Raw genomic sequence first — 72,089 nt, 5'->3', positions numbered from 1 at the left:
CTCTGCAGGTTTGTGAATTACAGTGCCCCTGAGCTCCTTTCTTCAACTCGCTTTCTTGTGACCTGGCCGCAACACCGCAGGATGGCTTCAGGCCCTAATCTGGTTCCGGCACGGCACGCTGAGCCTTTGGTTAATTCCTCTTCCTGGTGGGAAATGAGAGTTAAATTTTCCCGTCCAGACACCTCCAGCTAGTCTCTCATTGGTTCTCACTATTCCTGTTCATCTTCCGCAGAAATTGCAAACTGGGCCAAACAGGAGGTTAAAGGGACTGACTCTCCAAGTCGGGAGAGTGTTAGTAAAGCGTCTGGAATGTTGCACCCGAGTACCAGGCGTACGAAAACTGGGACATATTTGAACACGTCTCCCGATCACATGGTTGATCATACTCTAGGTTCCACATGCATGTTTTAGCTGAAGGAAGAATACCTAAAACCTGGGTAGTTGAAACCCGTGGAATGGGTCCCATGCAATATGACTTCAAAGGGTCTTCATTTGCTCACGAACCTCTCCAATCCTATCACTGCTGCGTTTATGCCCCTGTACACATGCTTGATTCTCTTTCGGAGACATAGCAATCCATAGGTTTTAAGATACTTACTAGTCAGGTACATTCTTAGGCGTTTAATATGCGGTGTTGAGTCCATTTCGTTGAGCAAGGAGTAGCTCTTGTCTATTCCATATTTGGCTTAAGGAACTTTATCTGTGCTCATTTCAATCTCTGGTTTTATGCAGCACCCCAACTCACCTTTCCCCTTAAGCAAGCATAAGTTGGTTTTCTAAATTTGAGACACTGTTCTGTTCTGTAATTCAGTTCCTGTGTAGCCAAGTTTACATTCCGTGTATTACTGATATCTTATGATGTTTCTTTTTCTGTGTGACTTATTTCAGTTAGAATCATCATACCTGAATCCACTCATTGTGCTGCTAAGGGCCTGATGACACAGATTTCATTGCTGAGTGATATTGTTTTGTAAGTAAATACCACAACTTCTTTATCCATTTTTCACTTTCTGCGATGTTGAACTTGTACTGTAAACGAGGTTCTTGTAAACAGAGCCGTTCCAAACTTTGGGGTGGCTGTGTCTTTTTGATTTTAATTTCCCTAAGCTATAGGACCATAAGTGGAAGTGCCCTAGGTTCTGTTGCTTTGTTTTTTAGATGTTTCAGGAAACACCATACACTTCTCCCGAGTGGTTGTTGGCAATTTACATCCCGCCCATCAGCATAACAAGGCTCCCAGTTCTCCATGGCCTGTCCTGCCTTTCTGGATTTTACCCTTTTTTCAGATGGCCCTTTTGACCGGGGGGAAGTGAGACTTCATTGTAGTGCAGATTTCCTTTGCAAGCTTGCTTGGTTGGCCAAAAAGGGCGTATGCGTTTTTTCCTGAATATATTCAGGAAAAAACGCATACGCCCTTTTTGGCCAAGTGCATCATTGTGGACGTTCTGCCTCTTTTCCTATGCTTTCAATGCAATTCCAGTCTACCTCCTGAAATCGGTTTCCTGCAATTCTGCCCCGCTTTCAAGTCTTCTTGGCAGCCTTACTTCAGTCTATTTTTGGACGATAGCTGTCATTTATAACTCTGCAGGTTTGTGAATTACAGTGCCCCTAAGCTCCTTTCTTCAACTCGCTTTCTTGACCTGGCCGCAACACCGCAGCATGGCTTCAGGCCATAATCTGGTTCCGGCACGGCACGCTGAGCCTTTGGTTATTTCCTCTTCCTGGTGGGAAATGAGAGTTAAATTTGCCCGTCCAGACACCTCCAGCTAGTGTCTCATTGGTTCTCCCTATTCCTGTTCATCTTCCGCAGAAATTGCAAACTGGGCCAAACAGGAGGTTAAAGGCGCTGACTCTCCAAGTGGGGAGAGTGTTAGTAAAGCTTCTGGAATGTTGCACCCGAGTACAAGGGGAGGAAAACTGAGACATATTTGAACACGTCTCCCGTACACACGGTTGATCATACTCTGGGTTCCACATGCGTGTTTTAGCTGAAGGAAGAATACCTAAAACCTGGAGAGTTGAGACCCGTGCAATGGGTACCATGCAATATGTCTTCAAAGGGTCTTCATTTGCTCACCGAACCTCTCCAATCCTATCACTGCTGCGTTTATGCCCCTGTGCACACGCTTGATTCTCTTTTGGAGACATAGCAATCCATAGGTTTTAAGATACTTACTAGTCAGGTACATTCTTAGGCGTTTAATATGGGGTGTTGAGTCCATTTCGTTGAGCAAGGAGTAGCTCTTGTCTATTCCATATTTAGCTTAAGGAACTTTGTCTGTGCTCATTTCAATCTCTGGTTTTATGCAGCACCCCAACTCACCTTTCCCCTTAAGCAAGCATAAGTTGGTTTTCTAAATTTGAGACCCTGTTCTGTTTTGGAATGCAGTTCCTGTGTAGCCAAGTTTACATTCCGTGTATTAGTGATATCTTATGATGTTTCTTTTTCTGTGTGACTTATTTCAGTTAGAATCATCGTACCTGAATCCACTCATGATGCTGCTACGGTCCTGATGACATAGATTTCATTGCTGAGTGATACTGCATTGTACGTAAGTACCACAAGTTCTTTATCCATTTTTCACTTTCTGTGATATTGAACTTGTACGGTAAATGAGGTTCTTGTAAACTGAGGCGTCCCAAACTTTGGGGTGGCTGTGTCTTTTTGATTTTAATTTCCCTAAGCTATAGGACCATAAGTGGAAGTGCCCTAGGCTCTGTTGCTTTGTTTTTTACATGTTTCAGGAAACACCATACACTTCTCCCGAGTGTCTGTTGGCAATTTACATCCCGCCCATCAGCATAACAAGGCTCCCAGTTCTCCATGGCCTGTCCTGCCTTTCTGGATTTTACACTTTTTTCAGATGGCCCTTTTGACCGGGGGGAAGTGAGACTTCATTGTAGTGCAGATTTCCTTTGCAAGTTGGCTTGGTTGGCCAAAAAGGGCGTATGCGTTTTTTCCTGAATATATTCAGGAAAAAACGCATACGCCCTTTTTGGCCAAGTGCATCATTGTGGACGTTCTGCCTCTTTTCCTATGCTTTCAATGCAATTCCAGTCTACCTCCTGAAATCGGTTTCCTGCAATTCTGCCCCGCTTTCAAGTCCTCTTGGCAGCCTTACTTCAGTCTATTTTTGGACAATAGCTGTCATTTATAACTGTGCAGGTTTGTGAATTACAGTGTCCCTGAGCTCCTTTCTTCAACTCGCTTTCTTGTGACCTGGCCGCAACACCGCAGGATGGCTTCAGGCCCTAATCTGGTTCCGGCACGGCACGCTGAGCCTTTGGTTATTTCCTCTTCCTGGTGGGAAATGAGAGTTAAATTTGCCTGTCCAGACACCTCCAGCTAGCCTCTCATTGGTTCTCGCTATTCCTGTTCATCTTCCGCAGAAATTGCAAACTGGGCCAAACAGGAGGTTAAAGGGACTGACTCTCCAAGTCGGGAGAGTGTTAGTAAAGCGTCTGGAATGTTGCACCCGAGTACCAGGCGTACGAAAACTGGGACATATTTGAACACGTCTCCCGATCACATGGTTGATCATACTCTAGGTTCCACATGCATGTTTTAGCTGAAGGAAGAATACCTAAAACCTGGGTAGTTGAAACCCGTGGAATGGGTCCCATGCAATATGACTTCAAAGGGTCTTCATTTGCTCACGAACCTCTCCAATCCTATCACTGCTGCGTTTATGCCCCTGTACACATGCTTGATTCTCTTTCGGAGACATAGCAATCCATAGGTTTTAAGATACTTACTAGTCAGGTACATTCTTAGGCGTTTAATATGCGGTGTTGAGTCCATTTCGTTGAGCAAGGAGTAGCTCTTGTCTATTCCATATTTGGCTTAAGGAACTTTATCTGTGCTCATTTCAATCTCTGGTTTTATGCAGCACCCCAACTCACCTTTCCCCTTAAGCAAGCATAAGTTGGTTTTCTAAATTTGAGACACTGTTCTGTTCTGTAATTCAGTTCCTGTGTAGCCAAGTTTACATTCCGTGTATTACTGATATCTTATGATGTTTCTTTTTCTGTGTGACTTATTTCAGTTAGAATCATCATACCTGAATCCACTCATTGTGCTGCTAAGGGCCTGATGACACAGATTTCATTGCTGAGTGATATTGTTTTGTAAGTAAATACCACAACTTCTTTATCCATTTTTCACTTTCTGCGATGTTGAACTTGTACTGTAAACGAGGTTCTTGTAAACAGAGCCGTTCCAAACTTTGGGGTGGCTGTGTCTTTTTGATTTTAATTTCCCTAAGCTATAGGACCATAAGTGGAAGTGCCCTAGGTTCTGTTGCTTTGTTTTTTAGATGTTTCAGGAAACACCATACACTTCTCCCGAGTGGTTGTTGGCAATTTACATCCCGCCCATCAGCATAACAAGGCTCCCAGTTCTCCATGGCCTGTCCTGCCTTTCTGGATTTTACCCTTTTTTCAGATGGCCCTTTTTACCGGGGGGAAGTGAGACTTCATTGTAGTGCAGATTTCCTTTGCAAGCTTGCTTGGTTGGCCAAAAAGGGCGTATGCGTTTTTTCCTGAATATATTCAGGAAAAAACGCATACGCCCTTTTTGGCCAAGTGCATCATTGTGGACGTTCTGCCTCTTTTCCTATGCTTTCAATGCAATTCCAGTCTACCTCCTGAAATCGGTTTCCTGCAATTCTGCCCCGCTTTCAAGTCTTCTTGGCAGCCTTACTTCAGTCTATTTTTGGACGATAGCTGTCATTTATAACTCTGCAGGTTTGTGAATTACAGTGCCCCTAAGCTCCTTTCTTCAACTCGCTTTCTTGACCTGGCCGCAACACCGCAGCATGGCTTCAGGCCATAATCTGGTTCCGGCACGGCACGCTGAGCCTTTGGTTATTTCCTCTTCCTGGTGGGAAATGAGAGTTAAATTTGCCCGTCCAGACACCTCCAGCTAGTGTCTCATTGGTTCTCCCTATTCCTGTTCATCTTCCGCAGAAATTGCAAACTGGGCCAAACAGGAGGTTAAAGGCGCTGACTCTCCAAGTGGGGAGAGTGTTAGTAAAGCTTCTGGAATGTTGCACCCGAGTACAAGGGGAGGAAAACTGAGACATATTTGAACACGTCTCCCGTACACACGGTTGATCATACTCTGGGTTCCACATGCGTGTTTTAGCTGAAGGAAGAATACCTAAAACCTGGAGAGTTGAGACCCGTGCAATGGGTACCATGCAATATGTCTTCAAAGGGTCTTCATTTGCTCACCGAACCTCTCCAATCCTATCACTGCTGCGTTTATGCCCCTGTACACACGCTTGATTCTCTTTTGGAGACATAGCAATCCATAGGTTTTAAGATACTTACTAGTCAGGTACATTCTTAGGCGTTTAATATGGGGTGTTGAGTCCATTTCGTTGAGCAAGGAGTAGCTCTTGTCTATTCCATATTTAGCTTAAGGAACTTTGTCTGTGCTCATTTCAATCTCTGGTTTTATGCAGCACCCCAACTCACCTTTCCCCTTAAGCAAGCATAAGTTGGTTTTCTAAATTTGAGACCCTGTTCTGTTTTGGAATGCAGTTCCTGTGTAGCCAAGTTTACATTCCGTGTATTAGTGATATCTTATGATGTTTCTTTTTCTGTGTGACTTATTTCAGTTAGAATCATCGTACCTGAATCCACTCATGATGCTGCTACGGTCCTGATGACATAGATTTCATTGCTGAGTGATACTGCATTGTACGTAAGTACCACAAGTTCTTTATCCATTTTTCACTTTCTGTGATATTGAACTTGTACGGTAAATGAGGTTCTTGTAAACTGAGGCGTCCCAAACTTTGGGGTGGCTGTGTCTTTTTGATTTTAATTTCCCTAAGCTATAGGACCATAAGTGGAAGTGCCCTAGGCTCTGTTGCTTTGTTTTTTACATGTTTCAGGAAACACCATACACTTCTCCCGAGTGTCTGTTGGCAATTTACATCCCGCCCATCAGCATAACAAGGCTCCCAGTTCTCCATGGCCTGTCCTGCCTTTCTGGATTTTACACTTTTTTCAGATGGCCCTTTTGACCGAGGGGAAGTGAGACTTCATTGTAGTGCAGATTTCCTTTGCAAGTTGGCTTGGTTGGCCAAAAAGGGCGTATGCGTTTTTTCCTGAATATATTCAGGAAAAAACGCATACGCCCTTTTTGGCCAAGTGCATCATTGTGGACGTTCTGCCTCTTTTCCTATGCTTTCAATGCAATTCCAGTCTACCTCCTGAAATCGGTTTCCTGCAATTCTGCCCCGCTTTCAAGTCCTCTTGGCAGCCTTACTTCAGTCTATTTTTGGACAATAGCTGTCATTTATAACTGTGCAGGTTTGTGAATTACAGTGTCCCTGAGCTCCTTTCTTCAACTCGCTTTCTTGTGACCTGGCCGCAACACCGCAGGATGGCTTCAGGCCCTAATCTGGTTCCGGCACGGCACGCTGAGCCTTTGGTTATTTCCTCTTCCTGGTGGGAAATGAGAGTTAAATTTGCCTGTCCAGACACCTCCAGCTAGCCTCTCATTGGTTCTCGCTATTCCTGTTCATCTTCCGCAGAAATTGCAAACTGTGCCAAACAGGAGGTTAAAGGGACTGACTCTCCAAGTGGGGAGAGTGTTAGTAAAGCATATGGAATGTTGCACCCGAGTACCAGGGGAGGAAAACTGAGACATATTTGAACACGTCTCCCGATCACATGGTTGATCATACTCTGGGTTCCACATGCATGTTTTAGCTGAAGGAAGAATACCTAAAACCTGGGTAATTGAAACCCGTGGAATGGGTACCATGCAATATGACTTCAAAGGGTCTTCATTTGCTCACCGAACCTCTCCAATCCTATCACTGCTGCGTTTATGCCCCTGTACACATGCTTGATTCTCTTTCGGAGACATAGCAATCCATAGGTTTTAAGATACTTACTAGTCAGGTACATTCTTAGGCGTTTAATATGCGGTGTTGAGTCCATTTCGTTGAGCAAGGAGTAGCTCTTGTCTATTCCATATTTGGCTTAAGGAACTTTATCTGTGCTCATTTCAATCTCTGGTTTTATGCAGCACCCCAACTCACCTTTCCCCTTAAGCAAGCATAAGTTGGTTTTCTAAATTTGAGAACCTGTTCTGTTTTGGAATTCAGTTCCTGTGTAGCCAAGTTTACATTCCGTGTATTACTGATATCTTATGATGTTTCTGTTTCTGTGTGACTTATTTCAGTTAGAATCATCATACCTGAATCTACTCATTATGCTGCTACGGGCCTGATGACATAGATTTCATTGCTGAGTGATACTGCATTGTACGTAAGTACCACAAGTTCTTTATCCATTTTTCACTTTCTGCGATGTTGAACTTGTACTGTAAACGAGGTTCTTGTAAACAGATCCGTTCCAAACTTTGGGGTTGCTGTATCTTTTTGATTTTAGTTTCCCTAAGCTATAGGACCATAAGTGGAAGTGCCCTAGGTTCTGTTGCTTTGTTTTTTAGATGTTTCAGGAAACACCATACACTTCTCCCGAGTGGTTGTTGGCAATTTACATCCCGCCCATCAGCATAACAAGGCTCCCAGTTCTCCATGGCCTGTCCTGCCTTTCTGGATTTTACACTTTTTTCAGATGGCCCTTTTGACCGGGGGGAAGTGAGACTTCATTGTAGTGCAGATTTCCTTTGCAAGCTTGCTTGGTTGGCCAAAAAGGGCGTATGCGTTTTTTCCTGAATATATTCAGGAAAAAACGCATACGCCCTTTTTGGCCAAGTGCATCATTGTGGACGTTCTGCCTCTTTTCCTATGCTTTCAATGCAATTCCAGTCTACCTCCTGAAATCGGTTTCCTGCAATTCTGCCCCGCTTTCAAGTCCTCTTGGCAGCCTTACTTCAGTCTATTTTTGGACGATAGCTTTCATTTATAACTCTGCAGGTTTGTGAATTACAGTGCCCCTGAGCTCCTTTCTTCAACTCGCTTTCTTGTGACCTGGCCGCAACACCGCAGGATGGCTTCAGGCCCTAATCTGGTTCTGGCACGGCACGCTGAGCCTTTGGTTAATTCCTCTTCCTGGTGGGAAATGAGAGTTAAATTTGCCCGTCCAGACACCTCCAGCTAGTCTCTCATTGGTTCTCGCTATTCCTGTTCATCTTCTGCAGAAATTGCAAACTGGGCCAAACAGGAGGTTAAAGGCGCTGACTCTCCAAGTCGGGAGAGTGTTAGTAAAGCGTCTGGAATGTTGCACCCGAGTACCAGGGTACAAAAACTGAGACATATTTGAACACGTCTCCCGATCACATGGTTGATCACACTCTAGGTTCCACATGCATGTTTTAGCTGAAGGAAGAATACCTTAAACCTAGAGAGTTAAGACCCGTGGAATGGGTACCATGCAATATGACTTCAAAGGGTCTTCATTTGCTCACCGAACCTCTACAATCCTATCACTGCTGCGTTTATGCCCCTGTACACATGCTTGATTCTCTTTCGGAGACATAGCAATCCATAGGTTTTACGATACTTACTACTCAGGTACATTCTTAGGCGGTTAATATGCGGTGTTGAGTCCATTTCGTTGAGCAAGGAGTAGCTCTTGTCTATTCCATATTTGACTTAAGGAACTTTATCTGTGCTCATTTCAATCTCTGGTTTTATGCAGCACCCCAACTCACCTTTACCTTTAAGCAAGAATAAGTTGTTGTTCTAAATTTGAGACCCTGTTCTGTTCTGTAATTCAGTTCCTGTGTAGCCAAGTTTCCATTCCGTGTATTACTGATATCTTATGATGTTTCTTTTTCTGTGTGACTTATTTCAGTTAGAATCATCATACCTGAATCCACTCATTGTGCTGCTAAGGGCCTGATGACATAGATTTCATTGCTGAGTGATATTGCTTTGTAAGTAAATACCACAACTTCTTTATCCATTTTTCACTTTCTGCGATGTTGAACTTGTACTGTAAACGAGGTTCTTGTAAACAGAGGCGTCCCAAACTTTGGGGTGGCTGTGTCTTTTTGATTTTAATTTCCCTAAGCTATAGGACCATAAGTGGAAGTGCCCTAGGCTCTGTTGCTTTGTTTTTTAGATGTTTCAGGAAACACCATACACTTCTCCCGAGTGTCTGTTGGCAATTTACATCCCGCCCATCAGCATAACAAGGCTCCCAGTTCTCCATGGCCTGTCCTGCCTTTCTGGATTTTACACTTTTTTCAGATGGCCCTTTTGACCGGGGGGAAGTGAGACTTCATTGTAGTGCAGATTTCCTTTGCAAGCTTGCTTGGTTGGCCAAAAAGGGCGTATGCGTTTTTTCCTGAATATATTCAGGAAAAAACGCATACGCCCTTTTTGGCCAAGTGCATCATTGTGGACGTTCTGCCTCTTTTCCTATGCTTTCAATGCAATTCCAGTCTACCTCCTGAAATCGGTTTCCTGCAATTCTGCCCCGCTTTCAAGTCCTCTTGGCAGCCTTACTTCAGTCTATTTTTGGACGATAGCTGTCATTTATAACTCTGCAGGTTTGTGAATTACAGTGCCCCTGAGCTCCTTTCTTCAACTCGCTTTCTTGTGAGCTGGCCGCAACACCGCAGGATTTGCTTCAGGCCCTAATCTGGTTCCGGCACGGCACGCTGAGCCTTTGGTTAATTCCTCTTCCTGGTGGGAAATGAGAGTTAAATTTGCCTGTCCAGACACCTCCAGCTAGTCTCTCATTGGTTCTCGCTATTCCTGTTCATCTTCCGCAGAAATTGCAAACTGGGCCAAACAGGAGGTTAAAGGGACTGACTCTCCAAGTAGGGAGAGTGTTAGTAAAGCGTCTGGAATGTTGCACCCGAGTACCAGGGTACGAAAACTGAGACATATTTGAACACGTCTCCCGATCACATGGTTGATCATACTCTAGGTTCCACATGCATGTTTTAGCTGAAGGAAGAATACCTTAAACCTGGGTAGTTGAAACCCGTGGAATGGGTACCATGCAATATGACTTCAAAGGGTCTTCATTTGCTCACCAAACCTCTCCAATCCTATCACTGCTGCGTTTATGCCCCTGTACACATGCTTGATTCTCTTTCGGAGACATAGCAATCCATAGGTTTTAAGATACTTACAAGTCAGGTACATTCTTAGGCGTTTAATATGCAGTGTTGAGTCCATTTCGTTGAGCAAGGAGTAGCTCTTGTCTATTCCATATTTGGCTTAAGGAACTTTATCTGTGCTCATTTCAATCTCTGGTTTTATGCAGCACCCCAACTCACCTTTCCCCTTAAGCAAGCATAAGTTGGTTTTCTAAATTTGAGACCCTGTTCTGTTCTGTAATTCAGTTCCTGTGTAGCCAAGTTTACATTCCATGTATTACTGATATCTTATGATGTTTCTTTTTCTGTGTGACTTATTTCAGTTAGAATCATCATACCTGAATCCACTCATTGTGCTGCTAAGGGCCTGATGACACAGATTTCATTGCTGAGTGATATTGCTTTGTAAGTAAATACCACAACTTCTTTATCCATTTTTCACTTTCTGCGATGTTGAACTTGTACTGTAAACGAGGTTCTTGTAAACAGAGGCGTCCCAAACTTTGGGGTGGCTGTGTCTTTTTGATTTTAATTTCCCTAAGCTATAGGACCATAAGTGGCAGTGTCCTAGGCTCTGTTGCTTTGTTTTTTAGATGTTTCAGGAAACACCATACACTTCTCCCGAGTGTCTGTTGGCAATTTACATCCCGCCCATCAGCATAACAAGGCTCCCAGTTCTCCATGGCCTGTCCTGCCTTTCTGGATTTTACACTTTTTTCAGATGGCCCTTTTGACCGGGGGGAAGTGAGACTTCATTGTAGTGCAGATTTCCTTTGCAAGCTTGCTTGGTTGGCCAAAAAGGGCGTATGCGTTTTTTCCTGAATATATTCAGGAAAAAACGCATACGCCCTTTTTGGCCAAGTGCATCATTGTGGACGTTCTGCCTCTTTTCCTATGCTTTCAATGCAATTCCAGTCTACCTCCTGAAATCGGTTTCCTGCAATTCTGCCCCGCTTTCAAGTCCTCTTGGCAGCCTTACTTCAGTATATTTTTGGACGATAGCTGTCATTTATAACTCTGCAGGTTTGTGAATTACAGTGCCCCTAAGCTCCTTTCTTCAACTCGCTTTCTTGTGAGCTGGCCGCAACACCGCAGGATTTGCTTCAGGCCCTAATCTGGTTCCGGCACGGCATGCTGAGCCTTTGGTTAATTCCTCTTCCTGGTGGGAAATGAGAGTTAAATTTGCCTGTCCAGACACCTCCAGCTAGTCTCTCATTGGTTCTCGCTATTCCTGTTCATCTTCCGCAGAAATTGCAAACTGGGCCAAACAGGAGGTTAAAGGGACTGACTCTCCAAGTAGGGAGAGTGTTAGTAAAGCGTCTGGAATGTTGCACCCGAGTACCAGGGTACGAAAACTGAGACATATTTGAACACGTCTCCCGATCACATGGTTGATCATACTCTAGGTTCCACATGCATGTTTTAGCTGAAGGAAGAATACCTTAAACCTGGGTAGTTGAAACCCGTGGAATGGGTACCATGCAATATGACTTCAAAGGGTCTTCATTTGCTCACCAAACCTCTCCAATCCTATCACTGCTGCGTTTATGCCCCTGTACACATGCTTGATTCTCTTTCGGAGACATAGCAATCCATAGGTTTTAAGATACTTACAAGTCAGGTACATTCTTAGGCGTTTAATATGCGGTGTTGAGTCCATTTCGTTGAGCAAGGAGTAGCTCTTGTCTATTCCATATTTGGCTTAAGGAACTTTATCTGTGCTCATTTCAATCTCTGGTTTTATGCAGCACCCCAACTCACCTTTCCCCTTAAGCAAGCATAAGTTGGTTTTCTAAATTTGAGACCCTGTTCTGTTCTGTAATTCAGTTCCTGTGTAGCCAAGTTTACATTCCATGTATTACTGATAACTTATGATGTTTCTTTTTCTGTGTGACTTATTTCAGTTAGAATCATCATACCTGAATCCGCTCATTGTGCTGCTAAGGGCCTGATGACACAGATTTCATTGCTGAGTGATATTGCTTTGTAAGTAAATACCACAACTTCTTTATCCATTTTTCACTTTCTGCAATGTTGAACTTGTACTGTAAACGAGGTTCTTGTAAACAGAGGCGTCCCAAACTTTGGGGTGGCTGTGTCTTTTTGATTTTAATTTCCCTAAGCTATAGGACCATAAGTGGCAGTGTCCTAGGCTCTGTTGCTTTGTTTTTTAGATGTTTCAGGAAACACCATACACTTCTCCCGAGTGTCTGTTGGCAATTTACATCCCGCCCATCAGCATAACAAGGCTCCCAGTTCTCCATGGCCTGTCCTGCCTTTCCGGATTTTACACTTTTTTCAGATGGCCCTTTTGACCGGGGGGAAGTGAGACTTCATTGTAGTGCAGATTTCCTTTGCAAGCTTGCTTGGTTGGCCAAAAAGGGCGTATGCGTTTTTTCCTGAATATATTCAGGAAAAAACGCATACGCCCTTTTTGGCCAAGTGCATCATTGTGGACGTTCTGCCTCTTTTCCTATGCTTTCAATGCAATTCCAGTCTACCTCCTGAAATCGGTTTCCTGCAATTCTGCCCCGCTTTCAAGTCCTCTTGGCAGCCTTACTTCAGTCTATTTTTGGACGATAGCTGTCATTTATAACTCTGCAGGTTTGTGAATTACAGTGCCCCTGAGCTCCTTTCTTCAACTCGCTTTCTTTTGAGCTGGCCGCAACACCGCAGGATGGCTTCAGGCCCTAATCTGGTTCTGGCACGGCACGCTGAGCCTTTGGTTAATTCCTCTTCCTGGTGGGAAATGAGAGTTAAATTTGCCCGTCCAGACACCTCCAGCTAGTCTCTCATTGGTTCTCGCTATTCCTGTTCATCTTCCGCAGAAATTGCAAACTGGGCCAAACAGGAGGTTAAAGGGACTGACTCTCCAAGTCGGGAGAGTGTTAGTAAAGCGTCTGGAATGTTGCACCCGAGTACCAGGGTACGAAAACTGAGACACATTTGAACACGTCTCCCGATCACATGGTTGATCATACTCTAGGTTCCACATGCATGTTTTAGCTGAAGGAAGAATACCTTAAACCTGGGTAGTTGAAACCCGTGGAATGGGTACCATGCAATATGACTTCAAAGGGTCTTCATTTGCTCACCGAACCTCTCCAATCCTATCACTGCTGCGTTTATGCCCCTGTACACATGCTTGATTCTCTTTCGGAGACATAGCAATCCATAGGTTTTAAGATACTTACTAGTCAGGTACATTCTTAGGCGTTTAATATGCGGTGTTGAGTCCATTTCGTTGAACAAGGAGTAGCTCTTGTCTATTCCATATTTGGCTTAAGGAACTTTATCTGTGCTCATTTCAATCTCTGGTTTTATGCAGCACCCCAACTCACCTTTCCCCTTAAGCAAGCATAAGTTGGTTTTCTAAATTTGAGACCCTTTTCTGTTCTGTAATTCAGTTCCTGTGTAGCCAAGTTTCCATTCCGTGTATTACTGATATCTTATGATGTTTCTTTTTCTGTGTGACTTATTTCAGTTAGAATCATCATACCTGAATCCACTCATTGTGCTGCTAAGGGCCTTGTGACATAGATTTCATTGCTGAGTGATATTGCTTTGTAAGTAAATACCACAACTTCTTTATCCATTTTTCACTTTCTGCGATGTTGAACTTGTACCGTAAACGATGTTGTTGTAAACAGAGGCGTCCCAAACTTTGGGGTGGCTGTGTCTTTTTGATTTTAATTTCCCTAAGCTATAGGACCATAAGTGGCAGTGCCCTAGGCTCTGTTGCTTTGTTTTTTAGATGTTTCAGGAAACACCATACACTTCTCCTGAGTGTCTGTTGGCAATTTACATCCCGCCCATCAGCATAACAAGGCTCCCAGTTCTCCATGGCCTGTCCTGCCTTTCTGGATTTTACACTTTTTTCAGATGGCCCTTTTGACCGGGGGGAAGTGAGACTTCATTGTAGTGCAGATTTCCTTTGCAAGCTTGCTTGGTTGGCCAAAAAGGGCGTATGCGTTTTTTCCTGAATATATTCAGGAAAAAACGCATACGCCCTTTTTGGCCAAGTGCATCATTGTGGACGTTCTGCCTCTTTTCCTATGCTTTCAATGCAATTCCAGTCTACCTCCTGAAATCGGTTTCCTGCAATTCTGCCCCGCTTTCAAGTCCTCTTGGCAGCCTTACTTCAGTCTATTTTTGGACGATAGCTGTCATTTATAACTCTGCAGGTTTGTGAATTACAGTGCCCTTGAGCTCCTTTCTTCAACTCGCTTTCTTGTGACCTGGCCTCAACACCGCAGGATGGCTTCAGGCCCTAATCTGGTTCCGGCCCGGCATGCTGAGCCTTTGGTTAATTCCTCTTCCTGGTGGGAAATGAGAGTTAAATTTGCCCGTCCAGACACCTCCAGCTAGTCTCTCATTGGTTCTCGCTATTCCTGTTCATCTTCCGCAGAAATTGCAAACTGGGCCAAACAGGAGGTTAAAGGGACTGACTCTCCAAGTCGGGAGAGTGTCAGTAAAGCGTCTGGAATGTTGCACCCGAGTACCAGGGGAGGAAAACTGAGACATATTTGAACACGTCTCCCGTTCACATGGTTGATCATACTTGGGTTCCACATGCATGTTTTAGCTGAAGGAAGAATACCTTAAACCTGTAGAGTTGAGACCCGTGTAATGGGTACCATGCAATATGACTTCAAAGGGTCTTCATTTGCTCACCGAACCTCTCCAATCCTATCACTGCTGCGTTTATGCCCCTGTACACATGCTTGATTCTCTTTTGGAGACATAGCAATCCATAGGTTTTAAGATACTTACAAGTCAGGTACATTCTTAGGCGTTTAGTATGCGGTGTTGAGTCCATTTCGTTGAGCAAGGAGTAGCTCTTGTCTATTCCATATTTGGCTTAAGGAACTTTATCTGTGCTCATTTCAATCTCTGGTTTTATGCAGCACCCCAACTCACCTTTACCCTTAAGCAAGCATAAGTTGGTTTTCTAAATTTGAGACCCTGTTCTGTTCTGTAATTCAGTTCCTGTGTAGCCAAGTTTACATTCCATGTATTACTGATATCTTATGATGTTTCTTTTTCTGTGTGACTTATTTCAGTTAGAATCATCATACCTGAATCCGCTCATTGTGCTGCTAAGGGCCTGATGACACAGATTTCATTGCTGAGTGATATTGCTTTGTAAGTAAATACCACAACTTCTTTATCCATTTTTCACTTTCTGCGATGTTGAACTTGTACTGTAAACGAGGTTCTTGTAAACAGAGCCGTTCCAAACTTTGAGGTGGCTGTGTCTTTTTGATTTTAATTTCCCTAAGCTATAGGACCATAAGTGGTAGTGCCCTAGGCTCTGTTGCTTTGTTTTTTAGATGTTTCAGGAAACACCATACACTTCTCCCGAGTGTCTGTTGGCAATTTACATCCCGCCCATCAGCATAACAAGGCTCCCAGTTCTCCATGGCCTGTCCTGCCTTTCTGGATTTTACACTTTTTTCAGATGGCCCTTTTGACCGGGGGGAAGTGAGACTTCATTGTAGTGCAGATTTCCTTTGCAAGCTTGCTTGGTTGGCCAAAAAGGGCGTATGCGTTTTTTCCTGAATATATTCAGGAAAAAACGCATACGCCCTTTTTGGCCAAGTGCATCATTGTGGACGTTCTGCCTCTTTTCCTATGCTTTCAATGCAATTCCAGTCTACCTCCTGAAATCGGTTTCCTGCAATTCTGCCCCGCTTTCAAGTCCTCTTGGCAGCCTTACTTCAGTCTATTTTTGGACGATAGCTGTCATTTATAACTCTGCAGGTTTGTGAATTACAGTGCCCCTGAGCTCCTTTCTTCAACTCGCTTTCTTTTGAGCTGGCCGCAACACCGCAGGATGGCTTCAGGCCCTAATCTGGTTCTGGCACGGCATGCTGAGCCTTTGGTTAATTCCTCTTCCTGGTGGGAAATGAGAGTTAAATTTGCCCGTCCAGACACCTCCAGCTAGTCTCTCATTGGTTCTCGCTATTCCTGTTCATCTTCCGCAGAAATTGCAAACTGGGCCAAACAGGAGGTTAAAGGGACTGACTCTCCAAGTCGGGAGAGTGTTAGTAAAGCGTCTGGAATGTTGCACCCGAGTACCAGGGTACGAAAACTGAGACATATTTGAACACGTCTCCCGATCACATGGTTGATCATACTCTAGGTTCCACATGCATGTTTTAGCTGAAGGAAGAATACCTTAAACCTGGGTAGTTGAAACCCGTGGAATGGGTACCATGCAATATGACTTCAAAGGGTCTTCATTTGCTCACCGAACCTCTCCAATCCTATCACTGCTGCGTTTATGCCCCTGTACACATGCTTGATTCTCTTTCGGAGACATAGCAATCCATAGGTTTTAAGATACTTACTAGTCAGGTACATTCTTAGGCGTTTAATATGCGGTGTTGAGTCCATTTCGTTGAACAAGGAGTAGCTCTTGTCTATTCCATATTTGGCTTAAGGAACTTTATCTGTGCTCATTTCAATCTCTGGTTTTATGCAGCACCCCAACTCACCTTTACCCTTAAGCAAGCATAAGTTGGTTTTCTAAATTTGAGACCCTGTTCTGTTCTGTAATTCAGTTCCTGTGTAGCCAAGTTTCCATTCCGTGTATTACTGATATCTTATGATGTTTCTTTTTCTGTGTGACTTATTTCAGTTAGAATCATCATACCTGAATCCACTCATTGTGCTGCTAAGGGCCTGATGACATAGATTTCATTGCTGAGTGATATTGCTTTGTAAGTAAATACCACAACTTCTTTATCCATTTTTCACTTTCTGCGATGTTGAACTTGTACTGTAAACGATGTTCTTGTAAACAGAGGTGTCCCAAACTTTGGGGTGGCTGTGTCTTTTTGATTTTAATTTCCCTAAGCTATAGGACCATAAGTGGCAGTGCCCTAGGCTCTGTTGCTTTGTTTTTTAGATGTTTCAGGAAACACCATACACTTCTCCCGAGTGTCTGTTGGCAATTTACATCCCGCCCATCAGCATAACAAGGCTCCCAGTTCTCCATGGCCTGTCCTGCCTTTCTGGATTTTACACTTTTTTCAGATGGCCCTTTTGACCGGGGGGAAGTGAGACTTCATTGTAGTGCAGATTTCCTTTGCAAGCTTGCTTGGTTGGCCAAAAAGGGCGTATGCGTTTTTTCCTGAATATATTCAGGAAAAAACGCATACGCCCTTTTTGGCCAAGTGCATCATTGTGGACGTTCTGCCTCTTTTCCTATGCTTTCAATGCAATTCCAGTCTACCTCCTGAAATCGGTTTCCTGCAATTCTGCCCCGCTTTCAAGTCCTCTTGGCAGCCTTACTTCAGTCTATTTTTGGACGATAGCTGTCATTTATAACTCTGCAGGTTTGTGAATTACAGTGCCCTTGAGCTCCTTTCTTCAACTCGCTTTCTTGTGACCTGGCCGCAACACCGCAGGATGGCTTCAGGCCCTAATCTGGTTCCGGCCCGGCATGCTGAGCCTTTGGTTAATTCCTCTTCCTGGTGGGAAATGAGAGTTAAATTTGCCCGTCCAGACACCTCCAGCTAGCCTCTCATTGCTTCTCGCTATTCCTGTTCATCTTCCGCAGAAATTGCAAACTGGGCCAAACAGGAGGTTAAAGGGACTGACTCTCCAAGTCGGGAGAGTGTCAGTAAAGCGTCTGGAATGTTGCACCCGAGTACCAGGGGAGGAAAACTGAGACATATTTGAACACGTCTCCCGTTCACATGGTTGATCATACTTGGGTTCCACATGCATGTTTTAGCTGAAGGAAGAATACCTTAAACCTGTAGAGTTGAGACCCGTGTAATGGGTACCATGCAAAGGGTCTTCATTTGCTCACCGAACCTCTCCAATCCTATCACTGCTGCGTTTATGCCCCTGTACACATGCTTGATTCTCTTTTGGAGACATAGCAATCCATAGGTTTTACGATACTTACTAGTCAGGTACATTCTTAGGCGTTTAATATGCGGTGTTGAGTCCATTTCGTTGAGCAAGGAGTAGCTCTTGTCTATTCCATATTTGACTTAAGGAACTTTATCTGTGCTCATTTCAATCTCTGGTTTTATGCAGCACCCCAACTCACCTTTACCTTTAAGCAAGAATAAGTTGGTTTTCTAAATTTGAGACCCTGTTCTGTTCTGTAATTCAGTTCCTGTGTAGCCAAGTTTCCATTCCGTGTATTACTGATATCTTATGATGTTTCTTTTTCTGTGTGACTTATTTCAGTTAGAATCATCATACCTGAATCCACTCATTGTGCTACTAAGGGCCTGATGACACAGATTTCATTGCTGAGTGATATTGCTTTGTAAGTAAATACCACAACTTTTTTATCCATTTTTCACTTTCTGCGATGTTGAACTTGTACTGTAAACGAGGTTCTTGTAAACAGAGCCGTTCCAAACTTTGGGTTGGCTGTGTCTTTTTTATTTTAAATTCCCTAAGCTATAGGACCATAAGTGGCATTTCCCTAGGCTCTGTTGCTTTGTTTTTTAGATGTTTCAGGAAACACCATACACTTCTCCCGAGTGTTTGTTGGCAATTTACATCCCGCCCTTCAGCATAACAAGGCTCTCAGTTCTCCATGGCCTGTCCTGCCTTTCTGGATTTTACACTTTTTTCAGATGGCCCTTTTGACCGGGGGGAAGTGAGACTTCATTGTAGTGCAGATTTCCTTTGCAAGCTTGCTTGGTTGGCCAAAAAGGGCGTATGCGTTTTTTCCTGAATATATTCAGGAAAAAACGCATACGCCCTTTTTGGCCAAGTGCATCATTGTGGACGTTCTGCCTCTTTTCCTATGCTTTCAATGCAATTCCAGTCTACCTCCTGAAATCGGTTTCCTGCAATTCTGCCCCGCTTTCAAGTCCTCTTGGCAGCCTTACTTCAGTCTATTTTTGGACGATAGCTGTCATTTATAACTCTGCAGGTTTGTGAATTACAGTGCCCCTGAGCTGCTTTCTTCAACTCGCTTTCTTTTGAGCTGGCCGCAACACCGCAGGATGGCTTCAGGCCCTAATCTGGTTCCGGCACGGCACGCTGAGCCTTTGGTTAATTCCTCTTCCTGGTGGGAAATGAGAGTTAAATTTGCCCGTCCAGACACCTGCAGCTAGCCTCTCATTGGTTCTCGCTATTCCTGTTCATCTTCCGCAGAAATTGCACACAGGGCCAAACAGGAGGTTAAAGGGACTGACTCTCCAAGTGGGGAGAGTGTTAGTAAAACGTCTGGAATGTTGCACCCGAGTACCAGGGTACGAAAACTGAGACATATTTGAACACGTCTCCCGATCACTTGGTTGATCATACTCTAGGTTCCACATGCATGTTTTAGCTGAAGGAAGAATACCTTAAACCTGGGTAGTTGAAACCCGTGGAATGGGTACCATGCAATATGACTTCAAAGGGTCTTCATTTGCTCACCGAACCTCTCCAATCCTATCACTGCTGCGTTTATGCCCCTGTACACATGCTTGATTCTCTTTCGGAGACATAGCAATCCATAGGTTTTAAGATACTTACTAGTCAGGTACATTCTTAGGCGTTTAATATGCGGTGTTGAGTCCATTTCGTTGAGCAAGTAGTAGCTCTTGTCTATTCCATATTTGGCTTAAGGAACTTTATCTGTGCTCATATCAATCTCTGGTTTTATGCAGCACCCCAACTCACCTTTCCCCTTAAGCAAGCATAAGTTGGTTTTCTAAATTTGAGACCCTGTTCTGTTCTGTAATTCAGTTCCTGTGTAGCCAAGTTTCCATTCCGTGTATTACTGATATCTTATGATGTTTCTTTTTCTGTGTGACTTATTTCAGTTAGAATCATCATACCTGAATCCACTCATTGTGCTGCTAAGGGCCTGATGACACAGATTTCATTGCTTGGTGATATTGCTTTGTAAGTAAATACCACAACTTCTTTATCCATTTTTCACTTTCTGCAATGTTGAACTTGTACTGTAAACGAGGTTCTTGTAAACAGAGCCGTTCCAAACTTTGGGGTGGCTGTGTCTTTTTGATTTTAATTTCCCTAAGCTATAGGACCATAAGTGGAAGTGCCCTAGGTTCTGTTGCTTTGTTTTTTAGATGTTTCAGGAAACACCATACACTTCTCCCGAGTGGTTGTTGGCAATTTACATCCCGCCCATCAGCATAACAAGGCTCCCAGTTCTCCATGGCCTGTCCTGCCTTTCTGGATTTTACACTTTTTTCAGATGGCCCTTTTGACCGGGGGGAAGTGAGACTTCATTGTAGTGCAGATTTCCTTTGCAAGCTTGCTTGGTTGGCCAAAAAGTGCGTATGCGTTTTTTGCTGAATATATTCAGGAAAAAACGCATACGCCCTTTTTGGCCAAGTGCATCATTGTGGACGTTCTGCCTCTTTTCCTATGCTTTCAATGCAATTCCAGTCTACCTCCTGAAATCGGTTTCCTGCAATTCTGCCCCACTTTCAAGTCCTCTTGGCAGCCTTACTTCAGTCTATTTTTGGACGATAGCTGTCATTTATAACTCTGCAGGTTTGTGAATTACAGTGCCCCTGAGCTCCTTTCTTGAACTCGCTTTCTTGTGACCTGGCCTCAACACCGCAGGATGGCTTCAGGCCCTAATCTGGTTCCGGCACGGCACGTTGAGCCTTTGGTTATTTCCTCTTCCTGGTGGGAAATGAGAGTTAAATTTGCCCGTCCAGACACCTCCAGCTAGTCTCTCATTGGTTCTCGCTATTCCTGTTCATCTTCCGCAGAAATTGCAAACTGGGCCAAACAGGAGGTTAAAGGCGCTGACTCTCCAAGTGGGGAGAGTGTTAGTAAAGCGTCTGGAATGTTGCACGCGAGTACCAGGGGAGGAAAACTGAGACATATTTGAACACGTCTCCCGTTCACATGGTTGATCATACTTGGGTTCCACATGCATGTTTTAGCTGAAGGAAGAATACCTTAAACCTGGAGAGTTAAGACCCGTGGAATGGGTACCATGCAATATGACTTCAAAGGGTCTTCATTTGCTCACCGAAACTCTACAATCCTATCACTGCTGCGTTTATGCCCCTGTACACATGCTTGATTCTCTTTCGGAGACATAGCAATCCATAGGTTTTAAGATACTTACTAGTCAGGTACATTCTTAGGCGTTTAATATGCGTTGTTGAGTCCATTTCGTTGAGCAAGGAGTAGCTCTTGTCTATTCCATATTTGACTTAAGGAACTTTATCTGTGCTCATTTCAGTCTCTGGTTTTATGCAGCACCCCAACTCACCTTTACCCTTAAGCAAGGATAAGTTGGTTTTCTAAATTTGAGACCCTGTTCTGTTCTGTAATTCAGTTCCTGTGTAGCCAAGTTTACATTCCGTGTATTACTGATATCTTATGATGTTTCTTTTTCTGTGTGACTTATTTCAGTTAGAATCATCATACCTGAATCCACTCATTGTGCTGCTAAGGGCCTCATGACACAGATTTCATTGCTGAGTGATATTGCTTTGTAAGTAAATACCACAACTTCTTTATCCATTTTTCACTTTCTGCGATGTTGAACTTGTACTGTAAACGAGGTTCTTGTAAACAGAGACGTTCCAAACTTTGGGGTGGCTGTGTCTTTTTGATTTTAATTTCCCTAAGCTATAGGACCATAAGTGGAAGTGCCCTAGGTTCTGTTGCTTTGTTTTTTAGATGTTTCAGGAAACACCATACACTTCTCCCGAGTGGTTGTTGGCAATTTACATCCCGCCCATCAGCATAACAAGGCTCCCAGTTCTCCATGGCCTGTCCTGCCTTTCTGGATTTTACACTTTTTTCAGATGGCCCTTTTGACCGGGGGGAAGTGAGACTTCATTGTAGTGCAGATTTCCTTTGCAAGCTTGCTTGGTTGGCCAAAAAGGGCGTATGCGTTTTTTCCTGAATATATTCAGGAAAAAACGCATACGCCCTTTTTGGCCAAGTGCATCATTGTGGACGTTCTGCCTCTTTTCCTATGCTTTCAGTGCAATTCCAGTCTACCTCCTGAAATCGGTTTCCTGCAATTCTGCCCCGCTTTCAAGTCCTCTTGGCAGCCTTACTTCAGTCTATTTTTGGACGATAGCTGTCATTTATAACTCTGCAGGTTTGTGAATTACAGTGCCCCTGAGCTCCTTTCTTCAACTCGCTTTCTTTTGAGCTGGCCGCAACACCGCAGGATGGCTTCAGGCCCTAATCTGGTTCCGGTACGGCACGCTGAGCCTTTGGTTATTTCCTCTTCCTGGTGGGAAATGAGAGTTAAATTTGCCCGTCCAGACACCTCCAGCTAGCCTCTCATTGGTTCTCGCTATTCCTGTTCATCTTCCGCAGAAATTGCAAACTGGGCCAAACAGGAGGTTAAAGGCGCTGACTCTCCAAGTGGGGAGAGTGTTAGTAAAGCGTCTGGAATGTTGCACCCGAGTACCAGGGGAGGAAAACTGAGACATATTTGAACACGTCTCCCGTTCACATGGTTGATCATACTTGGGATCCACATGCATGTTTTAGCTGAAGGAAGAATACCTTAAACCTGGAGAGTTGAGACCCGTGGAATGGGTACCATGCAATATGACTTCAAAGGGTCTTCATTTGCTCACCGAACCTCTCCAATCCTATCACTGCTGCGTTTATGCCCCTGTACACACGCTTGATTCTCTTTTGGAGACATAGCAATCCATAGGTTTTAAGATAATTACTAGTCAGGTACATTCTTAGGCGTTTAATATGCGGTGTTGAGTCCATTTCGTTGAGCAAGGAGTAGCTCTTGTCTATTCCATATTTGGCTTAAGGCACTTTATCTGTGCTCATTTCAATCTCTGGTTTTATGCAGCACCCCAACTCACCTTTCCCCTTAAGCAAGCATAAGTTGGTTTTCTAAATTTGAGACCCTGTTCTGTTCTGTAATTCAGTTCCTGTGTAGCCAAGTTTACATTCCATGTATTACTGATATCTTATGATGTTTCTTTTCTGTGTGACTTACTTCAGTTAGAATCATCATACCTGAATCCACTCATTGTGCTGCTAAGGGCCTGATGACACAGATTTCATTGCTGAGTGATATTGCTTTGTAAGTAAATACCACAACTTCTTTATCCATTTTTCACTTTCTGCGATGTTGAACTTGTACTGTAAACGAGGTTCTTGTAAACAGAGCCGTTCCAAACTTTGGGGTGGCTGTGTCTTTTTGATTTTAATTTCCCTAAGCTATAGGACCATAAGTGGAAGTGCCCTAGGTTCTGTTGCTTTGTTTTTTAGATGTTTCAGGAAACACCATACACTTCTCCCGAGTGGTTGTTGGCAATTTACATCCCGCCCATCAGCATAACAAGGCTCCCAGTTCTCCATGGCCTGTCCTGCCTTTCTGGATTTTACACTTTTTTCAGATCGCCCTTTTGACCGGGGGGATGTGAGACTTCATTGTAGTGCAGATTTCCTTTGCAAGCTTGCTTGGTTGGCCAAAAAGGGCGTATGCGTTTTTTCCTGAATATATTCAGGAAAAAACGCATACGCCCTTTTTGGCCAAGTGCATCATTGTGGACGTTCTGCCTCTTTTCCTATGCTTTCAATGCAATTCCAGTCTACCTCCTGAAATCGGTTTCCTGCAATTCTGCCCCGCTTTCAAGTCCTCTTGGCAGCCTTACTTCAGTCTATTTTTGGACGATAGCTGTCATTTATAACTCTGCAGGTTTGTGAATTACAGTGCCCCTGAGCTCCTTTCTTCAACTCGCTTTCTTTTGAGCTGGCCGCAACACCGCAGGATGGCTTCAGGCCCTAATCTGGTTCCGGCACGGCACGCTGAGCCTTTGGTTATTTCCTCTTCCTGCTGGGAAATGAGAGTTAAATTTGCCCGTCCAGACACCTCCAGCTAGTCTCTCATTGGTTCTCGCTATTCCTGTTCATCTTCCGCAGAAATTGCAAACTGGGCCAAACAGGAGGTTAAAGGCGCTGACTCTCCAAGTGGGGAGAGTGTTAGTAAAGCGTCTGGAATGTTGCACCCGAGTACCAGGGGAGGAAAACTGAGACATATTTGAACACGTCTCCCGTTCACATGGTTGATCATACTCTAGGTTCCACATGCATGTTTTAGCTGAAGGAAGAATACCTTAAACCTGGAGAGTTGAGACCCGTGTAATGGGTACCATGCAATATGACTTCAAAGGGTCTTCATTTGCTCACCGAACCTCTCCAATCCTATCACTGCTGCGTTTATGCCCCTGTACACATGCTTGATTCTCTTTTGGAGACATACCAATCCATAGGTTTTACGATACTTACTAGTCAGGTACATTCTTAGGCGTTTAATATGCGGTGTTGAGTCCATTTCGTTGAGCAAGGAGTAGCTCTTGTCTATTCCATATTTGGCTTAAGGAACTTTATCTGTGCTCATTTCAATCTCTGGTTTTATGCAGCACCCCAACTCACCTTAACCCTTAAGCAAGCATAAGTTGGTTTTCTAAATTTGAGTCCCTGTTCTGTTCTGTAATTCAGTTCCTGTGTAGCCAAGTTTCCATTCCGTGTATTACTGATATCTTATGATGTTTCTTTTTCTGTGTGACTTACTTCAGTTAGAATCATCATACCTGAATCCACTCATTGTGCTGCTAAGGGCCTGATGACACAGATTTCATTGCTGAGTGATATTGCTTTGTAAGTAAATACCACAACTTCTTTATCCATTTTTCACTTTCTGCGATGTTGAACTTGTACTGTAAACGAGGTTCTTGTAAACAGAGCCGTTCCAAACTTTGGGGTGGCTGTGTCTTTTTGATTTTAATTTCCCTAAGCTATAGGACCATAAGTGGCTGTGCCCTAGGCTCTGTTGCTTTGTTTTTTAGATGTTTCAGGAAACACCATACACTTCTCCCGAGTGTCTGTTGGCAATTTACATCCTGCCCATCAGCATAACAAGGCTCCCAGTTCTCCATGGCCTGTCCTGCCTTTCTGGATTTTACACTTTTTTCAGATGGCCCTTTTGACCGGGGGGAAGTGAGACTTCATTGTAGTGCAGATTTCCTTTGCAAGCTTGCTTGGTTGGCCAAAAAGGGCGTATGCGTTTTTTCCTGAATATATTCAGGAAAAAACGCATACGCCCTTTTTGGCCAAGTGCATCATTGTGGACGTTCTGCCTCTTTTCCTATGCTTTCAATGCAATTCCAGTCTACCTCCTGAAATTGGTTTCCTGCAATTCTGCCCCGCTTTCAAGTCCTCTTGGCAGCCTTACTTCAGTCTATTTTTGGACGATAGCTGTCATTTATAACTCTGCAGGTTTGTGAATTACAGTGCCCCTGAGCTCCTTTGTTCAACTCGCTTTCTTTTGAGCTGGCCGCAACACCGCAGGATGGCTTCAGGCCCTAATCTGGTTCCGGTACGGCACGCTGAGCCTTTGGTTATTTCCTCTTCCTGCTGGGAAATGAGAGTTAAATTTGCCCGTCCAGACACCTCCAACTAGCCTCTCATTGGTTCTCGCTATTCCTGTTCATCTTCCGCAGAAATTGCAAACTGGGCCAAACAGGAGGTTAAAGGCGCTGACTCTCCAAGTGGGGAGAGTGTTAGTAAAGCGTCTGGAATGTTGCACCCGAGTACCAGGAGAGGAAAACTGAGACATATTTGAACATGTCTCCCGATCACATGGTTGATCATACTCTAGATTCCACATGCATGTTTTAGCTGAAGGAAGAATACCTTAAACCTGGGTAGGTGAAACCCGTGGAATGGGTACCATGCAATATGACTTCAAAGGGTCTTCATTTGCTCACCGAACCTCTCCAATCCTATCACTGCTGCGTTTATGCCCCTGTACACATGCTTGATTCTCTTTTGGAGACATAGCAATTCTTAGGTTTTAAGATACTTACAAGTCAGGTACATTCTTAGGCGTTTAATATGCGGTGTTGAGTCCATTTCGTTGAGCAAGGAGTAGCTCTTGTCTATTCCATATTTGGCTTAAGGAACTTTATCTGTGCTCATTTCAATCTCTGGTTTTATGCAGCACCCCAACTCACCTTTACCCTTAAGCAAGCATAAGTTGTTTTTCTAAATTTGAGACCCTGTTCTGTTCTGTAATTCAGTTCCTGTGTAGCCAAGTTTCCATTCCGTGTATTACTGATATCTTATGATGTTTCTTTTTCTGTGTGACTTATTTCAGTTAGAATCATCGTACCTGAATCCACTCATTATGCTGCTACGGGCCTGATGACATAGATTTCATTGCTGAGTGATACTGCATTGTACGTAAGTACCACAAGTTCTTTATCCATTTTTCACTTTCTGTGATATTGAACTTGTACGGTAAACGAGGTTCTTGTAAACGGAGGCGTCCCAAACTTTGGGGTGGCTGTGTCTTTTTGAATTTAATTTCCCTAAGCTATAGGACCATAAGTGGAAGTGCCCTAGGCTCTGTTGCTTTGTTTTTTAGATGTTTCAGGAAACACCATACACTTCTCCCGAGTGTCTGTTGGCAATTTACATCCCGCCCATCAGCATAACAAGGCTCCCAGTTCTCCATGGCCTGTCCTGCCTTTCTGGATTTTACACTTTTTTCAGATGGCCCTTTTGACCGGGGGGAAGTGAGACTTCATTGTAGTGCAGATTTCCTTTGCAAGCTTGCTTGGTTGGCCAAAAAGGGCGTATGCGTTTTTTCCTGAATATATTCAGGAAAAAACGCATACGCCCTTTTTGGCCAAGTGCATCATTGTGGACGTTCTGCCTCTTTTCCTATGCTTTCAATGCAATTCCAGTCTACCTCCTGAAATCGGTTTCCTGCAATTCTGCCCCGCTTTCAAGTCCTCTTGGCAGCCTTACTTCAGTCTATTTTTGGACGATAGCTGTCATTTATAACTCTGCAGGTTTGTGAATTACAGTGCCCCTGAGCTCCTTTCTTAAACTCGCTTTCTTGTGACCTGGCCGCAACACCGCAGGATGGCTTCAGGCCCTAATCTGGTTCCGGCACGGCACGCTGAGCCTTTGGTTATTTCCTCTTCCTGCTGGGAAATGAGAGTTAAATTTGCCCGTCCAGACACCTCCAGCTAGTCTCTCATTGGTTCTCGCTATTCCTGTTCATCTTCCGCAGAAATTGCAAACTGGGCCAAACAGGAGGTTAAAGGCGCTGACTCTCCAAGTGGGGAGAGTGTTAGTAAAGCGTCTGGAATGTTGCACCCGAGTACCAGGGGAGGAAAACTGAGACATATTTGAACACGTCTCCCGTTCACATGGTTGATCATACTTGGGTTCCACATGCATGTTTTAGCTGAAGGAAGAATACCTTAAACCTGGAGAGTTAAGACCCGTGTAATGGGTACCATGCAATATGACTTCAAAGGGTCTTCATTTGCTCACCGAACCTCTCCAATCCTATCACTGCTGCGTTTATGCCCCTGTACACACGCTTGATTCTCTTTTGGAGACATAGCAATCCATAGGTTTTAAGATACTTACTAGTCAGGTACATTCTTAGGCGTTTAATATGCGGTGTTGAGTCCATTTCGTTGAGCAAGGAGTAGCTCTTGTCTATTCCATATTTGGCTTAAGGAACTTAATCTGTGCTCATTTCAATCTCTGGTTTTATGCAGAACCCCAACTCACCTTTACCCTTAAGCAAGCATAAGTTGGTTTTCTAAATTTGAGACCCTGTTCTGTTCTGTAATTCAGTTCCTGTGTAGCCAAGTTTACATTCCGTGTATTACTGATATCTTATGATGTTTCTTTTTCTGTGTGACTTACTTCAGTTAGAATCATCATACCTGAATCCACTCATTGTGCTGCTAAGGGCCTGATGACACAGATTTCATTGCTGAGTGATATTGCTTTGTAAGTAAATACCACAACTTCTTTATCCATTTTTCACTTTCTGCGATGTTGAACTTGTACTGTAAACGAGGTTCTTGTAAACAGAGCCGTTCCAAACTTTGGGGTGGCTGTGTCTTTTTGATTTTAATTTCCCTATGCTATAGGACCATAAGTGGAAGTGCCCTAGGTTCTGTTGCTTTGTTTTTTAGATGTTTCAGGAAACACCATACACTTCTCCCGAGTGTCTGTTGGCAATTTACATCCCGCCCATCAGCATAACAAGGCTCCCAGTTCTCCATGGCCTATCCTGCTTTTCTGGATTTTACACTTTTTTCAGATGGCCCTTTTGACCGGGGGGAAGTGAGACTTCATTGTAGTGCAGATTTCCTTTGCAAGCTTGCTTGGTTGGCCAAAAAGGGCGTATGCGTTTTTTCCTGAATATATTCAGGGAAAAACGCATACGCCCTTTTTGGCCAAGTGCATCATTGTGGACGTTCTGCCTCTTTTCCTATGCTTTCAATGCAATTCCAGTCTACCTCCTGAAATCGGTTTCCTGCAATTCTGCCCCGCTTTCAAGTCCTCTTGGCAGCCTTACTTCAGTCTATTTTTGGACGATAGCTGTCATTTATAACTCTGCAGGTTTGTGAATTACAGTGCCCCTGAGCTCCTTTCTTCAACTCGCTTTCTTGTGACCTGGCCGCAACACCGCAGGATGGCTTCAGGCCCTAATCTGGTTCTGACATGGCACGCTGAGCCTTTGGTTAATTCCTCTTCCTGGTAGGAAATGAGAGTTAAATTTGCCCGTCCAGACACCTCCAGCTAGTCTCCGTTGGTTCTCGCTATTCCTGTTCATCTTCCGCAGAAATTGCAAACTGGGCCAAACAGGAGGTTAAAGGGACTGACTCTCCAAGTCGGGAGAGTGTTAGTAAAGCGTCTGGAATGTTGCACCCGAGTACCAGGGTACGAAAATTGAGACATATTTGAACACGTCTCCCGATCACATGGTTGATCATACTCTAGGTTCCACATGCATGTTTTAGCTGAAGGAAGAATACCTTAAACCTGGGTAGTTGAAACCCGTGGAATGGGTACCATGCAATATGACTTCAAAGGGTCTTCATTTGCTCACCGAACCTCTCCAATCCTATCACTGCTGCGTTTATGCCCCTGTACACATGCTTGATTCTCTTTTGGAGACATAGCAATCCATAGGTTTTAAGATATTTACAAGTCAGGTACATTCTTAGGCGTTTAATATGCGGTGTTGAGTCCATTTCGTTGAGCAAGGAGTAGCTCTTGTCTATTCCATATTTGGCTTAAGGAACTTTATCTGTGCTCATTTCAATCTCTGGTTTTATGCAGCACCCCAACTCACCTTTACCCTTAAGCAAGCATAAGTTGTTTTTCTAAATTTGAGTCCCTGTTCTGTTCTGTAATTCAGTTCCTGTGTAGACAAGTTTACATTCCATGTATTACTGATATCTTATGATGTTTCTTTTTCTGTGTGACTTACTTCAGTTAGAATCATCATACCTGAATCCACTCATTGTGCTGCTAAGGGCCTGATGACACAGATTTCATTGCTGAGTGATATTGCTTTGTAAGTAAATACCACAACTTCTTTATCCATTTTTCACTTTCTGCGATGTTGAACTTGTACTGTAAACGAGGTTCTTGTAAACAGAGGCGTCCCAAACTTTGGGGTGGCTGTGTCTTTTTGATTTTAATTTCCCTAAGCTATAGGACCATAAGTGGAAGTGCCCTAGGTTCTGTTGCTTTGTTTTTTAGATGTTTCAGGAAACACCATACACTTCTCCCGAGTGGTTGTTGGCAATTTACATCCCGCCCATCAGCATAACAAGGCTCCCAGTTCTCCATGGCCTGTCCTGCCTTTCTGGATTTTACACTTTTTTGAGATGGCCCTTTTGACCGGGGGGAAGTGAGACTTCATTGTAGTGCAGACTTCCTTTGCAAGCTTGCTTGGTGGCCAAAAAGGGCGTATGCGTTTTTTCCTGAATATATTCAGGAAAAAACGCATACGCCCTTTTTGGCCAAGTGCATCATTGTGGACGTTCTGCCTCTTTTCCTATGCTTTCAATGCAATTCCAGTCTACCTCCTGAAATCGGTTTCCTGCAATTCTGCCCCGCTTTCAAGTCCTCTTGGCAGCCTTACTTCAGTCTATTTTTGGACGATAGCTGTCATTTATAACTCTGCAGGTTTGTGAATTACAGTGCCCCTGAGCTCCTTTCTTCAACTCGCTTTCTTGTCACCTGGCCGCAACACCGCAGGATGGCTTCAGGCCCTAATCTGGTTCCGGCCCGGCATGCTGAGCCTTTGGTTAATTCCTCTTCCTGGTGGGAAATGAGAGTTAAATTTGCCCGTCCAGACACCTCCAGCTAGCCTCTCATTGGTTCTCGCTATTCCTGTTCATCTTCCGCAGAAATTGCAAACTGGGCCAAACAGGAGGTTAAAGGGACTGACTCTCCAAGTGGGGAGAGTGCTAGTAAAGCGTCTGGAATGTTGCACCCGAGTACCAGGGGAGGAAAACTGAGACATATTTGAACACGTCTCCCGATCACATGGTTGATCATACTCTAGGTTCCACATGCATGTTTTAGCTGAAGGAAGAATACCTTAAACCTGGGTAGTTGAAACCCGTGGAATGGGTACCATGCAATATGACTTCAAAGGGTCTTCATTTGCTCACCGAACCTCTCCAATCCTATCACTGCTGCGTTTATGCCCCTGTACACATGCTTGATTCTCTTTCGGAGACATAACAATTCTTAGGTTTTAAGATACTTACAAGTCAGGTACATTCTTAGGCGTTTAATATGCGGTGTTGAGTCCATTTCGTTGAGCAAGGAGTAGCTCTTGTCTATTCCATATTTGGCTTAAGGAACTTTATCTGTGCTCATTTCAATCTCTGGTTTTATGCAGCACCCCAACTCACCTTTACCTTTAAGCAAGAATAAGTTGGTTTTCTAAATTTGAGACCCTGTTCTGTTCTGTAATTCAGTTCCTGTGTAGCCAAGTTTACATTCCGTGTATTACTGATATCTTATGATGTTTCTTTTTCTGTGTGACTTATTTCAGTTAGAATCATCATACCTGAATCCACTCATTGTGCTGCTAAGGGCCTGATGACACAGATTTTATTGCTGAGTGATATTGCTTTGTAAGTAAATACCACAACTTCTTTATCCATTTTTCACTTTCTGCGATGTTGAACTTGTACTGTAAACGAGGTTCTTGTAAACAGAGCCATTCCAAACTTTGGGGTGGCTGTGTCTTTTTGATTTTAATTTCCCTAAGCTATAGGACCATAAGTGGAAGTGCCCTAGGTTCTGTTGCTTTGTTTTTTAGTTGTTTCAGGAAACACCATTCACTTCTCCCGAGTGGTTGTTGGCAATTTACATCCCGCCCATCAGCATAACAAGGCTCCCAGTTCTCCATGGCCTGTCCTGCCTTTCTGGATTTTACACTTTTCTCAGATGGCCCTTTTGACCGGGGGGAAGTGAGACTTCATTGTAGTGCAGATTTCCTTTGCAAGCTTGCTTGGTTTGCCAAAAACGGCGTATGCGTTTTTTCCTGAATATATTGAGGAAAAAACGCATACGCCCTTTTTGGCCAAGTGCATCATTGTGGACGTTCTGCCTCTTTTCCTATGCTTTCAATGCAATTCCAGTCTACCTCCTGAAATCGGTTTCCTGCAATTCTGCCCCGCTTTCAAGTCCTCTTGGCAGCCTTACTTCAGTCTATTTTTGGACGATAGCTGTCATTTATAACTCTGCAGGTTTGTGAATTACAGTGCCCCTGAGCTCCTTTCTTCAACTCGCTTTCTTTTGAGCTGGCCGCAACACCGCAGCGTGGCTTCAGGCCCTAATCTGGTTCCGGCCCGGCATGCTGAGCCTTTGGTTATTTCCTCTTCCTGGTGGGAAATGAGAGTTAAATTTGCCCGTCCAGACACCTCCAGCTAGCCTCTCATTGGTTCTCGCTATTCCTGTTCATCTTCCGCAGAAATTGCAAACTGGGCCAAACAGGAGGTTAAAGGCGCTGACTCTCCAAGTGGGGAGAGTGTTAGTAAAGCGTCTGGAATGTTGCACCCGAGTACCAGGGGAGGAAAACTGAGACATATTTGAACACGTCTCCCGTTCACATGGTTGATCATACTTGGGTTCCACATGCATGTTTTAGCTGAAGGAAGAATACCTTAAACCTGGAGAGTTGAGACCCGTGGAATGGGTACCATGCAATATGACTTCAAAGGGTCTTCATTTGCTCACCGAACCTCTCCAATCCTATCACTGCTGCGTTTATGCCCCTGTACACATTCTTGATTCTCTTTTGGAGACATAGCAATCCATAGGTTTTAAGATACTTACTAGTCAGGTACATTCTTAGGCGTTTAATATGCGGTGTTGAGTCCATTTCGTTGAGCAAGGAGTAGCTCTTGTCTATTCCATATTTGACTTAAGGAAATTTATCTGTGCTCATTTCAATCTCTGGTTTTATGCAGCACCCCAACTCACCTTTACCCTTAAGCAAGCATAAGTTGGTTTTCTAAATTTGAGACCCTGTTCTGTTCTGTAATTCAGTTCCTGTGTAGCCAAGTTTACATTCCGTGTATTACTGATACCTTATGATGTTTCTTTTTCTGTGTGACTTAGTTCAGTTAGAATCATCATACCTGAATCCACTCATTGTGCTGCTATGGGCCTGATGACACAGATTTCATTGCTGAGTGATATTGCTTTGTAAGTAAATACCACAACTTCTTTATCCATTTTTCACTTTCTGCGATGTTGAACTTGTACTGTAAACGAGGCTCTTGTAAACAGAGGCGTCCCAAACTTTGGGGTGGCTGTGTCTTTTTGATTTTAATTTCCCTAAGCTATAGGACCATAAGTGGCAGTGCCCTAGGCTCTGTTGCTTTGTTTTTTAGATGTTTCAGGAAACACCATACACTTCTCCCAAGTGTCTGTTGGCAATTTACATCCCGCCCATCAGCATAACAAGGCTCCCAGTTCTCCATGGCCTGTCCTGCCTTTCTGGATTTTACACTTTTTTCAGATGGCCCTTTTGACCGGCGGGAAGTGAGACTTCATTGTAGTGCAGATTTCCTTTGCAAGCTTGCTTGGTTGGCCAAAAAGGGCGTATGCGTTTTTTCCTGAATATATTCAGGAAAAAACGCATACGCCCTTTTTGGCCAAGTGCATCATTGTGGACGTTCTGCCTCTTTTCCTATGCTTTCAATGCAATTCCAGTCTACCTCCTGAAATCGGTTTCCTGCAATTCTGCCCCGCTTTCAAGTCCTCTTGGCAGCCTTACTTCAGTCTATTTTTGGACGATAGCTGTCATTTATAACTCTGCAGGTTTGTGAATTACAGTGCCCCTGAGCTCCTTTCTTCAACTCGCTTTCTTGTGACCTGGCCGCAACACCGCAGGATGGCTTCAGGCCCTAATCTGGTTCCGGCACGGCATGCTGAGCCTTTGGTTAATTCCTCTTCCTGGTGGGAAATGAGAGTTAAATTTGCCCGTCCAGACACCTCCAGCTAGCCTCTCATTGGTTCTCGCTATTCCTGTTCATCTTCCGCAGAAATTGCAAACTGGGCCAAACAGGAGGTTAAAGGGACTGACTCTCCAAGTGGGGAGAGTGTTAGTAAAGCGTCTGGAATGTTGCACCCGAGTACCAGGGGAGGAAAACTGAGACATATTTGAACACGTCTCCCGATCACATGGTTGATCATACTCTAGGTTCCACATGCATATTTCAGCTGAAGGAAGAATACCTTAAACCTGGGTAGTTGAAACCCGTGGAATGGGTACCATGCAATATGACTTCAAAGGGTCTTCATTTGCTCACCGAACCTCTCCAATCCTATCACTGCTGCGTTTATGCCCCTGTACACATGCTTGATTCTCTTTTGGAGACATAGCAATTCTTAGGTTTTAAGATACTTACAAGTCAGGTACATTCTTAGGCGTTTAATATGCGGTGTTCAGTCCATTTCGTTGAGCAAGGAGTAGCTCTTGTCTATTCCATATTTGGCTTCAGGAACTTTATCTGTGCTCATTTCAATCTCTGGTTTTATGCAGCACCCCAACTCACCTTTACCCTTAAGCAAGCATAAGTTGTTTTTCTAAATTTGAGACCCTGTTCTGTTCTGTAATTCAGTTCCTGTGTAGCCAAGTTTCCATTCCGTGTATTACTGATATCTTATGATGTTTCCTTTTCTGTGTGACTTATTTCAGTTAGAATCATCGTACCTGAATCCACTCATTATGCTGCTACGGGCCTGATGACATAGATTTCATTGCTGAGTGATACTGCATTGTACGTAAGTACCACAAGTTCTTTATCCATTTTTCACTTTCTGTGATATTGAACTTGTACGGTAAACGAGGTTCTTGTAAACGGAGGCGTCCCAAACTTTGGGGTGGCTGTGTCTTTTTGATTTTAATTTCCCTAAGCTATAGAACCATAAGTGGAAGTGCCCTAGGTTCTGTTGCTTTGTTTTTTAGATGTTTCAGGAAACACCATACACTTCTTCCAAGTGTCTGTTGGCAATTTACATCCCGCCCATCAGCATAACAAGGCTCCCAGTTCTCCATGGCCTGTCCTGCCTTTCTGGATTTTACACTTTTTTCAGATGGCCCTTTTGACCGGGGGGAAGTGAGACTTCATTGTAGTGCAGATTTCCTTTGCAAGCTTGCTTGGTTGGCCAAAAAGGGCGTATGCATTTTTTCCTGAATATATTCAGGAAAAAACGCATACGCCCTTTTTGGCCAAGTGCATCATTGTGGACGTTCTGCCTCTTTTCCTATGCTTTCAATGCAATTCCAGTCTACCTCCTGAAATCGGTTTCCTGCATTTCTGCCCCGCTTTCAAGTCCTCTTGGCAGCCTTACTTCAGTCTATTTTTGGACGATAGCTGTCATTTATAACTCTGCAGGTTTGTGAATTACAGTGCCCCTGAGCTCCTTTCTTCAACTCGCTTTCTTTTGAGCTGGCCGTAACACCGCAGGATGGCTTCAGGCCCTAATCTGGTTCTGGCACGGCACGCTGAGCCTTTGGTTATTTCCTCTTCCTGGTGGGAAATGAGAGTTAAATTTGCCCGTCCAGACACCTCCAGCTAGCCTCTCATTGGTTCTCGCTATTCCTGTTCATCTTCCGCAGAAATTGCAAACTGGGCCAAACAGGAGGTTAAAGGCGCTGACTCTCCAAGTGGGGAGAGTGTTAGTAAAGCGTCTGGAATGTTGCACCCGAGTACCAGGGTACGAAAACTGAGACATATTTGAACACGTCTCCCGATCACATGGTTGATCATACTCTAGGTTCCACATGCATGTTTTAGCTGAAGGAAGAATACCTTAAACCTGGGTAGTTGAAACCCGTGGAATGGGTACCATGCAATATGACTTCAAAGGGTCTTCATTTGCTCACCGAACCTCTCCAATCCTATCACTCCTGCGTTTATGCCCCTGTACACATGCTTGATTCTCTTTTGGAGACATAGCAATCCATAGGTTTTAAGATATTTACAAGTCAGGTACATTCTTAGGCGTTTAATATGCGGTGTTGAGTCCATTTCGTTGAGCAAGGAGTAGCTCTTGTCTATTCCATATTTGGCTTAAGGAACTTTATCTGTGCTCATTTCAATCTCTGGTTTTATGCAGCACCCCAACTCACCTTTACCCTTAAGCAAGCATAAGTTGTTTTTCTAAATTTGAGTCCCTGTTCTGTTCTGTAATTCAGTTCCTGTGTAGCCAAGTTTACATTCCGTGTATTACTGATATCTTATGATGTTTCTTTTTCTGTGTGACTTACTTCAGTTAGAATCATCATACCTGAATCCACTCATTGTGCTGCTAAGGGCCTGATGACACAGATTTCATTGCTGAGTGATATTGCTTTGTAAGTAAATACCACAACTTCTTTATCCATTTTTCACTTTCTGTGATATTGAACTTGTACGGTAAACGAGGTTCTTGTAAACGGAGGCGTCCCAAACTTTGGGGTGGCTGTGTCTTTTTTATTTTAATTTCCCTAAGCTATAGGACCATAAGTGGAAGTGCCCTAGGTTCTGTTGCTTTGTTTTTTAGATGTTTCAGGAAACACCATACACTTCTCCCGAGTGGTTGTTGGCAATTTACATCCCGCCCATCAGCATAACAAGGCTCCCAGTTCTCCATGGCCTGTCCTGCCTTTCTGGATTTTACACTTTTTTGAGATGGCCCTTTTGACCGGGGGGAAGTGAGACTTCATTGTAGTGCAGATTTCTTTGCAAGCTTGCTTGGTTGGCCAAAAAGGGCGTATGCGTTTTTTCCTGAATATATTCAGGAAAAAACACATACGCCGTTTTTGGCCAAGTGCATCATTGTGGACGTTCTGCCTCTTTTCCTATGCTTTCAATGCAATTCCAGTCTACCTCCTGAAATCGGTTTCCTGCAATTCTGCCCCGCTTTCAAGTCCTCTTGGCAGCCTTACTTCAGTCTATTTTTGGACGATAGCTGTCATTTATAACTCTGCAGGTTTGTGAATTACAGTGCCCCTGAGCTCCTTTCTTCAACTCGCTTTCTTGTGACCTGGCCTCAACACCGCAGGATGGCTTCAGGCCCTAATCTGGTTCCGGCCCGGCATGCTGAGCCTTTGGTTAATTCCTCTTCCTGGTGGGAAATGAGAGTTAAATTTGCCCGTCCAGACACCTCCAGCTAGCCTCTCATTGGTTCTCGCTATTCCTGTTCATCTTCCGCAGAAATTGCAAACTGGGCCAAACAGGAGGTTAAAGGGACTGACTCTCCAAGTCGGGAGAGTGTTAGTAAAGCGTCTGGAATGTTGCACCCGAGTACCAGGGTACGAAAACTGAGAAATATTTGAACACGTCTCCCGATCACATGGTTGATCATACTCTAGGTTCCACATGCATGTTTTAGCTGAAGGAAGAATACCTTAAACCTGGGTAGTTGAAACCCGTGGAATGGGTACCATGCAATATGACTTCAAAGGGTCTTCATTTGCTCACCGAACCTCTCCAATCCTATCACTGCTGCGTTTATGCCCCTGTACACATGCTTGATTCTCTTTCGGAGACATAGCAATTCTTAGGTTTTAAGATACTTACAATTCAGGTACATTCTTAGGCGTTTAATATGCGGTGTTGAGTCCATTTCGTTGAGCAAGGAGTAGCTCTTGTCTATTCCATATTTGGCTTAAGGAACTTTATCTGTGCTCATTTCAATCTCTGGTTTTATGCAGCACCCCAACTCACCTTTACCCTTAAGCAAGCATAAGTTGTTTTTCTAAATTTGAGACCCTGTTCTGTTCTGTAATTCAGTTCCTGTGTAGCCAAGTTTCCATTCCGTGTATTACTGATATCTTATGATGTTTCTTTTTCTGTGTGACTTATTTCAGTTAGAATCATCATACCTGAATCCACTCATTGTGATGCTAAGGGCCTGATGACATAGATTTCATTGCTGAGTGATATTGCTTTGTAAGTAAATACCACAACTTCTTTATCCATTTTTCACTTTCTGCGATGTTGAACTTGTACTGTAAACGAGGTTCTTGTAAACAGAGGCGTCCCAAACTTTGGGGTGGCTGTGTCTTTTTGATTTTAATTTCCCTAAGCTATAGGACCATAAGTGGCAGTGCCCTAGGCTCTGTTGCTTTGTTTTTTAGATGTTTCAGGAAACACCATACACTTCTCCCGAGTGTCTGTTGGCAATTTACATCCCGCCCATCAGCATAACAAGGCTCCCAGTTCTCCATGGCCTGTCCTGCCTTTCTGGATTTTACACTTTTTTCAGATGGCCCTTTTGACCGGGGGGAAGTGAGACTTCATTGTAGTGCAGATTTCCTTTGCAAGCTTGCTTGGTTGGCCAAAAAGGGCGTATGCGTTTTTTCCTGAATATATTCAGGAAAAAACGCATACGCCCTTTTTGGCCAAGTGCATCATTGTGGACGTTCTGCCTCTTTTCCTATGCTTGCAATGCAATTCCAGTCTGCCTCCTGAAATCGGTTTCCTGCAATTCTGCCCCGCTTTCAAGTCCTCTTGGCAGCCTTACTTCAGTGTATTTTTGGACGATAGCTGTCATTTATAACTCTGCAGGTTAGTGAATTACAGTGCCCCTGAGCTCCTTTCTTCAACTCGCTTTCTTGTGACCTGGCCGCAACACCGCAGGATGGCTTCAGGCCCTAATCTGGTTCCGGTACGGCACGCTGAGCCTTTGGTTATTTCCTCTTCCTGGTGGGAAATGAGAGTTAAATTTGCCCGTCCAGACACCTCCAGCTAGCCTCTCATTGGTTCTCGCTATTCCTGTTCATCTTCCGCAGAAATTGCAAACTGGGCCAAACAGGAGGTTAAAGGCGCTGACTCTCCAAGTGGGGAGAGTGTTAGTAAAGCGTCTGGAATGTTGCACCCGAGTACCAGGGGAGGAAAACTGAGACATATTTGAACACGTCTCCCGTTCACATGGTTGATCATACTTGGGTTCCACATGCATGTTTTAGCTGAAGGAAGAATACCTTAAACCTGGAGAGTTGAGACCCGTGTAATGGGTACCATGCAATATGACTTCAAAGGGTCTTCATTTGCTCACCGAACCTCTCCAATCCTATCACTGCTGCGTTTATGCCCCTGTACACATGCTTGATTCTCTTTCGGAGACATAGCAATCCATAGGTTTTAAGATACTTACTAGTCAGGTACATTCTTAGGCGTTTAATATGGGGTGTTGAGTCCATATCGTTGAGCAAGGAGTAGCTCTTGTCTATTCCATATTTGGCTTAAGGAACTTTATCTGTGCTCATTTCAATCTCTGGATTTATGCAGCACCCCAACTCACCTTTACCTTTAAGCAAGAATAAGTTGGTTTTCTAAATTTGAGACCCTGTTCTGTTCTGTAATTCAGTTCCTGTGTAGCCAAGTTTCCATTCCGTGTATTACTGATATCTTATGATGTTTCTTTTTCTGTGTGACTTATTTCAGTTAGAATCATCATACCTGAATCCACTCATTGTGCTGCTAAGGGCCTGATGACACAGATTTCATTGCTGAGTGATATTGCTTTGTAAGTAAATACCACAACTTCTTTATCCATTTTTCACTTTCTGCGATGTTGAACTTGTACTGTAAACGAGGTTCTTGTAAACAGAGCCGTCCCAAACTTTGGGGTGGCTGTGTCATTTTGATTTTAATTTCCCTAAGCTATAGGACCATAAGTGGAAGTGCCCTAGGTTCTGTTGCTTTGTTTTTTAGATGTTTCAGGAAACACCATACACTTCTCCCGAGTGGTTGTTGGCAATTTTCATCCCGCCCATCAGCATAACAAGGCTCCCAGTTCTCCATGGCCTGTCCTGCCTTTCTGGATTTTACACTTTTTTCAGATGGCCCTTTTGACCGGGGGGAAGTGAGACTTCATTGTAGTGCAGATTTCCTTTGCAAGCTTGCTTGGTTGGCCAAAAAGGGCGTATGCGTTTTTTCCTGAATATATTCAGGAAAAAACGCATACGCCCTTTTTGGCCAAGCGCATCATTGTGGACGTTCTACCTCTTTTCCTATGCTTTCAATGCAATTCCAGTCTACCTCCTGAAATCGGTTTCCTGCAATTCTGCCCCGCTTTAAAGTCCTCTTGGCAGCCTTACTTCAGTCTATTTTTGGACGATAGCTGTCATTTATAACTCTGCAGGTTTGTGAATTACAGTGCCCCTGAGCTCCTTTCTTCAACTTGCTTTCTTTTGAGCTGGCCGCAACACCGCAGGATGGCTTCAGGCCCTAATCTGGTTCCGGTACGGCACGCTAAGCCTTTGGTTATTTCCTCTTCCTGGTGGGAAATGAGAGTTAAATTTGCCCGTCCAGACACCTCCAGCTAGCCTCTCATTGGTTCTCGCTATTCCTGTTCATCTTCCGCAGAAATTGCAAACTGGGCCAAACAGGAGGTTAAAGGCGCTGACTCTCCAAGTGGGGAGAGTGTTAGTAAAGCGTCTGAAATGTTGCACCCGAGTACCAGGGGAGGAAAACTGAGACATATTTGAACACGTCTCCCGTTCACATGGTTGATCATACTTGGGTTCCACATGCATGTTTTAGCTGAAGGAAGAATACCTTAAACCTGGAGAGTTGAGACCCGTGTAATGGGTACCATGCAATATGACTTCAAAGGGTCTTCATTTGCTCACCGAACCTCTCCAATCCTATCACTGCTGTGTTTATGCCCCTGTACACATGCTTGATTCTCTTTTGGAGACATAGCAATCCATAGGTTTTAGGATACTTACTAGTCAGGTACATCCTTAGGCGTTTAATATGCGGTGTTCAGTCCATTTCGTTGAGCAAGGAGTAGCTCTTGTCTATTCCATATTTGACTTAAGGAACTTTATCTATGCTCATTTCAATCTCTGGTTTTATTCAGCACCCCAACTCACCTTTACCCTTAAGCAAGCATAAGTTGGTTTTCTAAATTTGAGACCCTGTTCTGTTCTGTAATTCAGTTCCTGTGTAGCCAAGTTTACATTCCGTGTATTACTGATATCTTATGATGTTTCTTTTTCTGTGTGACTTATTTCAGTTAGAATCATCGTACCTGAATCCACTCATTGTGATGCTAAGGGCCTGATGACATAGATTTCATTGCTGAGTGATATTGCTTTGTCAGTAAATACCACAACTTCTTTATCCATTTTTCACTTTCTGCGATGTTGAACTTGTACTGTAAACGAGGTTCTTGTAAACAGAGGCGTCCCAAACTTTGGGGTGGCTGTGTCTTTTTGATTTTAATTTCCCTAAGCTATAGGACCATAAGTGGCAGTGCCCTAGGCTCTGTTGCTTTGTTTTTTAGATGTTTCAGGAAACACCATACACTTCTCCCGAGTGTCTGTTGGCAATTTACATCCCGCCCATCAGCATAACAAGGCTCCCAGTTCTCCATGGCCTGTCCTGCCTTTCTGGATTTTACACTTTTTTCAGATGGCCCTTTTGACCTTGGGGAAGTGAGACTTCATTGTAGTGCAGATTTCCTTTGCAAGCTTGCTTGGTTGGCCAAAAAGGGCGTATGCGTTTTTTCCTGAATATATTCAGGAAAAAACGCATATGCCCTTTTTGGCCAAGTGCATCATTGTGGACGTTCTGCCTCTTTTCCTATGCTTTCAATGCAATTCCAGTCTACCTCCTGAAATCGGTTTCCTGCAATTCTGCCCCGCTTTCAAGTCCTCTTGGCAGCCTTACTTCAGTCTATTTTTGGACGATAGCTGTCATTTATAACTCTGCAGGTTTGTGAATTACAGTGCCCCTGAGCTCCTTTGTTCAACTCGCTTTCTTGTGACCTGGCCGCAACACCGCAGGATGGCTTCAGGCCCTAATCTGGTTCCGGTACGGCACGCTGAGCCTTTGGTTATTTCCTCTTCCTGGTGGGAAATGAGAGTTAAATTTGCCCGTCCAGACACCTCCAGCTAGCCTCTCATTGGTTCTCGCTATTCCTGTTCATCTTCCGCAGAAATTGGAAACTGGGCCAAACAGGAGGTTAAAGGCGCTGACTCTCCAAGTGGGGAGAGTGTTAGTAAAGCGTCTGGAATGTTGCACCCGAGTACCAGGGGAGGAAAACTGAGACATATTTGAACACGTCTGCCGTTCACATGGTTGATCATACTTGGGTTCCACATGCATGTTTTAGCTGAAGGAAGAATACCTTAAACCTGGAGAGTTGAGACCCGTGTAATGGGTACCATGCAATATGACTTCAAAGGGTCTTCATTTGCTCACCGAACCTCTCCAATCCTATCACTGCTGCGTTTATGCCCCTGTACACATGCTTGATTCTCTTTTGGAGACATAGCAATCCATAGGTTTTACGATAATTACTAGTCAGGTACATTCTTAGGCGTTTAATATGGGGTGTTGAGTCCATATCGTTGAGCAAGGAGTAGCTCTTGTCTATTCCATATTTGGCTTAAGGAACTTTATCTCTGCTCATTTCAATCTCTGGTTTTATGCAGCACCCCAACTCACCTTTACCTTTAAGCAAGAATAAGTTGGTTTTCTAAATTTGAGACCCTGTTCTGTTCTGTAATTCAGTTCCTGTGTAGCCAAGTTTCCATTCCGTGTATTACTGATATCTTATGATGTTTCTTTTTCTGTGTGACTTATTTCAGTTAGAATCATCATACCTGAATCCACTCATTGTGCTGCTAAGGGCCTGATGACACAGATTTCATTGCTGAGTGATATTGCTTTGTAAGTAAATACCACAACTTCTTTATCCATTTTTCACTTTCTGCGATGTTGAACTTGTACTGTAAACGAGGTTCTTGTAAACAGAGCCGTTCCAAACTTTGGGGTGGCTGTGTGTTTTTGATTTTAATTTCCCAAAACTATAGGACCATAAGTGGAAGTGCCCTAGGTTCTGTTGCTTTGTTTTTTAGATGTTTCAGGAAACACCATACACTTCTCCCGAGTGTCTGTTGGCAATTTACATCCCGCCCATCAGCATAACAAGGCTCCCAGTTCTCCATGGCCTGTCCTGCCTTTCTGGATTTTACACTTTTTTCAGATGGCCCTTTTGACCGGGGGGAAGTGAGACTTCATTGTAGTGCAGATTTCCTTTGCAAGCTTGCTTGGTTGGCCAAAAAGGGCGTATGCGTTTTTTCCTGAATATATTCAGGAAAAAACGCATACGCACTTTTCGGCCAAGTGCATCATTGTGGACGTTCTGCCTCTTTTCCTATGCTTTCAATGCAATTCCAGTCTACCTCCTGAAATCGGTTTCCTGCAATTCTGCCCCGCTTTCAAGTCCTCTTGGCAGCCTTACTTCAGTCTATTTTTGGACGATAGCTGTCATTTATAACTCTGCAGGTTTGTGAATTACAGTGCCCCTGAGCTCCTTTCTTCAACTTGCTTTCTTTTGAGCTGGCCGCAACACCGCAGGATGGCTTCAGGCCCTAATCTGGTTCCGGTACGGCATGCTGAGCCTTTGGTTATTTCCTCTTCCTGGTGGGAAATGAGAGTTAAATTTGCCCGTCCAGACACCTCCAGCTAGCCTCTCATTGGTTCTCGCTATTCCTGTTCATCTTCCGCAGAAATTGCAAACTGGGCCAAACAGGAGGTTAAAGGCGCTGACTCTCCAAGTGGGGAGAGTGTTAGTAAAGCGTCTGGAATGTTGCACCCGAGTACCAGGGGAGGAAAACTGAGACATATTTGAACACGTCTCCCGTTCACATGGTTGATCATACTTGGGTTCCACATGCATGTTTTAGCTGAAGGAAGAATACCTTAAACCTGGAGAGTTGAGACCCGTGTAATGGGTACCATGCAATATGACTTCAAAGGGTCTTCATTTGCTCACCGAACCTCTCCAATCCTATCACTGCTGCGTTTATGCCCCTGTACACATGCTTGATTCTCTTTTGGAGACATAGCAATCCATAGGTTTTAGGATACTTACTAGTCAGGTACATTCTTAGGCGTTTAATATGCGGTGTTGAGTCCATTTCGTTGAGCAAGGAGTAGCTCTTGTCTATTCCATATTTGACTTAAGGAACTTTATCTATGCTCATTTCAATCTCTGGTTTTATGCAGCACCCCAACTCACCTTTACCCTTAAGCAAGCATAAGTTGGTTTTCTAAATTTGAGACCCTGTTCTGTTCTGTAATTCAGTTCCTGTGTAGCCAAGTTTACATTCCGTGTATTACTGATATCTTATGATGTTTCTTTTTCTGTGTGACTTATTTCAGTTAGAATCATCGTACCTGAATCCACTCATTGTGATGCTAAGGGCCTGATGACATAGATTTCATTGCTGAGTGATATTGCTTTGTAAGTAAATACCACAACTTCTTTATCCATTTTTCACTTTCTGCGATGTTGAACTTGTACTGTAAACGAGGTTCTTGTAAACAGAGGCGTCCCAAACTTTGGGGTGGCTGTGTCTTTTTGATTTTAATTTCCCTAAGCTATAGGACCATAAGTGGCAGTGCCCTAGGCTCTGTTGCTTTGTTTTTTAGATGTTTCAGGAAACACCATACACTTCTCCCGAGTGTCTGTTGGCAATTTACATCCTGCCCATCAGCATAACAAGGCTCCCAGTTCTCCATGGCCTGTCCTGCCTTTCTGGATTTTACACTTTTTTCAGATGGCCCTTTTGACCGGGGGGAAGTGAGACTTCATTGTAGTGCAGATTTCCTTTGCAAGCTTGCTTGGTTGGCCAAAAAGGGCGTATGCGTTTTTTCCTGAATATATTCAGGAAAAAACGCATACGCACTTTTCGGCCAAGTGCATCATTGTGGACGTTCTGCCTCTTTTCCTATGCTTTCAATGCAATTCCAGTCTACCTCCTGAAATCGGTTTCCTGCAATTCTGCCCCGCTTTCAAGTCCTCTTGGCAGCCTTACTTCAGTCTATTTTTGGACGATAGCTGTCATTTATAACTCTGCAGGTTTGTGAATTACAGTGCCCCTGAGCTCCTTTCTTCAACTCGCTTTCTTTTGAGCTGGCCGTAACACCGCAGGATGGCTTCAGGCCCTAATCTGGTTCTGGCACGGCACGCTGAGCCTTTGGTTATTTCCTCTTCCTGGTGGGAAATGAGAGTTAAATTTGCCCGTCCAGACACCTCCAGCTAGCCTCTCATTGGTTCTCGCTATTCCTGTTCATCTTCCGCAGAAATTGCAAACTGGGCCAAACAGGAGGTTAAAGGCGCTGACTCTCCAAGTGGGGAGAGTGTTAGTAAAGCGTCTGGAATGTTGCACCCGAGTACCAGGGTACGAAAACTGAGACATATTTGAACACGTCTCCCGATCACATGGTTGATCATACTCTAGGTTCCACATGCATGTTTTAGCTGAAGGAAGAATACCTTAAACCTGGGTAGTTGAAACCCGTGGAATGGGTACCATGCAATATGACTTCAAAGGGTCTTCATTTGCTCACCGAACCTCTCCAATCCTATCACTCCTGCGTTTATGCCCCTGTACACATGCTTGATTCTCTTTTGGAGACATAGCAATCCATAGGTTTTAAGATATTTACAAGTCAGGTACATTCTTAGGCGTTTAATATGCGGTGTTGAGTCCATTTCGTTGAGCAAGGAGTAGCTCTTGTCTATTCCATATTTGGCTTAAGGAACTTTATCTGTGCTCATTTCAATCTCTGGTTTTATGCAGCACCCCAACTCACCTTTACCCTTAAGCAAGCATAAGTTGTTTTTCTAAATTTGAGTCCCTGTTCTGTTCTGTAATTCAGTTCCTGTGTAGCCAAGTTTACATTCCGTGTATTACTGATATCTTATGATGTTTCTTTTTCTGTGTGACTTACTTCAGTTAGAATCATCATACCTGAATCCACTCATTGTGCTGCTAAGGGCCTGATGACACAGATTTCATTGCTGAGTGATATTGCTTTGTAAGTAAATACCACAACTTCTTTATCCATTTTTCACTTTCTGTGATATTGAACTTGTACGGTAAACGAGGTTCTTGTAAACGGAGGCGTCCCAAACTTTGGGGTGGCTGTGTCTTTTTTATTTTAATTTCCCTAAGCTATAGGACCATAAGTGGAAGTGCCCTAGGTTCTGTTGCTTTGTTTTTTAGATGTTTCAGGAAACACCATACACTTCTCCCGAGTGGTTGTTGGCAATTTACATCCCGCCCATCACCATAACAAGGCTCCCAGTTCTCCATGGCCTGTCCTGCCTTTCTGGATTTTACACTTTTTTGAGATGGCCCTTTTGACCGGGGGGAAGTGAGACTTCATTGTAGTGCAGATTTCTTTGCAAGCTTGCTTGGTTGGCCAAAAAGGGCGTATGCGTTTTTTCCTGAATATATTCAGGAAAAAACGCATACGCCGTTTTTGGCCAAGTGCATCATTGTGGACGTTCTGCCTCTTTTCCTATGCTTTCAATGCAATTCCAGTCTACCTCCTGAAATCGGTTTCCTGCAATTCTGCCCCGCTTTCAAGTCCTCTTGGCAGCCTTACTTCAGTCTATTTTTGGACGATAGCTGTCATTTATAACTCTGCAGGTTTGTGAATTACAGTGCCCCTGAGCTCCTTTCTTCAACTCGCTTTCTTGTGACCTGGCCGCAACACCGCAGGATGGCTTCAGGCCCTAATCTGGTTCCGGCCCGGCATGCTGAGCCTTTGGTTAATTCCTCTTCCTGGTGGGAAATGAGAGTTAAATTTGCCCGTCCAGACACCTCCAGCTAGCCTCTCATTGGTTCTCGCTATTCCTGTTCATCTTCCGCAGAAATTGCAAACTGGGCCAAACAGGAGGTTAAAGGGACTGACTCTCCAAGTCGGGAGAGTGTTAGTAAAGCGTCTGGAATGTTGCACCCGAGTACCAGGGTACGAAAACTGAGACATATATGAACACATTTCCCGATCACATGGTTGATCATACTCTAGGTTCCACATGCATGTTTTAGCTGAAGGAAGAATACCTTAAACCTGGGTAGTTGAAACCCGTGGAATGGGTACCATGCAATATGACTTCAAAGGGTCTTCATTTGCTCACCGAACCTCTCCAATCCTATCACTGCTGCGTTTATGCCCCTGTACACATGCTTGATTCTCTTTCGGAGACATAGCAATTCTTAGGTTTTAAGATACTTACAATTCAGGTACATTCTTAGGCGTTTAATATGCGGTGTTGAGTCCATTTCGTTGAGCAAGGAGTAGCTCTTGTCTATTCCATATTTGGCTTAAGGAACTTTATCTGTGCTCATTTCAATCTCTGGTTTTATGCAGCACCCCAACTCACCTTTACCCTTAAGCAAGCATAAGTTGTTTTTCTAAATTTGAGACCCTGTTCTGTTCTGTAATTCAGTTCCTGTGTAGCCAAGTTTCCATTCCGTGTATTACTGATATCTTATGATGTTTCTTTTTCTGTGTGACTTATTTCAGTTAGAATCATCATACCTGAATCCACTCATTGTGATGCTAAGGGCCTGATGACATAGATTTCATTGCTGAGTGATATTGCTTTGTAAGTAAATACCACAACTTCTTTATCCATTTTTCACTTTCTGCGATGTTGAACTTGTACTGTAAACGAGGTTCTTGTAAACAGAGGCGTCCCAAACTTTGGGGTGGCTGTGTCTTTTTGATTTTAATTTCCCTAAGCTATAGGACCATAAGTGGCAGTGCCCTAGGCTCTGTTGCTTTGTTTTTTAGATGTTTCAGGAAACACCATACACTTCTCCCGAGTGTCTGTTGGCAATTTACATCCCGCCCATCAGCATAACAAGGCTCCCAGTTCTCCATGGCCTGTCCTGCCTTTCTGGATTTTACACTTTTTTCAGATGGCCCTTTTGACCGGGGGGAAGTGAGACTTCATTGTAGTGCAGATTTCCTTTGCAAGCTTGCTTGGTTGGCCAAAAAGGGCGTATGCGTTTTTTCCTGAATATATTCAGGAAAAAACGCATACGCCCTTTTTGGCCAAGTGCATCATTGTGGACGTTCTGCCTCTTTTCCTATGCTTGCAATGCAATTCCAGTCTGCCTCCTGAAATCGGTTTCCTGCAATTCTGCCCCGCTTTCAAGTCCTCTTGGCAGCCTTACTTCAGTGTATTTTTGGACGATAGCTGTCATTTATAACTCTGCAGGTTAGTGAATTACAGTGCCCCTGAGCTCCTTTCTTCAACTCGCTTTCTTGTGACCTGGCCGCAACACCGCAGGATGGCTTCAGGCCCTAATCTGGTTCCGGTACGGCACGCTGAGCCTTTGGTTATTTCCTCTTCCTGGTGGGAAATGAGAGTTAAATTTGCCCGTCCAGACACCTCCAGCTAGCCTCTCATTGGTTCTCGCTATTCCTGTTCATCTTCCGCAGAAATTGCAAACTGGGCCAAACAGGAGGTTAAAGGCGCTGACTCTCCAAGTGGGGAGAGTGTTAGTAAAGCGTCTGGAATGTTGCACCCGAGTACCAGGGGAGGAAAACTGAGACATATTTGAACACGTCTCCCGTTCACATGGTTGATCATACTTGGGTTCCACATGCATGTTTTAGCTGAAGGAAGAATACCTTAAACCTGGAGAGTTGAGACCCGTGTAATGGGTACCATGCAATATGACTTCAAAGGGTCTTCATTTGCTCACCGAACCTCTCCAATCCTATCACTGCTGCGTTTATGCCCCTGTACACATGCTTGATTCTCTTTCGGAGACATAGCAATCCATAGGTTTTAAGATACTTACTAGTCAGGTACATTCTTAGGCGTTTAATATGGGGTGTTGAGTCCATATCGTTGAGCAAGGAGTAGCTCTTGTCTATTCCATATTTGGCTTAAGGAACTTTATCTGTGCTCATTTCAATCTCTGGATTTATGCAGCACCCCAACTCACCTTTACCTTTAAGCAAGAATAAGTTGGTTTTCTAAATTTGAGACCCTGTTCTGTTCTGTAATTCAGTTCCTGTGTAGCCAAGTTTCCATTCCGTGTATTACTGATATCTTATGATGTTTCTTTTTCTGTGTGACTTATTTCAGTTAGAATCATCATACCTGAATCCACTCATTGTGCTGCTAAGGGCCTGATGACACAGATTTCATTGCTGAGTGATATTGCTTTGTAAGTAAATACCACAACTTCTTTATCCATTTTTCACTTTCTGCGATGTTGAACTTGTACTGTAAACGAGGTTCTTGTAAACAGAGCCGTCCCAAACTTTGGGGTGGCTGTGTCATTTTGATTTTAATTTCCCTAAGCTATAGGACCATAAGTGGAAGTGCCCTAGGTTCTGTTGCTTTGTTTTTTAGATGTTTCAGGAAACACCATACACTTCTCCCGAGTGGTTGTTGGCAATTTTCATCCCGCCCATCAGCATAACAAGGCTCCCAGTTCTCCATGGCCTGTCCTGCCTTTCTGGATTTTACACTTTTTTCAGATGGCCCTTTTGACCGGGGGGAAGTGAGACTTCATTGTAGTGCAGATTTCCTTTGCAAGCTTGCTTGGTTGGCCAAAAAGGGCGTATGCGTTTTTTCCTGAATATATTCAGGAAAAAACGCATACGCCCTTTTTGGCCAAGCGCATCATTGTGGACGTTCTACCTCTTTTCCTATGCTTTCAATGCAATTCCAGTCTACCTCCTGAAATCGGTTTCCTGCAATTCTGCCCCGCTTTAAAGTCCTCTTGGCAGCCTTACTTCAGTCTATTTTTGGACGATAGCTGTCATTTATAACTCTGCAGGTTTGTGAATTACAGTGCCCCTGAGCTCCTTTCTTCAACTTGCTTTCTTTTGAGCTGGCCGCAACACCGCAGGATGGCTTCAGGCCCTAATCTGGTTCCGGTACGGCACGCTAAGCCTTTGGTTATTTCCTCTTCCTGGTGGGAAATGAGAGTTAAATTTGCCCGTCCAGACACCTCCAGCTAGCCTCTCATTGGTTCTCGCTATTCCTGTTCATCTTCCGCAGAAATTGCAAACTGGGCCAAACAGGAGGTTAAAGGCGCTGACTCTCCAAGTGGGGAGAGTGTTAGTAAAGCGTCTGAAATGTTGCACCCGAGTACCAGGGGAGGAAAACTGAGACATATTTGAACACGTCTCCCGTTCACATGGTTGATCATACTTGGGTTCCACATGCATGTTTTAGCTGAAGGAAGAATACCTTAAACCTGGAGAGTTGAGACCCGTGTAATGGGTACCATGCAATATGACTTCAAAGGGTCTTCATTTGCTCACCGAACCTCTCCAATCCTATCACTGCTGTGTTTATGCCCCTGTACACATGCTTGATTCTCTTTTGGAGACATAGCAATCCATAGGTTTTAGGATACTTACTAGTCAGGTACATCCTTAGGCGTTTAATATGCGGTGTTCAGTCCATTTCGTTGAGCAAGGAGTAGCTCTTGTCTATTCCATATTTGACTTAAGGAACTTTATCTATGCTCATTTCAATCTCTGGTTTTATTCAGCACCCCAACTCACCTTTACCCTTAAGCAAGCATAAGTTGGTTTTCTAAATTTGAGACCCTGTTCTGTTCTGTAATTCAGTTCCTGTGTAGCCAAGTTTACATTCCGTGTATTACTGATATCTTATGATGTTTCTTTTTCTGTGTGACTTATTTCAGTTAGAATCATCGTACCTGAATCCACTCATTGTGATGCTAAGGGCCTGATGACATAGATTTCATTGCTGAGTGATATTGCTTTGTCAGTAAATACCACAACTTCTTTATCCATTTTTCACTTTCTGCGATGTTGAACTTGTACTGTAAACGAGGTTCTTGTAAACAGAGGCGTCCCAAACTTTGGGGTGGCTGTGTCTTTTTGATTTTAATTTCCCTAAGCTATAGGACCATAAGTGGCAGTGCCCTAGGCTCTGTTGCTTTGTTTTTTAGATGTTTCAGGAAACACCATACACTTCTCCCGAGTGTCTGTTGGCAATTTACATCCCGCCCATCAGCATAACAAGGCTCCCAGTTCTCCATGGCCTGTCCTGCCTTTCTGGATTTTACACTTTTTTCAGATGGCCCTTTTGACCTTGGGGAAGTGAGACTTCATTGTAGTGCAGATTTCCTTTGCAAGCTTGCTTGGTTGGCCAAAAAGGGCGTATGCGTTTTTTCCTGAATATATTCAGGAAAAAACGCATATGCCCTTTTTGGCCAAGTGCATCATTGTGGACGTTCTGCCTCTTTTCCTATGCTTTCAATGCAATTCCAGTCTACCTCCTGAAATCGGTTTCCTGCAATTCTGCCCCGCTTTCAAGTCCTCTTGGCAGCCTTACTTCAGTCTATTTTTGGACGATAGCTGTCATTTATAACTCTGCAGGTTTGTGAATTACAGTGCCCCTGAGCTCCTTTGTTCAACTCGCTTTCTTGTGACCTGGCCGCAACACCGCAGGATGGCTTCAGGCCCTAATCTGGTTCCGGTACGGCACGCTGAGCCTTTGGTTATTTCCTCTTCCTGGTGGGAAATGAGAGTTAAATTTGCCCGTCCAGACACCTCCAGCTAGCCTCTCATTGGTTCTCGCTATTCCTGTTCATCTTCCGCAGAAATTGGAAACTGGGCCAAACAGGAGGTTAAAGGCGCTGACTCTCCAAGTGGGGAGAGTGTTAGTAAAGCGTCTGGAATGTTGCACCCGAGTACCAGGGGAGGAAAACTGAGACATATTTGAACACGTCTGCCGTTCACATGGTTGATCATACTTGGGTTCCACATGCATGTTTTAGCTGAAGGAAGAATACCTTAAACCTGGAGAGTTGAGACCCGTGTAATGGGTACCATGCAATATGACTTCAAAGGGTCTTCATTTGCTCACCGAACCTCTCCAATCCTATCACTGCTGCGTTTATGCCCCTGTACACATGCTTGATTCTCTTTTGGAGACATAGCAATCCATAGGTTTTACGATAATTACTAGTCAGGTACATTCTTAGGCGTTTAATATGGGGTGTTGAGTCCATATCGTTGAGCAAGGAGTAGCTCTTGTCTATTCCATATTTGGCTTAAGGAACTTTATCTCTGCTCATTTCAATCTCTGGTTTTATGCAGCACCCCAACTCACCTTTACCTTTAAGCAAGAATAAGTTGGTTTTCTAAATTTGAGACCCTGTTCTGTTCTGTAATTCAGTTCCTGTGTAGCCAAGTTTCCATTCCGTGTATTACTGATATCTTATGATGTTTCTTTTTCTGTGTGACTTATTTCAGTTAGAATCATCATACCTGAATCCACTCATTGTGCTGCTAAGGGCCTGATGACACAGATTTCATTGCTGAGTGATATTGCTTTGTAAGTAAATACCACAACTTCTTTATCCATTTTTCACTTTCTGCGATGTTGAACTTGTACTGTAAACGAGGTTCTTGTAAACAGAGCCGTTCCAAACTTTGGGGTGGCTGTGTGTTTTTGATTTTAATTTCCCAAAACTATAGGACCATAAGTGGAAGTGCCCTAGGTTCTGTTGCTTTGTTTTTTAGATGTTTCAGGAAACACCATACACTTCTCCCGAGTGTCTGTTGGCAATTTACATCCCGCCCATCAGCATAACAAGGCTCCCAGTTCTCCATGGCCTGTCCTGCCTTTCTGGATTTTACACTTTTTTCAGATGGCCCTTTTGACCGGGGGGAAGTGAGACTTCATTGTAGTGCAGATTTCCTTTGCAAGCTTGCTTGGTTGGCCAAAAAGGGCGTATGCGTTTTTTCCTGAATATATTCAGGAAAAAACGCATACGCACTTTTCGGCCAAGTGCATCATTGTGGACGTTCTGCCTCTTTTCCTATGCTTTCAATGCAATTCCAGTCTACCTCCTGAAATCGGTTTCCTGCAATTCTGCCCCGCTTTCAAGTCCTCTTGGCAGCCTTACTTCAGTCTATTTTTGGACGATAGCTGTCATTTATAACTCTGCAGGTTTGTGAATTACAGTGCCCCTGAGCTCCTTTCTTCAACTTGCTTTCTTTTGAGCTGGCCGCAACACCGCAGGATGGCTTCAGGCCCTAATCTGGTTCCGGTACGGCATGCTGAGCCTTTGGTTATTTCCTCTTCCTGGTGGGAAATGAGAGTTAAATTTGCCCGTCCAGACACCTCCAGCTAGCCTCTCATTGGTTCTCGCTATTCCTGTTCATCTTCCGCAGAAATTGCAAACTGGGCCAAACAGGAGGTTAAAGGCGCTGACTCTCCAAGTGGGGAGAGTGTTAGTAAAGCGTCTGGAATGTTGCACCCGAGTACCAGGGGAGGAAAACTGAGACATATTTGAACACGTCTCCCGTTCACATGGTTGATCATACTTGGGTTCCACATGCATGTTTTAGCTGAAGGAAGAATACCTTAAACCTGGAGAGTTGAGACCCGTGTAATGGGTACCATGCAATATGACTTCAAAGGGTCTTCATTTGCTCACCGAACCTCTCCAATCCTATCACTGCTGCGTTTATGCCCCTGTACACATGCTTGATTCTCTTTTGGAGACATAGCAATCCATAGGTTTTAGGATACTTACTAGTCAGGTACATTCTTAGGCGTTTAATATGCGGTGTTGAGTCCATTTCGTTGAGCAAGGAGTAGCTCTTGTCTATTCCATATTTGACTTAAGGAACTTTATCTATGCTCATTTCAATCTCTGGTTTTATGCAGCACCCCAACTCACCTTTACCCTTAAGCAAGCATAAGTTGGTTTTCTAAATTTGAGACCCTGTTCTGTTCTGTAATTCAGTTCCTGTGTAGCCAAGTTTACATTCCGTGTATTACTGATATCTTATGATGTTTCTTTTTCTGTGTGACTTATTTCAGTTAGAATCATCGTACCTGAATCCACTCATTGTGATGCTAAGGGCCTGATGACATAGATTTCATTGCTGAGTGATATTGCTTTGTAAGTAAATACCACAACTTCTTTATCCATTTTTCACTTTCTGCGATGTTGAACTTGTACTGTAAACGAGGTTCTTGTAAACAGAGGCGTCCCAAACTTTGGGGTGGCTGTGTCTTTTTGATTTTAATTTCCCTAAGCTATAGGACCATAAGTGGCAGTGCCCTAGGCTCTGTTGCTTTGTTTTTTAGATGTTTCAGGAAACACCATACACTTCTCCCGAGTGTCTGTTGGCAATTTACATCCTGCCCATCAGCATAACAAGGCTCCCAGTTCTCCATGGCCTGTCCTGCCTTTCTGGATTTTACACTTTTTTCAGATGGCCCTTTTGACCGGGGGGAAGTGAGACTTCATTGTAGTGCAGATTTCCTTTGCAAGCTTGCTTGGTTGGCCAAAAAGGGCGTATGCGTTTTTTCCTGAATATATTCAGGAAAAAACGCATACGCACTTTTCGGCCAAGTGCATCATTGTGGACGTTCTGCCTCTTTTCCTATGCTTTCAATGCAATTCCAGTCTACCTCCTGAAATCGGTTTCCTGCAATTCTGCCCCGCTTTCAAGTCCTCTTGGCAGCCTTACTTCAGTCTATTTTTGGACGATAGCTGTCATTTATAACTCTGCAGGTTTGTGAATTACAGTGCCCCTGAGCTCCTGTCTTCAACTCGCTTTCTTTTGAGCTGGCCGCAACACCGCAGGATGGCTTCAGGCCCTAATCTGGTTCCGGTACGGCACGCTGAGCCTTTGGTTATTTCCTCTTCCTGGTGGGAAATGAGAGTTAAATTTGCCCGTCCAGACACCTCCAGCTAGCCTCTCATTGGTTCTCGCTATTCCTGTTCATCTTCCGCAGAAATTGCAAACTGGGCCAAACAGGAGGTTAAAGGCGCTGACTCTCCAAGTGGGGAGAGTGTTAGTAAAGCGTCTGGAATGTTGCACCCGAGTACCAGGGGAGGAAAACTGAGACATATTTGAACACGTCTCCCGTTCACATGGTTGATCATACTTGGGTTCCACATGCATGTTTTAGCTGAAGGAAGAATACCTTAAACCTGGAGAGTTGAGACCCGTGGAATGGGTACCATGCAATATGACTTCAAAGGGTCTTCATTTGCTCACCGAACCTCTCCAATCCTATCACTGCTGCGTTTATGCCCCTGTACACATGCTTGATTCTCTTTTGGAGACATAGCAATCCATAGGTTTTACGATAATTACTAGTCAGGTACATTCTTAGGCGTTTAATATGGGGTGTTGAGTCCATATCGTTGAGCAAGGAGTAGCTCTTGTCTATTCCATATTTGGCTTAAGGAACTTTATCTCTGCTCATTTCAATCTCTGGTTTTATGCAGCACCCCAACTCACCTTTACCTTTAAGCAAGAATAAGTTGGTTTTCTAAATTTGAGACCCTGTTCTGTTCTGTAATTCAGTTCCTGTGTAGCCAAGTTTCCATTCCGTGTATTACTGATATCTTATGATGTTTCTTTTTCTGTGTGACTTATTTCAGTTAGAATCATCATACCTGAATCCACTCATTGTGCTGCTAAGGGCCTGATGACACAGATTTCATTGCTGAGTGATATTGCTTTGTAAGTAAATACCACAACTTCTTTATCCATTTTTCACTTTCTGCGATGTTGAACTTGTACTGTAAACGAGGTTCTTGTAAACAGAGCCGTTCCAAACTTTGGGGTGGCTGTGTCTTTTTGATTTTAATTTCCCTAAACTATAGGACCATAAGTTGAAGTGCCCTAGGTTCTGTTGCTTTGTTTTTTAGATGTTTCAGGAAACACCATACACTTCTCCCGAGTGTCTGTTGGCAATTTACATCCCGCCCATCAGCATAACAAGGCTCCCAGTTCTCCATGGCCTGTCCTGCCTTTCTGGATTTTACACTTTTTTCAGATGGCCCTTTTGACCGGGGGGAAGTGAGACTTCATTGTAGTGCAGATTTCCTTTGCAAGCTTGCTTGGTTGGCCAAAAAGGGCGTATGCGTTTTTTCCTGAATATATTCAGGAAAAAACGCATACGCACTTTTCGGCCAAGTGCATCATTGTGGACGTTCTGCCTCTTTTCCTATGCTTTCAATGCAATTCCAGTCTACCTCCTGAAATCGGTTTCCTGCAATTCTGCCCCGCTTTCAAGTCCTCTTGGCAGCCTTACTTCAGTCTATTTTTGGACGATAGCTGTCATTTATAACTCTGCAGGTTTGTGAATTACAGTGCCCCTGAGCTCCTTTCTTCAACTTGCTTTCTTTTGAGCTGGCCGCAACACCGCAGGATGGCTTCAGGCCCTAATCTGGTTCCGGTACGGCACGCTGAGCCTTTGGTTATTTCCTCTTCCTGGTGGGAAATGAGAGTTAAATTTGCCCGTCCAGACACCTCCAGCTAGCCTCTCATTGGTTCTCGCTATTCCTGTTCATCTTCCGCAGAAATTGCAAACTGTGCCAAACAGGAGGTTAAAGGCGCTGACTCTCCAAGTGGGGAGAGTGTTAGTAAAGCGTCTGGAATGTTGCACCCGAGTACCAGGGGAGGAAAACTGAGACATATTTGAACACGTCTCCCGTTCACATGGTTGATCATACTTGGGTTCCACATGCATGTTTTAGCTGAAGGAAGAATACCTTAAACCTGGAGAGTTGAGACCCGTGTAATGGGTACCATGCAATATGACTTCAAAGGGTCTTCATTTGCTCACCGAACCTCTCCAATCCTATCACTGCTGCGTTTACGCCCCTGTACACATGCTTGATTCTCTTTTGGAGACATAGCAATCCATAGGTTTTAAGATACTTACTAGTCAGGTACATTCTTAGGCGTTTAATATGCGGTGTTGAGTCCATTTCGTTGAGCAAGGAGTAGCTCTTGTCTATTCCATATTTGGCTTAAGGAACTTTATCTGTGCTTATTTCAATCTCTGGTTTTATGCAGCACCCCAACTCACCTTTACCTTTAAGCAAGAATAAGTTGGTTTTCTAAATTTGAGACCCTGTTCTGTTCTGTAATTCAGTTCCTGTGTAGCCAAGTTTACATTCCGTGTATTACTGATATCTTATGATGTTTCTTTTTCTGTGTGACTTATTTCAGTTAGAATCATCATACCTGAATCCACTCATTGTGCTGCTAAGGGCCTGATGACACAGATTTCATTGCTGAGTGATATTGCTTTGTAAGTAAATACCACAACTTCTTTATCCATTTTTCACTTTCTGCGATGTTGAACTTGTACTGTAAACGAGGTTCTTGTAAACAGAGCCGTTCCAAACTTTGGGGTGGCTGTGTCTTTTTGATTTTAATTTCCCTAAGCTATAGGACCATAAGTGGAAGTGCCCTAGGTTCTGTTGCTTTGTTTTTTAGATGTTTCAGGAAACACCATACACTTCTCCCGAGTGTCTGTTGGCAATTTACATCCCGCCCATCAGCATAACAAGGCTCCCAGTTCTCCATGGCCTGTCCTGCCTTTCTGGATTTTACACTTTTTTCAGATGGCCCTTTTGACCGGGGGGAAGTGAGACTTCATTGTAGTGCAGATTTCCTTTGCAAGCTTGCTTGGTTGGCCAAACAGGGCGTATGCGTTTTTTCCTGAATATATTCAGGAAAAAACGCATACGCACTTTTCGGCCAAGTGCATCATTGTGGACGTTCTGCCTCTTTTCCTATGCTTTCAATGCAATTCCAGTCTACCTCCTGAAATCGGTTTCCTGCAATTCTGCCCCGCTTTCAAGTCCTCTTGGCAGCCTTACTTCAGTCTATTTTTGGACGATAGCTGTCATTTATAACTCTGCAGGTTTGTGCATTACAGTGCCCCTGAGCTCTTTTCTTCAACTCGGTTTCTTTTGAGCTGGCCGCAACACCGCAGGATGGCTTCAGGCCCTAATCTGGTTCCGGTACGGCACGCTGAGCCTTTGGTTATTTCCTCTTCCTGGTGGGAAATGAGAGTTAAATTTGCCCGTCCAGACACCTCCAGCTAGCCTCTCATTGGTTCTAGCTATTCCTGTTCATCTTCCGCAGAAATTGCAAACTGGGCCAAACAGGAGGTTAAAGGCGCTGACTCTCCAAGTGGGGAGAGTGTTAGTAAAGCGTCTGGAATGTTGCACCCGAGTACCAGGGGAGGAAAACTGAGACATATGTGAACATGTCTCCCGATCATATGGTTGATCATACTCTGGGTTCCACATGCATGTTTTAGCTGAAGGAAGAATACCTTAAACCTGGAGAGTTGAGACCCGTGTAATGGGTACCATGCAATATGACTTCAAAGGGTCTTCATTTGCTCACCGAACCTCTCCAATCCTATCACTGCTGCGTTTATGCCCCTGTACACATGCTTGATTCTCTTTCGGAGACATAGCAATCCCTAGGTTTTAAGATACTTACTAGTCAGGTACATTCTTAGGCGTTTAATATGCGGTGTTGAGTCCATTTCGTTGAGCAAGGAGTAGCTCTTGTCTATTCCATATTTGACTTAAGGAACTTTATCTGTGCTCATTTCAATCTCTGGTTTTATGCAGCACCCCAACTCACCTTTTCCCTTAAGCAAGCATAAGTTGGTTTTCTAAATTTGAGAACCTGTTCTGTTTTGGAATTCAGTTCCTGTGTAGCCAAGTTTACATTCCGTGTATTACTGATATCTTATGATGTTTCTTTTTCTGTGTGACTTATTTCAGTTAGAATCATCGTACCTGAATCTACTCATTATGCTGCTACGGGCCTGATGACATAGATTTCATTGCTGAGTGATACTGCACTGTACGTAAGTACCACAAGTTCTTTATCCATTTTTCACTTTCTGCGATGTTGAACTTGTACTGTAAACGAGGTTCTTGTAAACAGAGCCGTTCCAAACTTTGGGGTGGCTGTGTCTTTTTGATTTTAATTTCCCTAAGCTATAGGACCATAAGTGGCAGTGCCCTCGGCTCTGTTGCTTTGTTTTTTAGATGTTTCAGGAAACACCATACACTTCTCCCAAGTGTCTGTTGGCAATTTACATCCCGCCCATCAGCATAACAAGGCTCCCAGTTCTCAATGGCCTGTTGCCTTTCTGGATTTTACACTTTTTTCAGATGGCCCTTTTGACCGGGGGGAAGTGAGACTTCATTGTAGTGCAGATTTCCTTTGCAAGCTTGCTTGGTTGGCCAAAAAGGGCGTATGCGTTTTTTCCTGAATATATTCAGGAAAAAAACGCATACGCCCTTTTTGGCCAAGTGCATCATTGTGGACGTTCTGCCTCTTTTCCTATGCTTTCAATGCAATTCCAGTCTACCTCCTGAAATCGGTTTCCTGCAATTCTGCCCCGCTTTCAAGTCCTCTTGGCAGCCTTACTTCAGTCTATTTTTGGACGATAGCTGTCATTTATAACTCTGCAGGTTTGTGAATTACAGTGCCCCTGAGCTCCTTTCTTCAACTCGCTTTCTTGTGACCTGGCCGCAACACCGCAGGATGGCTTCAGGCCCTAATCTGGTTCCGGCCCGGCATGCTGAGCCTTTGGTTAATTCCTCTTCCTGGTGGGAAATGAGAGTTAAATTTGCCCGTCCAGACACCTCCAGCTAGCCTCTCATTGGTTCTCGCTATTCCTGTTCATCTTCCAAAGAAATTGCAAACTGGGCCAAACAGGAGGTTAAAGGGACTGACTCTCCAAGTGGGGAGAGTGTTAGTAAAGCGTCTGGAATGTTGCACCCGAGTACCAGGGGAGGAAAACTGAGACATATTTGAACACGTCTCCCGTTCATATGGTTGATCATACTTGGGTTCCACATGCATGTTTTAGCTGAAGGAAGAATACCTTAAACCTGGAGAGTTAAGACCCGTGGAATGGGTACCATGCAATATGACTTCAAAGGGTCTTCATTTGCTCACCGAACCTCTCCAATCCTATCACTGCTGCGTTTATGCCCCTGTACACATGCTTGATTCTCTTTCGGAGACATAGCAATCCATAGGTTTTAAGATACTTACTAGTCAGGTACATTCTTAGGCGTTTAATATGGGGTGTTGAGTCCAATTTGTTGAGCAAGGAGTAGCTCTTGTCTATTCCATATTTGACTTAAGGAACTTTATCTGTGCTCATTTCAATCTCTGGTTTTATGCAGCACCCCAACTCACCTTTACCCTTAAGCAAGCATGAGTTGGTTTTCTAAATTTGAGACCCTGTTCTGTTCTGTAATTCAGTTCCTGTGTAGCCAAGTTTACATTCCGTGTATTACTGATATCTTATGATGTTTCTTTTTCTGTGTGACTTATTTCAGTTAGAATCATCATACCTGAATCCACTCATTGTGCTGCTAAGGGCCTGATGACACAGATTTCATTGCTGAGTGATATTGCTTTGTAAGTAAATACCACAACTTCTTTATCCATTTTTCACTTTCTGCGATGTTGAACTTGTACTGTAAACGAGGTTCTTGTAAACAGAGCCGTCCCAAACTTTGGGGTGGCTGTGTCTTTTTGATTATAATTTCCCTAAGCTATAGGACCATAAGTGGAAGTGCCCTAGGCTCTGTTGCTTTGTTTTTTAGATGTTTCAGGAAACACCATACACTTCTCCCGAGTGTCTGTTGGCAATTTACATCCCGCCCATCAGCATAACAAGGCTCCCAGTTCTCCATGGCCTGTCCTGCCTTTCTGGATTTTACACTTTTTTCAGATGGCCCTTTTGACCGGGGGGAAGTGAGACTTCATTGTAGTGCAGATTTCCTTTGCAAGCTTGCTTGGTTGGCCAAAAAGAGCGTATGCGTTTTTTCCTGAATATATTCAGGAAAAAACACATACGCCCTTTTTGGCCAAGTGCATCATTGTGGACGTTCTGCCTCTTTTCCTATGCTTTCAATGCAATTCCAGTCTACCTCCTGAAATCGGTTTCCTGCAATTCTGCCCCGCTTTCAAGTCCTCTTGGCAGCCTTACTTCAGTCTATTTTTGGACGATAGCTGTCATTTATAACTCTGCAGGTTTGTGAATTACAGTGCCCCTGAGCTCCTTTCTTCAACTCGCTTTCTTGTGACCTGGCTGCAACACCGCAGGATGGCTTCAGGCCCTAATCTGGTTCCGGCATGGCACGCTGAGCCTTTGGTTATTTCCTCTTCCTGGTGGGAAATGAGAGTTAAATTTGCCCGTCCAGACACCTCCAGCTAGTCTCTCATTGGTTCTCGCTATTCCTGTTCATCTTCCGCAGAAATTGCAAACTGGGCCAAACAGGAGGTTAAAGGGACTGACTCTCTAAGTGGGGAGAGTGTTAGTAAAGCGTCTGGAATGTTGCACCCGAGTACCAGGGGAGGAAAACTGAGACATATTTGAACACGTCTCCCGTTCACATGGTTGATCATACTTGGGTTCCACATGCATGTTTTAGCTGAAGGAAGAATATCTTAAACCTGGAAAGTTAAGACCCGTGTAATGGGTACCATGCAATATGACTTCAAAGGGTCTTCATTTGCTCACCGAACCTCTCCAATCCTATCACTGCTGCGTTTATGCCCCTGTACACATGCTTGATTCTCTTTCGGAGACATAGCAATCCATAGGTTTTAAGATACTTACTAGTCAGGTACATTCTTAGGCGTTTAATATGGGGTGTTGAGTCCATATCGTTGAGCAAGGAGTAGCTCTTGTCTATTCCATATTTGGCTTAAGGAACTTTATCTGTGCTCATTTCAATCTCTGGTTTTATGCAGCACCCCAACTCACCTTTACCTTTAAGCAAGAATAAGTTGGTTTTCTAAATTTGAGACCCTGTTCTGTTCTGTAATTCAGTTCCTGTGTAGCCAAGTTTACATTCCGTGTATTACTGATATCTTATGATGTTTCTTTTTCTGTGTGACTTATTTCAGTTAGAATCATCATACCTGAATCCACACATTGTGCTGCTAAGGGCCTGATGACATAGATTTCATTGCTGAGTGATATTGCTTTGTAAGTAAATACCACAACTTCTTTATCCATTTTACACTTTCTGCGATGTTGAACTTGTACTGTAAACGAGGTTCTTGTAAACAGAGCCGTTCCAAACTTTGGGGTGGCTGTGTCTTTTTGATTTTAATTTCCCTAAGCTATAGGACCATAAGTGGAAGTGCCCTAGGTTCTGTTGCTTTGTTTTTTAGATGTTTCAGGAAACACCATACACTTCTCACAAGTGTATGTTGGCAATTTACATCCCGCCCATCAGCATAACAAGGCTCCCAGTTCTCCATGGCCTGTCCTGCCTTTCTGGATTTTACACTTTTTTCAGATGGCCCTTTTGACCAGGGGGAAGTGAGACTTCATTGTAGTGCAGATTTCCTTTGCAAGCTTGCTTGGTTGGCCAAAAAGGGCGTATGCGTTTTTTCCTGAATATATTGAGAAAAAAACGCATACGCCCTTTTTGGCCAAGTGCATCATTGTGGACGTTCTGCCTCTTTTCCTATGCTTTCAATGCAATTCCAGTCTACCTCCTGAAATCGGTTTCCTGCAATTCTGCCCCGCTTTCAAGTCCTCTTGGCAGCCTTACTTCAGTCTATTTTTGGACGATAGCTGTCATTTATAACTCTGCAGGTTTGTGAATTACAGTGCCCCTGAGCTCCTTTCTTCAACTCGCTTTCTTGTGACCTGGCCGCAACACCGCAGGATGGCTTCAGGCCCTAATCTGGTTCCGGCCCGGCATGCTGAGCCTTTGGTTAATTCCTCTTCCTGGTGGGAAATGAGAGTTAAATTTGCCCGTCCAGACACCTCCAGCTAGCCTCTCATTGGTTCTCGCTATTCCTGTTCATCTTCCGCAGAAATTGCAAACTGGGCCAAACAGGAGGTTAAAGGGACTGACTCTCCAAGTGGGGAGAGTGTTAGTAAAGCGTCTGGAATGTTGCACCCGAGTACCAGGGGAGGAAAACTGAGACATATTTGAACACGTCTCCCGTTCACATGGTTGATCATACTTTGGTTCCACATGCATGTTTTAGCTGAAGGAAGAATACCTTAAAGCTGGAGAGTTAAGACCCGTGTAATGGGTACCATGCAATATGACTTCAAAGGGACTTCATTTGCTCACCGAACCTCTCCAATCCTATCACTGCTGCGTTTATGCCCCTGTACACATGCTTGATTCTCTTTCGGAGACATAGCAATCCATAGGTTTTAAGATACTTACTAGTCAGGTACATTCTTAGGCGTTTAATATGGGGTGTTGAGTCCAATTTGTTGAGCAAGGAGTAGCTCTTGTCTATTCCATATTTGGCTTAAGGAACTTTATCTGTGCTCATTTCAATCTCTGGTTTTATGCAGCACCCCAACTCACCTTTACCCTTAAGCAAGCATGAGTTGGTTTTCTCAATTTGAGACCCTGTTCTGTTCTGTAATTCAGTTCCTGTGTAGCCAAGTTTACATTCCGTGTATTACTGATATCTTATGATGTTTCTTTTTCTGTGTGACTTACTTCAGTTAGAATCATCATACCTGAATCCACTCATTGTGCTGCTAAGGGCCTGATGACACAGATTTCATTGCTGAGTGATATTGCTTTGTAAGTAAATACCACAACTTCTTTATCCATTTTTCACTTTCTGCGATGTTGAACTTGTACTGTAAACGAGGTTCTTGTAAACAGAGGCGTCCCAAACTTTGGGGTGGCTGTGTCTTTTTGATTTTAATTTCCCTAAGCTATAGGACCATAAGTGGCAGTGCCCTAGGCTCTGTTGCTTTGTTTTTTAGATGTTTCAGGAAACACCATACACTTCTCCCGAGTGTCTGTTGGCAATTTACATCCCGCCCATCAGCATAACAAGGCTCCCAGTTTTCCATGGCCTGTCCTGCCTTTCTGGATTTTACACTTTTTTCAGATGGCCCTTTTGACCGGGGGGAAGTGAGACTTCATTGTAGTGCAGATTTCCTTTGCAAGCTTGCTTGGTTGGCCAAAAAGGGCGTATGCGTTTTTTCCTGAATATATTCAGGAAAAAACGCATACGCCCTTTTTGGCCAAGTGCATCATTGTGGACGTTCTGCCTCTTTTCCTATGCTTTCAATGCAATTCCAGTCTACCTCCTGAAATCGGTTTCCTGCAATTCTGCCCCGCTTTCAAGTCCTCTTGGCAGCCTTACTTCAGTCTATTTTTGGACGATAGCTGTCATTTATAACTCTGCAGGTTTGTGAATTACAGTGCCCCTGAGCTCCTTTCTTCAACTCGCTTTCTTGTGACCTGGCCGCAACACCGCAGGATGGCTTCAGGCCCTAATCTGGTTCCGGTACGGCACGCTGAGCCTTTGGTTATTTCCTCTTCCTGGTGGGAAATGAGAGTTAAATTTGCCCGTCCAGACACCTCCAGCTAGCCTCTCATTGGTTCTCGCTATTCCTGTTCATCTTCCGCAGAAATTGCAAACTGGGCCAAACAGGAGGTTAAAGGCGCTGACTCTCCAAGTGGGGAGAGTGTTAGTAAAGCGTCTGGAATGTTGCACCCGAGTACCAGGGGAGGAAAACTGAGACATATTTGAACACGTCTCCCGATCACATGGTTGATCATACTCTAGGTTCCACATGCATGTTTTAGCTGAAGGAAGAATACCTTAAACCTGGGTAGTTGAAACCCGTGGAATGGGTACCATGCAATATGACTTCAAAGGGTCTTCATTTGCTCACCGAACCTCTCCAATCCTATCACTGCTGCGTTTATGCCCCTGTACACATGCTTGATTCTCTTTCGGAGACATAGCAATCCATAGGTTTTAAGATACTTACAAGTCAGGTACATTCTTAGGCGTTTAATATGCGGTGTTGAGTCCATTTCGTTGAGCAAGGAGTAGCTCTTGTCTATTCCATATTTGGCTTAAGGAACTTTATCTGTGCTCATTTCAATCTCTGGTTTTATGCAGCACCCCAACTCACCTTTACCCTTAAGCAAGCATAAGTTGTTTTTCTAAATTTGAGGCCCTGTTCTGTTCTGTAATTCAGTTCCTGTGTAGCCAAGTTTCCATTCCGTGTATTACTGATATCTTATGATGTTTCTTTTTCTGTGTGACTTATTTCAGTTAGAATCATCATACCTGAATCCACTCATTGTGCTGCTAAGGGCCTGATGACATAGATTTCATTGCTGAGTGATATTGCTTTGTAAGTCAATACCACAAGTTCTTTATCCATTTTTCACTTTCTGCGATGTTGAACTTGTACTGTAAACGAGGTTCTTGTAAACAGAGCCGTTCCAAACTTTGGGGTGGCTGTGTCTTTTTGATTTTAATTTCCCTAAGCTATAGGACCATAAGTGGCAGTGCCCTAGGCTCTGTTGCTTTGTTTTTTAGATGTTTCAGGAAACACCATACACTTCTCCCAAGTGTCTGTTGGCAATTTACATCCCGCCCATCAGCATAACAAGGCTCCCAGTTCTCAATGGCCTGTTGCCTTTCTGGATTTTACACTTTTTTCAGATGGCCCTTTTGACCGGGGGGAAGTGAGACTTCATTGTAGTGCAGATTTCCTTTGCAAGCTTGCTTGGTTGGCCAAAAAGGGCGTATGCGTTTTTTCCTGAATATATTCAGGAAAAAACGCATACGCCCTTTTTAGCCAAGTGCATCATTGTGGACGTTCTGCCTCTTTTCCTATGCTTTCAATGCAATTCCAGTCTACCTCCTAAAATCGGTTTCCTGCAATTCTGCCCCGCTTTCAAGTCCTCTTGGCAGCCTTACTTCAGTCTATTTTTGGACGATAGCTGTCATTTATAACTCTGCAGGTTTGTGAATTACAGTGCCCCTGAGCTCCTTTCTTCAAATCGCTTTCTTTTGAGCTGGCCGCAACACCGCAGGATGGCTTCAGGCCCTAATCTGATTCTGGCCCGGCATGCTGAGCCTTTGGTTAATTCCTCTTCCTGGTGGGAAATGAGAGTTAAATTTGCCCGTCCAGACACCTCCAGCTAGCCTCTCATTGGTTCTCGCTATTCCTGTTCATCTTCCGCAGAAATTGCAAACTGGGCCAAACAGGAGGTTAAAGGGACTGACTCTCCAAGTGGGGAGAGTGTTAGTAAAGCGTCTGGAATGTTGCACCCGAGTACCAGGGGAGGAAAACTGAGACATATTTGAACACGTCTCCCGATCACATGGTTGATCATACTCTAGGTTCCACATGCATGTTTTAGCTGAAGGAAGAATACCTTAAACCTGGGTAGTTGAAACCCATGGAATGGGTACCATGCAATATGACTTCAAAGGGTCTTCATTTGCTCACCGAACCTCTCCAATCCTATCACTGCTGCGTTTATGCCCCTGTACACATGCTTGATTCTCTTTCGGAGACATAGCAATCCATAGGTTTTAAGATACTTACTAGTCAGGTACATTCTTAGGCGTTTAATATGGGGTGTTGAGTCCATTTCGTTGAGCAACGAGTAGCTCTTGTCTATTCCATATTTGGCTTAAGGAACTTTATCTGTGCTCATTTCAATCTCTGGTTTTATGCAGCACCCCAACTCACCTTTACCCTTAAGCAAGAATAAGATGGTTTTCTAAATTTGAGACCCTGTTCTGTTCTGTAATTCAGTTCCTGTGTAGCCAAGTTTACATTCCGTGTATTACTGATATCTTATGATGTTTCTTTTTCTGTGTGACTTATTTCAGTTAGAATCATCATACCTGAATCCACTCATTGTGCTGCTAAGGTCGTGATGACACAGATTTCATTGCTGAGTGATATTGTTTTGTAAGTAAATACCACAACTTCTTTATCCATTTTTCACTTTCTGCGATGTTGAACTTGTACTGTAAACGAGGTTCTTGTAAACAGAGCCGTTCCAAACTTTGGGGTGGCTGTGTCTTTTTGATTTTAATTTCCCTAAGCTATAGGACCATAAGTGGAAGTGCCCTAGGTTCTGTTGCTTTGTTTTTTAGATGTTTCAGGAAACACCATACACTTCTCCCGAGTGGTTGTTGGCAATTCACATCCCGCCCATCAGCATAACAAGGCTCCCAGTTCTCCATGGCCTGTCCTGCCTTTTTGGATTTTACACTTTTTTGAGATGGCCCTTTTGACCGGGGGGAAGTGAGACTTCATTGTAGTGCAGATTTCCTTTGCAAGCTTGCTTGGTTGGCCAAAAAGAGCGTATGCGTTTTTTCCTGAATATATTCAGGAAAAAACGCATACGCCCTTTTTGGCCAAGTGCATCATTGTGGACGTTCTGCCTCTTTTCCTATGCTTTCAATGCAATTCCAGTCTACCTCCTGAAATCGGTTTCCTGCAATTCTGCCCCGCTTTCAAGTCCTCTTGGCAGCCTTACTTCAGTCTATTTTTGGACGATAGCTGTCATTTATAACTCTGCAGGTTTGTGAATTACAGTGCCCCTGAGCTCCTTTCTTCAACTCGCTTTCTTGTGACCTGGCCGCAACACCGCAGGATGGCTTCAGGCCCTAATCTGGTTCCGGTACGGCACGCTGAGCCTTTGGTTATTTCCTCTTCCTGGTGGGAAATGAGAGTTAAATTTGCCCGTCCAGACACCTCCAGCTAGCCTCTCATTGGTTCTCACTATTCCTGTTCATCTTCCGCAGAAATTGCAAACTGGGCCAAACAGGAGGTTAAAGGCGCTGACTCTCCAAGTGGGGAGAGTGTTAGTAAAGCGTCTGGAATGTTGCACCCGAGTACCAGGGGAGGAAAACTGAGACATATTTGAACACGTCTCCCGTTCACATGGTTGATCATTCTTGGGTTCCACATGCATGTTTTAGCTGAAGGAAGAATACCTTAAACCTGGAGAGTTGAGACCCGTGTAATGGGTACCATGCAATATGACTTCAAAGGGTCTTCATTTGCTCACCGAACCTCTCCAATCCTATCACTGCTGCGTTTATGCCCCTGTACACATGCTTGATTCTCTTTTGGAGACATAGCAATCCATAGGTTTTAAGATACTTACTAGTCAGGTACATTCTTAGGCGTTTAATATGCGGTGTTGAGTCCATTTCGTTGAGCAAGGAGTAGCTCTTGTCTATTCCATATTTGACTTAAGGAACTTTATCTGTGCTCATTTCAATCTCTGGTTTTATGCAGCACCCCAACTCACCTTTACCCTTAAGCAAGCATAAGTTGGTTTTCTAAATTTGAGACCCTGTTCTGTTCTGTAATTCAGTTCCTGTGTAGCCAAGTTTACATTCCGTGTATTACTGATATCTTATGATGTTTCTTTTTCTGTGTGACTTATTTCAGTTAGAATCATCATACCTGAATCCACTCATTGTGATGCTAAGGGCCTGATGACATAGATTTCATTGCTGAGTGATATTGCTTTGTAAGTAAATACCACAACTTCTTTATCCATTTTTCACTTTCTGCGATGTTGAACTTGTACTGTAAACGAGGTTCTTGTAAACAGAGGCGTCCCAAACTTTGGGGTGGCTGTGTCTTTTTGATTTTAATTTCCCTAAGCTATAGGACCATAAGTGGCAGTGCCCTAGGCTCTGTTGCTTTGTTTTTTAGATGTTTCAGGAAACACCATACACTTCTCCCAAGTGTCTGTTGGCAATTTACATCCCGCCCATCAGCATAACAAGGCTCCCAGTTGTCCATGGCCTGTCCTGCCTTTCTGGATTTTACACTTTTTTCAGATGGCCCTTTTGACCGGGGGGAAGTGAGACTTCATTGTAGTGCAGATTTCCTTTGCAAGCTTGCTTGGTTGGCCAAAAAGGGCGTATGCGTTTTTTCCTGAATATATTCAGGAAAAAACGCATACGCCCTTTTTGGCCAAGTGCATCATTGTGGACGTTCTGCCTCTTTTCCTATGCTTTCAATGCAATTCCAGTCTACCTCCTGAAATCGGTTTCCTGCAATTCTGCCCCGCTTTCAAGTCCTCTTGGCAGCCTTACTTCAGTCTATTTTTGGACGATAGCTGTCATTTATAACTCTGCAGGTTTGTGAATTACAGTGCCCCTGAGCTCCTTTCTTCAACTCGCTTTCTTTTGAGCTGGCCGCAACACCGCAGGATGGCTTCAGGCCCTAATCTGGTTCCGGTACGGCACGCTGAGCCTTTGGTGAATTCCTCTTCCTGGTGGGAAATGAGAGTTAAATTTGCCCGTCCAGACACCTCCAGCTAGCCTCTCATTGGTTCTCACTATTCCTGTTCATCTTCCGCAGAAATTGCAAACTGGGCCAAACAGGAGGTTAAAGGCGCTGACTCTCCAAGTGGGGAGAGTGTTAGTAAAGCGTCTGGAATGTTGCACCCGAGTACCAGGGGAGGAAAACTGAGACATATTTGAACACGTCTCCCGTTCACATGGTTGATCATACTTGGGTTCCACATGCATGTTTTAGCTGAAGGAAGAATACCTTAAACCTGGAGAGTTGAGACCCGTGTAATGGGTACCATGCAATATGACTTCAAAGGGTCTTCATTTGCTCACCGAACCTCTCCAATCCTATCACTGCTGCGTTTATGCCCCTGTACACATGCTTGATTCCCTTTGGGAGACATAGCAATCCATAGGTTTTAAGATACTTACTAGTCAGGTACATTCTTAGGCGTTTAATATGCGGTGTTGAGTCCATTTCGTTGAGCAAGGAGTAGCTCTTGTCTATTCCATATTTGACTTAAGGAACTTTATCTGTGCTCATTTCAATCTCTGGTTTTATGCAGCACCCCAACTCACCTTTACCCTTAAGCAAGCATAAGTTGGTTTTCTAAATTTGAGACCCTGTTCTGTTCTGTAATTCAGTTCCTGTGTAGCCAAGTTTACATTCCGTGTATTACTGATATCTTATGATGTTTCTTTTTCTGTGTGACTTATTTCAGTTAGAATCATCATACCTGAATCCACTCATTGTGATGCTAAGGGCCTGATGACATAGATTTCATTGCTGAGTGATATTGCTTTGTAAGTAAATACCACAACTTCTTTATCCATTTTTCACTTTCTGCGATGTTGAACTTGTACTGTAAACGAGGTTCTTGTAAACAGAGGCGTCCCAAACTTTGGGGTGGCTGTGTCTTTTTGATTTTAATTTCCCTAAGCTATAGGACCATAAGTGGCAGTGCCCTAGGCTCTGTTGCTTTGTTTTTTAGATGTTTCAGGAAACACCATACACTTCTCCCGAGTGTCTGTTGGCAATTTACATCCCGCCCATCAGCATAACAAGGCTCCCAGTTCTCCATGGCCTGTCCTGCCTTTCTGGATTTTACACTTTTTTCAGATGGCCCTTTTGACCGGGGGGAAGTGAGACTTCATTGTAGTGCAGATTTCCTTTGCAAGCTTGCTTGGTTGGCCAAAAAGGGCGTATGCGTTTTTTCCTGAATATATTCAGGAAAAAACGCATACGCCCTTTTTGGCCAAGTGCATCATTGTGGGCGTTCTGCCTCTTTTCCTATGCTTTCAATGCAATTCCAGTCTACCTCCTGAAATCGGTTTCCTGCAATTCTGCCCCGCTTTCAAGTCCTCTTGGCAGCCTTACTTCAGTCTATTTTTGGACGATAGCTGTCATTTATAACTCTGCAGGTTTGTTAATTACACTGCCCCTGAGCTCCTTTCTTCAACTCGCTTTCTTGTGACCTGGCCGCAACACCGCAGGATGGCTTCAGGCCCTAATCAGGTTCCGGCCCGGCATGCTGAGCCTTTGGTGAATTCCTCTTCCTGGTGGGAAATGAGAGTTAAATTTGCCCGTCCAGACACCTCCAGCTAGCCTCTCATTGGTTTTCGCTATTCCTGTTCATCTTCCGCAGAAATTGCAAACTGGGCCAAACAGGAGGTTAAAGGGACTGACTCTCCAAGTGGGGAGAGTGTTAGTAAATCATCTGGAATGTTGCACCCGAGTACCAGGGGAGGAAAACTGAGACATATTTGAACACGTCTCCCGATCACATGGTTGATCATACTCTAGGTTCCACATGCATGTTTTAGCTGAAGGAAGAATACCTTAAACCTGGAGAGTTGAGACCTGTGGAATGGGTACCATGCAATATGACTTCAAAGGTTCTTCATTTGCTCACCGCACCTCTCCAATCCTATCACTGCTGCGTTTATGCCCCTGTACACATGCTTGATTCTCTTTCGGAGACATAGCAATCCATAGGTTTTACGATACTTACTAGTCAGGTACATTCTTAGGCGTTTAATATGCGGTGTTGAGTCCATTTCGTTGAGCAAGGAGTAGCTCTTGTCTATTCCATATTTGGCTTAAGGAACATTATCTGTGCTCATTTCAATCTCTGGTTTTATGCAGCACCCCAACTCACCTTTACCCTTAAGCAAGCATAAGTTGGTTTTCTAAATTTGAGACCCTGTTCTGTTCTGTAATTCAGTTCCTGTGTAGCCAAGTTTACATTCCGTGTATTACTGATATCTTATGATGTTTCTTTTTCTGTGTGACTTACTTCAGTTAGAATCATCATACCTGAATCCACTCATTGTGATGCTAAGGGCCTGATGACATAGATTTCATTGCTGAGTGATATTGCTTTGTAAGTAAATACCACAACTTCTTTATCCATTTTTCACTTTCTGCGATGTTGAACTTGTACTGTAAACGAGGTTCTTGTAAACAGAGGCGTCCCAAACTTTGGGGTGGCTGTGTCTTTTTTATTTTAATTTCCCTAAGCTATAGGACCATAAGTGGCAGTGCCCTAGGCTCTGTTGCTTTGTTTTTTAGATGTTTCAGGAAACACCATACACTTCTCCCGAGTGTCTGTTGGCAATTTACATCCCGCCCATCAGCATAACAAGGCTCCCAGTTCTCCATGGCCTGTCCTGCCTTTCTGGATTTTACCCTTTTTTCAGATGGCCCTTTTGACCGGGGGGAAGTGAGACTTCATTGTAGTGCAGATTTCCTTTCCAAGCTTGCTTGGTTGGCCAAAAAGGGCGTATGCGTTTTTTCCTGAATATATTCAGGAAAAAACGCATACACCCTTTTTAGCCAAGTGCATCATTGTGGAGGTTCTGCCTCTTTTCCTATGCTTTCAATGCAATTCCAGTCTACCTCCTGAAATCGGTTTCCTGCAATTCTGCCCCGCTTTCAAGTCCTCTTGGCAGCCTTACTTCAGTCTATTTTTGGACGATAGCTGTCATTTATAACTCTGCAGGTTTGTGAATTACAGTGCCCCTGAGCTCCTTTCTTCAACTCGCTTTCTTGTGACCTGGTCGCAACACCGCAGGATGGCTTCAGGCCCTAATCAGGTTCCGGCCCGGCATGCTGAGCCTTTGGTTAATTCCTCTTCCTGGTGGGAAATGAGAGTTAAATTTGCCCGTCCAGACACCTCCAGCTAGCCTCTCATTGGTTTTCGCTATTCCTGTTCATCTTCCGCAGAAATTGCAAACTGGGCCAAACAGGAGGTTAAAGGGACTGACTCTCCAAGTGGGGAGAGTGTTAGTAAAGCGTCTGGAATGTTGCACCCGAGTACCAGGGGAGGAAAACTGAGACATATTTGAACACGTCTCCCGATCACATGGTTGATCATACTCTAGGTTCCACATGCATGTTTTAGCTGAAGGAAGAATACCTTAAACCTGGGTAGTTGAAACCCGTGGAATGGGTACCATGCAATATGACTTCAAAGGGTCTTAATTTGCTCACCACACCTCTCCAATCCTATCACTGCTGCGTTTATGCCCCTGTACACATGCTTGATTCTCTTTCGGAGACATAGCAATCCATAGGTTTTAAGATACTTACAAGTCAGGTACATTCTTAGGCGTTTAATATGCGGTGTTGAGTCCATTTCGTTGAGCAAGGAGTAGCTCTTGTCTATTCCATAATTGGCTTAAGGAACTTTATCTGTGCTCATTTCAATCTCTGGTTTTATGCAGCACCCCAACTCACCTTTACCCTTAAGCAAGCATAAGTAGTTTTTCTAAATTTGAGACCATGTTCTGTTCTGTAATTCAGTTCCTGTGTAGCCAAGTTTGCATTCCGTGTATTACTGATATCTTATGATATTTCTTTTTCTGTGTGACTTATTTCAGTTAGAATCATCATACCTGAATCCACTCATTGTGCTGCTAAGGGCCTGATGACATAGATTTCATTGTTGAGTGATATTGCTTTGTAAGTGAATACCACAACTTCTTTATCCATTTTTCACTTTCTGCGATGTTGAACTTGTACT

Source organism: Delphinus delphis, chromosome 5, assembly GCF_949987515.2.
Source record: "Delphinus delphis chromosome 5, mDelDel1.2, whole genome shotgun sequence".
Classification (NCBI taxonomy): Eukaryota; Metazoa; Chordata; class Mammalia; order Artiodactyla; family Delphinidae; genus Delphinus; species Delphinus delphis.
This window is presented reverse-complemented; position numbering follows the sequence as displayed.